Raw genomic sequence first — 72,089 nt, 5'->3', positions numbered from 1 at the left:
AGGATTATGAGGGCAAATGAAACTTCACAAAATAATGAATCATTTAGAACAAGCTCTACTACAAATAAAAATAAAAAAAGGACATTTGAGGTGCACATAGTTGTGCTTTTCGTTACGTTTAAAGAGATCAATGTTTAATATATGTAAACAAAAGTCTAAATCAAATGAATCACATAAAACAAGTGTGTCTCTTTAAATTTGGATTCGAGCACTTTAATCATAAGAATTGTATCTATTTATGTTCTTACTATTTTAATCTCTTTATTAACATTTTCAAGCACCAGTATTTGGGTGAACAGACAATCAAATGGAGTCTCTCAGAGTGATTAAATATCCTTGTTTGTGTTTCAGACGTGAACAGTGCTCATGCTGTTTCAGATCCTGTGGGTTTAGATCAGCATGTGAGAGAGAATTACGACAGAACTATCATTTTAGGATAAAAACAAATATTTTTACACAACCAGTTCAACCTAAAATGAAAAGGTTTAATATGTAAATAAGAAAATTTAGCATTGTGTTCAATTGATGCTGTGGATATGAATTAATAAAATTAATTATTGAGATAAAATCATCATAATAATCGACAATTAATCCACATAACTTAGTTCATCAATGATTTTTGCTTCAAATCATTTCTTCTATCTGTCCATTATTAGCTTTCTGTGGCAGAAAAGTCATCCCATCTAAATCAGAGGAGAAATATGAATATATCAGGCACTGTTCACAATTTATATTCAAAGCATGATATTATCTATATATTTTGGTGGAATGTGATGTGAGAGACCAACAAGAGATGGACTTTTAACTCCATTAAGACTCCATTAAGATATTTTTGGCCAGTGATGACTGAAGGTCAAATCCCCCAATTATGGAATTTTTCAACAAACCCATTTCAATCCATAAGACATTAATTGATAAACTACAGTCATGTGGATTACTCAATAAATTCATCTACATTTTGAATGGCCTGAGGGTGAATATGTTTTCACCAAATGTTAATTTTTAGCTTAACTTTTCCTTTAGAAACCATTTAAAAAGTTTATTTATCTATTTTCAAAACTGGGAATGTCTGGGTTAGATTTAAAAAAGCAAGCCTTTTCATAGCCCTTTCGTTATTATGAACACCCAAAGGAACAGAGGGAGATAAAAAATAAAGATGAGTAACGCTCTTTGGCCAGGAAAGATAAACAAGAGCTCCAGCTTGTGACACTAATTAGAAGGTGACTACAGCAGTAAAGAGATTTATCAGTGCAGACGGCACTCAGAGAAAATAAACAGAGATAAAGCAGAAAAGATTCATAACATTAATTATAACATAATTAGAAAAGTTAACTCTTTCTGCATAATCAAAGCAATGAAACTAAATGCAGTCAAAAATACATTTTTGATGGGCATGAATTAGTTGATGGACCAATTTGTATGATGCTTATTAATAATAGATTTGATATTTTTGCACCATTTAGAATATCACATTTGTACATAATTTTGATTTAAAGGGATATTTCACCCACAAAAAATTATTCTGCTATCATTTACTCATCTCAGGTTGTTCCATTCATGTATACATTATTTTGTTTTGAAGAACACATTAACCAAACAGATCTTGCCATCCATTTACTGTCATAGCTGAAAAAATAAATACTACAAATCTGGTTTGGTTACTGAAATTCGTTAAATATTTTGCTGTTATTTAAAATTCAATGATAATAACTTTAGGTCCATTAACTTTCTATTTACTATCTGTGGTTAACATTTTGGTATAAACATTATTTCAGTTAAAGGCACGACAAGATGTTTGTGAAACTGTATGAAATCAATTCAATGAAATAGATTTCTGATATCTACAGTAAATAGAAGGTATGTGGCTTAGAAACAGTTTTACAGGTCAGTTTCCAACCCTGTTGGCCCTAATCATATGGTTGGTTTTGACCATATTTGGAAGGCACATGAAATATTAATGAGCTCAGCTATGATGCATAATTTTTGTTTGAATATGTAATCTATTCCTGTTCCTTACCCCAAAACCAACCATAACTGTAAATGATTCCCAAAATCAGAGGGGAATAGTAGCTGGATAACAATTATGTAGAAGTGCATAAACCTAACCGTAAGCCTAAACTTAACATAAACTGTAAACGTATGCCTTAATTCTGATTGGCTTATTGGAATGTTGTTCCAGGATCAGCAAAATGTATCCAGGAACATGTCCTACTTAATGAAATCAGGTTGGTGAAATTACACAAATGCAATATAGTCATAGTTAAGTTGTTAAAAAAGTACTGAAGATTTATTTTAGCTAGAAGGAATGAGTGAGCTATCTTTATGCCACCAGAGTAATCTAGTTTGCTTCCGAGTTGTAATGTGGATGAAACATAAGCTAAATTTTAGTTATATTCGACAAAAGCAACCAGCAGAGATGTATTTGAGTTGTACTTTGCTGTTTTATCATACATAAAACACAGACAGGAATTATATCAGTACCCCTCATAAACATTTGATTTTTTTAAAGGTTTATTGGCATCCTTTCACACCAAAAAAAAATCACAGTAAGAGCTGAGTGATATGACACGATGCATAAACGTGCATTAAATGTAGTTATTGCATTGTATTTGTTGCCTCATTACAAACATACACGTTTGTTGCCTCATTACAAACATGCACAGATAATTTCACAATATACATGTTAAACTAACGAAATATGCAGTCAAACAGACCTTTCGCCATTTCAAGAGGGCATTGAATAAATTTATAATCGATATATCCCTCATTTTGTGTTCTCAAATGCTATAAAACATGAGAAACTTTGTAGTCATGTATAGCTGCCTGCTTCACAGAACAGCTTACTCTTCCTTAATGCCTGTCCCGTTTTCAAAATAAGAGTCCCACATACATAGACAGTACAATACAAGTTAAGATAAACTTAAAAACAAGTGGATTGTCATAATCTCACTATGAACATGTGCAACATAACAGTCTGTGTTTTATTCCAATAGGCTACATGCACAAAGACGTTTAATTTTCAGCCAGGCAGCCCAAATGGCTTCCGGTGACTGTTTTTCCATTACAAAATTGTCAGGTTTAAGATCTGACTTCTTTAAAAATCAGCAATCTTCACTGCCTGTTAGATATACGATATGAAGTAGTTATCAGACCAAACAAGAAGCACTACATTAACCTATATTTTTCCGCACCATGTCTTTAAAATATGGAAACTACTTTTACTCAGTATATTCAATTAAATTTCTGCGCTAGCCTGTTTCTGCTAGTTTGCTACTGACGGCCCTAGCGGTTACAACGGTCTTTTATGTCGTTTTATGCTTGAACAACAAAATGAATGCTTAAGTTTATTTTAACTGAGTGTAATGTAATTATTTTACAACATTGATGCTGTAAAAACAACCTTGTGAAATTGAAAATAATCACATTAAGCTTTCCACCGGGAATTTATCGTTGGCTTTAGAACTCTAGCTGTGCATAGAGCACATTGGCCTGATTTTCCAGTTAGGAAATGAGGGGAAACAATGGTGTTTGAGGCTCACTGTATGTCATTTTCTGAACTCTTATTACTGAGCTTTGCCTGGGTAAATACAAATTATCATTCTATGCCACCTTAACAATATGGTCATATTGTTCTGCAAGTCATGCTCTACAGCAAACTGCAGTCTCCACAGAGACATGGCCAAATTATGAAAGTAAAGAGAAGAGTGTAAACAAAATGACTCAATTACAAGAGTGTCTAATTGAATTTTACAGTCAATCAATCAAAAGAACGTATGAAAATGAGACCCAGGGAAACAGACAGTGACTAAGACAGAATAATAATCATTCACCACAGGGTCAAATTCTAGAGAACGCAAATGTTGTTCATAAAATATGTATTCACAATATAATGCGCATTTAGGAAACAAAACTGTCTACAGAAGTGAAATACAATAACACATCTCTGTCAGCATCAAACACACCATAGGAAGACCAGAAAGTATTCTGCTTCATATCATCTAAATAAACAAGAGCTGTGAGGTGAATATCACACCTGTAGTGTCTGATTAATCGTAAAAACATGCTGTGACAGCTTCGGCTCAACAATCTGGAACATTAATTCCAGTCAAAGCTGGAAAAGTGCCTCATTCTTATGAGAAGCACTTCACTGTAATAGGAATATCACTCAGTGGGAAACGCACATCTGTTTTATTTGGTTTATTTGGATGGACTGATTGTTATGCGGGTTGGGGACAAAAGTGAGAAAGACAAAGGACACAAATCTTCAAATGATTACTGCGCATTTCACCTTCAGGGTTTCTCCTTTACGAAGTTTGCGAGGAACCAATTTACTTCAATATTCCCCCTTGTTTGTTTTATCCTTGTTGTTAATCAAGACGTCTCTCTGACTGCACAATGAAATGAAGAGGGAATTTACTTTCCTTCACAGACTCCTGAGGGACCGGCAGTGCAATGATGCTTCTATTGGTTTCTTGATATTTTATTTAACAGGGGTCCATCATTAATTATATATTGGAAAAATCTGAAAATTTGATGTCCCTCACATTTTCACAGCAACTTTGCTTACCCTTGTAAAAAGAAGTACCTTAGCATACCTTTAAAACAGTGCCTACACTCTAAGAAATAAAAGTATGTGAGTTGTTACTGGGGTGGTACCTTTTCAAAAGGTACAAATTTGTACCTAAAAGGTCCAAATTAATACCTCAAGAGTACATATTGGTACCTAAAAAGTACAAAAGTGTTCCTCTTTAAATTTGTAGGTACCAATATATACTTTTGTAGTACCAACATGGACCCTTCAAGTACAAATGTGTACCTTTTGAAAAGGTACCACCCCAGTGACAACTCGTGTACCTTTATTTCTGAGAGTGTACAAAATAGTGCACTGTAAAGGAGTATACTGATGCAAATGAAATGTAATGGTTCCAGTTTTTATTTACAATAAATATATTTACATTTATGTTAAATGCAATTTGACTTTTTACACAATTCACAATTAAGTATATTGTCTAATAAATAAAAATATATACATATTGTTAATTTTAAGTGTATCAAAACATTTCTAAAGTATTGTTTACACTTAAGTGGCATTTATTATATATCTATATTTTCAATATTTTTTAAAGATTTGAACACTAAAAGTGCACATTAAACGCAATTAAGTGTATTACGTAAATTAGTGTTTGTAAACATGTTGGGATAGTAGATAAAAATACTGTTATATTCACCTGTGGGGCATCTATTAAGGTTTTATACTGCAAGAGAGCTTAAATGTTTTGCAAACATGCAAATATCTCATACACATGCAAACATAGAAATATGCTTCAAGTAGGACAGACCACAAAGGAAATATGCTGGGGGACCATAACATTTCATTTAACATTAATTGTGCAATTTGTCAGATTATTAAAATATACAAACAACAAGAAACTGTACTCCTTTAGAAACGAGCAAGTTAAAAAAAATATCTCAGACAACACAGCTGCTAGGTCTGAACAGAAAATAGCTGGGTCCGTCACTTTATGGGGTCCCCTTACACATTTGCTTATTTGAAGCATATTTCTTTATTTAAAAATTTGGGTGCATGAGTTTGTCAAATTAATGTATAGGTTTTCTCAATTTGTTGTTTTCCTATTTGCATATGTTGGTCTTGGTGATAAATTACATGCAAGTAAACTGCTACCAGCTCTTTAAAAAACAAATACAACACACATGAAGTTCAATGAATGATTGATTTGTGCAAGAAACTTCACATTATTTACAGTGATAATACTTTTTAAAAATATTTAATTATTTATATAATATAATATAATATAATATAATATAATATTAATATAATATAATATAATATAATATAATATAATATAATATAATATAATATAATATAATAACGGTGACGCAGTGGCGCAGTAGGTAGTGCTGTCGCCTCAAAGCAAGAAGGTCGCTGGTTCGAGCCTTGGCTGGGTCAGTTGGTGTTTCTGTGTGGAGTTTGCATGTGCAGGGCATTTGCGTGGGTTTCCTCCGGGTGCTCTGATTTCCTTCACAGTCCAAAGACATGCGGTACAGGTGAATTGGGTAAGCAAAATTTTCTGTATTGTATGTGTGTAAATGAGTGCGTATGGATGTTTCCCAGAGATGGGTTGCGGCTGGAAGGGCATCCACTACGCAAAACATGTGCTGGATAAGTTGGCGGTTCATTGTGCTGTGGTGACCCCGGATTAATAAAGGGTCTAAGCTGACAAGAAAATGAATGAATAATATAATAAAATATAATATAATATAATATAATATAATATAATGTAATGTAATGTAATGTAATGTAATGTAATATAATATAATATAATATAATGTAATGTAATGTAATGTAATGTAATATAATATAATATAATATAATATAATATAATATAATATAATATAATATAAAGGCTTTTCACCTTTAATTGGAAAGGACAGCAGAAGTTACACACAGGAAAGTATTGGGAGCGGAGAGAGGACCTCGAGCCGGAAATCAGACTCGGGTCACCGTGAGCACCATGTGCTATATGTCAACACACTTAACCACTAGGCTATTGGCGCTGACTTGATAATACTTTTAATCAACAAGCTCAGCAAACATCCGAGCACATTCACAGTCTGGAGCACGAGCTTCCTGTTGCATAATGAACTCACACATGAGCTGTTTGTTGATATTTATTTCTTGAGTTTTTTCCACAGAACAATTCTATCACCTCATAAGACCTCAATGTATCTTCAGAAGCCACATATTTATTTTTATTTTGTGTTGCCTGTATAATGTTTCTTTTGACTTGCTAGTTACTGACTTGCATTTTACACTCTCAGAAATAAAAGTAGGCTAACTGTCACTGGGTAGTAACTTTTCAAAAGGTACATACAGTTGAAATCAGAATTATTAGCCCCCCTTTGATTTTGTTTTCCTTTTTTAAATATTTCCCAAATGATGTTTAACAGAGCAAAGAAATTTTCACAGTATGTCTGATAATATTTTTACTTCTGGAGAAAGACTTATTTGTTATATTTGGGCTAGAATAAAAGCAGTTTTAAATTTTTTAAACACCATTTTAAGGACAAAATTATTAGCCATTTAAGCTAAATTCTTTTCAAGTCTACAGAACAAACCATCGTAATACAATAACTTGCCTAATTACTCTAACCTGCTTAGTTAACCTAATTAACCTAGTTAAGCCTTTAAATGTCACTTTAAGCTGTATAGAAGTGTCTTGAAAAATATCTAGTCAAATATTATATCTCAAATTATATTTCCTGTCATCATGGCAAAGATCAAATAAATCAGTTATTAGAGATGAGTTATTAAAACTATTATGTGTAGAAATGTGTTGAAAAAAAATCTTCTCTCTGTTAAACAGAAAATGGGGGAAAAAATAAACAGGGGGGCTAATAATTCTGACTTCAACTGTATTTGTACCTAAAGGGTCCATAATGGTACCTCAAAGGTACTTTTCAGGTACAATTGGATACTATTACGTACCTTTGAAGTACCAGTGTGGACTCTTTGGAAGGTACTGCCCCAGTGACAGTTGCGGTACCCAGGGGCGGATTTAATTACTAAGCAAGATAAGCAGTTGCGAAGAGCGACAAGAGATCTGAGGGTCCCCAAATAAATACCTAGAAGAATAAATTATACCTATAAATTATAATCTTATTTGGTGTGGTGAGTGTCTAAAAAATAACAGTTTAATGTTTATTACATCCCTCACCCTCAATCACAGAAAAGTCCAGCAGTCAAATTAGGTAAAGATTTAGTTTTAAAAACAAAATAGTTTATATATAATTTTTAGTTGTGAATTCATTTTAAGAAAACAAATCATTTTTACAAGATGATTTACATGTTGTTATAATTATTTAGCATGAAGTTAAAAAGTAGAAAAGGAGTGATATAAAAAAAAACAGCAAAATAAATCAATTAAAAATAAATTAAAGTACAAAAGGTGCATTTTAGAACTTTTGGGCCCCTGGCTGGCCCCCAAATCATTAAATCCATCCCTGGCCGAACCTTTATTTCTGAGAGTGTATAAATCATCACATGCCACAATTTTCAGCTATAAATCTTTTCTTTATTTATTTCTATATTTATATTTATTTCCTATCTTCCTTACTTTTCTTTAGTGCACATATATAACGCACAATTCAAAGTCATTTAATACAATGTCTCTGGTCTAAAAACAGCTGAATGTATTTCAGTGTTTGACACAAAAATGACATTAACACAAAAATCAACAAAAACACTGACAGCCTATGCCCATCCACATTTACAAAACATTAACACAAGATGTGGGTCTTGTGAGATGGCAGGTGAAGCCATTTTTGTTGTGTGACTGGTGCTTTAATGGCAAAAAGACAGAATGTCATCATTACCAGTGTGAAAAAACAAACACTTTTTTTATTTACCAATAAACTCAACCCAGCATTCTTAAAGTAACTTACTGGTATAACTGTGTGAAAGGGGCTAATGTTAACCATCATTTTGCTGCAAGTGACAGATGGACAGAAGGAGGAGGTGCGCTAACAAGAAAAACACCCTCTTTTAATACACTACACAAATATTACATTTAAAATCAATAGTAATTAGGTTACAATTACATTCAAAAAGTATTCAGATTCCTCAATAGATACTCATTTCCCCCTTATCAAACTAATGCCACTTTACAATCACATCAGCATGTGCACATCAGGCTGTATTTGTACCTAAAGGGTCCATAATGGTACCTCAAAGGTACTTTTCAGGTACAATTGGATACTATTACGTACCTTTGAGGAACCGGTGTGGACTCTTTGGAAGGTACTGCCCCAGTGACAGTTGCGGTACCCAGGGGCGGATTTAATTAATAAGCAAGATAAGCGGTTGGGTAAATTAAATTAATTAAATTATACCTATAAATTATATATAACATAATTTTCTATCTTATTTGGTGTGGTGAGTGTCTAGAAAATAACAGTTTAATGTTTATTACATCCCCCACCCTCAATCACAGAAAAGTCCAGCAGTCAAAATAACTTACTGGTATTACTGTGTGAAAGGGGCTAATGTTAACCATCATTTTGCTGCAAGTGACAGATGGACAGATGGAGGAGGTATGCTAACAAGAAAAACACCCTCTTTTAATACACTACACAAATATTACATTTAAAATCAATAGTAATTAGGTTACAATTACATTCAAAAGGTATTCAGATTCCTCAATAGATACTCATTTCCCCCTTATCAAACTAATGCCACTTTAAAATCACATCAGCATGTGCACATCAGGCTGTATTTGTACCTAAAGGGTCCATAATGGTACCTCAAAGGTACTTTTCAGGTACAATTGGATACTATTACGTACCTTTGAGGAACCGGTGTGGACTCTTTGGAAGGTACTGCCCCAGTGACAGTTGCGGTACCCAGGGGCGGATTTAATTAATAAGCAAGATAAGCGGTTGCGTAGATTAAATTAATTAAATTATACCTATAAATTATATATAACATAGTTTTCTATCTTATTTGGTGTGGTGAGTGTCTAGAAAATAACAGTTTAATGTTTATTACATCCCCCACCCTCAATCACAGAAAAGTCCAGCAGTCAAAATAACTTACTGGTATTACTGTGTGAAAGAGGCTAATGTTAACCATCATTTTGCTGCAAGTGACAGATGGACAGATGGAGGAGGTATGCTAACAAGAAAAACACCCTCTTTTAATACACTACACAAATATTACATTTAAAATCAATAGTAATTAGGTTACAATTACATTCAAAAAGTATTCAGATTCCTCAATAGATACTCATTTCCCCCTTATCAAACTAATGCCACTTTAAAATCACATCAGCATGTGCACATCAGGCTAACACATTTCTAGGAAAATAATGATTTAAGCTTTGGTGTAGATTAATATTTGTAATATCCTGCATCTGAGCAGTTATGTCACCCCTTTCCATGTCCTAACCTGTATCTGACGGCTCTGACCCTAATCTTACATTACCCTCCATGGGGAGACTTACTGGAGTCCAGCCAAACCTTGCATCTTAAATTACAGACGACCTCCAAACGAACCTGAGCATCCATGCGGCCTATAGACTGTGGAGAATGTGTGGATAGTAACACATCTCGCATCTAATCGCTCTTGCTCACTCTCCGACATGGCCTGCATTAAACTCTGTGATGCTCAATCCTGCCCAAATCTGGGCCACTGGTGTAGCCGACACACACACACACACACACACACACTCACACATGGACAGCCGTGACAGATTTAAAAATAAAAGATTAAATGTGAGTGGGCTGAAAAAAACGCACGGCAAACATTCCCAAACACAGCCCACACACACGCCCACACCCATGTTAGGCTTAATACCCATGAAGCGCAATACAGTCAGGGCAGGAAATAAATGTGCTACTATTAATTAAATAAACTATGCAGAAAATCATGTACAGTAATATTCAAGAGTTTGCTGTTTGTGCATTTAAAATATTCATCAAGACTATATTTGATGAAAAAATGTATGTTGTAAAGGAAAATTGATGTTTAGAAATGAACTTATATCTATTAAAATATATTTTAAAATATGTATTATTCTTGTGATGCTCAAATTTTGAGTTGTCTTAGACTTACTTCGGTCTTCAGTGTTATTGGCATGATCATTCAGAAATCATTTATTGATATTAATGTTGAAAACAATTGTGCTGAATATTATTTTCTCCTTGATAGAAAGTTCAAGAGAAAAACATTATGATGAACCCCTGCTGAAAACTGACCGTTTTAATATATGTGTGTGTGTATATATATATATATATATATATATATATATATATATATATATATATATATATATATATATATATATATATATATATATATATATATATATTTTTATATATATATATATATATATATATATATATATATATATATATATATATATATATATATATATATATATATATACTAAAACGGTCAGACATATATATATATACATATATATTAAAACGGTCAGACATATATATATATATATATACATACATATATTAAAACGGTCAGTTTTCAGCAGGGGTTCATCATAATGTTTTTCTCTTGAACTTTTAAAATATATATCTTACTGACTTCACATTTTCGAACACTGGTGTATGCTGTCAAAATTTGGGGTTGTAAAGCGAATGTTAAGCACGTTACAATTAAATAATCTGCTCGTTATAGTCCCAATCTAATAGCTAATGGACTTGGGACTGTCTTGTTGACTTTTTCATTCCTTTAAACCCTGTTTTAGCACATTTAAATCTGTTTTTATCTGTTTTTAATCATTTTAATTCTTTGTTGTTTTATTTCTTAAATTTTTTTTTTCTTATACAGTATATAATATTATATTCTTTTATACTTGTTTTTGCAAAGCACTTTGAATTACCATCTTGTATGAAATGTGCTATATAAATAACCTTGCTTTGGTTTACTTAAGAGTTCTTTAATGCATGGAGAAAAAAAATTACATTCATCGCAAATTACATACATCACAAAAATTTAATTTAGTGGAATATCGATTGACTTATTGATATTAAGATGTCATGTTATTGATATTAACTAGTCATTTTTATTTACTCACAAATTCATCCCGATGAAAATTAAATTGAACTGTGAGGATTGCACATTTTGTATGATCCACTCTGTCTGATTTTTTATAATATAGAAAATAAATTCAATTTTTTCACACTTTACAATAAGTAATAATTTACCATTTTTTTCTTTTGTTGAATACAAAGGAAGATATTTAAAAAAATATATATAATAATTGTAGCCATTGACTTCCATAGTAGAAAAAAAACAATATGGAAGTCAATAGTTACAGGTTTTTATCTTTCTTCAAAATATCTTATTTTGTGTTCAACAGAAGAAGAAAAAACATAAAGGTTTTGAACCACTTGAGGGTGAGTAAATTGTGAGTAAATTTTCATTTTTAGTTGAACCATCCCTTTAATGTACTAACATGAACTAAGAATGAACAATTCTTGACCAGCATTGATTAAATGTTAATGTTCATTTCAACATTCATTAGCACAATATTAAAATCCAAAGTTGTGCATGTTAACATTAGCTTGCTAAAATAAACTTGTTAACTGCTGCTCTGTTGTTGCATTGTGACGAGGCATTCATGCAGAAGGTGTGGTAAATTAATGATAACACCAGAATGTGTGATTTAGTGGAAATATGAAGAAAGACATGAAGATGTGGAGAACGTCAAAATAAAACGTCATCTTAAAACACTGATGTACAGTTGAAGTCAGAATTATTAGCCCCCCTTTGAATTTATTTTCTTTTTTAAATATTTCCTAAATGATGTTTAACAGAGCAAGGAAATTTTCACAGTATGTCTGATAATATTTTTTCTTCAGGAGAAAGTCCTATTTGTTTTTTTTTTTGGCTAGAATAAAAGCAGTTTTTAATTTTTTAAGAACCATTTTAGGGACAAAATTATTATCCCCTTTATTTAAATGTATTTTTTTTTTTTTGATAATCTAGTTAAACTAATTAACCTGGTTAAGCCTTTAAATGTCACTTTAAGCTGTATCGAAGTGTCTTGATAAATATCTATCAATTATTATTTACTGTCATCATGGCAAAGATAAAATAAATCAGTTAATAGAAACGAGTTCTTAAAACTATTATGTTTAGAAGTGTGTTGGAAAAAATCTTCTCTCCGTTAAACAGAAATTGGACAAAAAAATAAACAGGGGCGCTAATAATTATGGCTTCAACTGTAGGTAGCCTACTAATATTTTATCCAAAAAAATCAATACATCAAATCATTAGTCATTTACACGATATATCATTCAGTCATTCATTTTCTTTTCGGCTTAGTCCCTTTATTAATCTGGGGTCGCCACAGTGGAATGAACCACCAACTTATCCAGTATATGTTTTACGCAGCGAATGCCCTTCCAGTTGCAACCCATCACTGGGAAACATCCATACACACTTATTCACACACATACACTATACAGTCAATTTTAGCATACCCAATTCACTTATACCACATGTCTTTAGACTTGTGGGGGAAACCAGCGCACCCGAAGGAAACCCACGCGAACACAGGGAGAACATGCAAACTCCACACAGAAATGCCAACTGACCCAGCAGAGGCTCGAACCAGCGACCTTCCTGCTGTGCCACCGCGTCGCCTTGATCTACATATCAATCCATATAAATGATTTGTTATTACACCCCTGCACTCTCGGAAATACATTTTCTAAACAACATTGCAGATTTTTGTTTCTAACAGTCTGCATGAACCGGAAGCTGCAAACATTTTTTTCCTAGAGAAACAGAATAAAACAGTGGGCGTGGCTTGTTTTTTTTACTGTAAGCTGATTGGATCGTAAAGTAGCCATTTCATTCTGAAATATCCGGTAAAGTCTGGATTGGATATGCGACCGGACGGAAGTGTGATACGCACATCAATAAAGCTGCATTTTTTTATGATACTGTATAACAACAATTAATATTTTTACAGTACTGTGACGGTTGGGTTTAAGGTTGGGGTGGAGGTAGGTGTTAATAAAATGCAATAAATTGGAAATTTAATAAATAATATAAATAATTCTTGTTAACTTCCGGCCACAACGGTATCTGATCTAGCAACAACCAGAAAAGCCTTTAGGGAGAATTATTACAACCTATTACAACCACACTAGTCAAGGCTAAAGCCAATGTGAAGATGCTGGACTTTAGCGCTGTGTACGGGTGTAGTAATGAGCAAACAAAGCACAAAGGCAGAACATTTCATATATAGGTAAGATTTAGTTTTTTACGTTTTTATATGTTACGAACTTTTCTGCTCAACAAGTAACGTTATTAATGATAATACAGTCTCTTACTGCACTGGCCATAAGGCAAAGGAGCACCATCTCGAACTAAATACTAGGCTTATGTTAGTTTGGTTGAATAAAATCAGCAAGCAATGTAAATGAAAAATGACCAAGATGCTGCATTGCTAGAATTGTGTATTATTGTCAACAAATAGAGCGAAGAGATTTATTCACAAATAAAGCACTCCCTCCATTACAATGGGAAGTGAAAGCGGGAGAGGGGGTGTGTTTTAAGACACAGATTATATCAAATCTAACAGGAAGGGAGGATAATACATTTTCATGCACACAAACACATGCTCTTTGACAGGAATGTCCGTGCGGTTACTTATCTATCGATGTCAAATTATAATTTTCGTAATTTAAAAAAAAATTGCACACTGACCACTGGGAAAACTCGCTATTGTAGATATATGTATAAATGCTTACATATCTCTGGCTCTGGATGGCTAGTCCTTCACGACACCTTGGTCCCACATTCATTTCAAAGGAGCGCTACCCTGTACTAAAATGGCGGCTCTATTGATGCATTCCTTCCAATACCAATAGTGTAGGCGACATCTAATGTAAATATCTATGACAATGGCTCACCATTTTTTTGTGAGCTAACCAAGTCAATATGTTAGATTTGATTTCATGTGTGCTTTAAAGATATAATAATACCTAAATAGTACAAATGTCAGGGGTGTTGCAAGAAATAAAGCTCTGAAAAAAATTATTCAAAGATGATTCCTTGGATTTACTAAATTTTTTTACATTAAGTGGTTGTAAACAATTTATTTGGGCTGAATTTAAACAAACAAATTAGGTTGAAAATTGCTCAATTTAATTTGTTTGTTTAAATTCGACACAAATAAATTGTTTGCAACAGTTTTGCATGCAACACTTTTTTCAGTATACTGGGGCATAATAAGACGATCATTGTATTATATAAACTTTAGTTTTGTCGACTTGCAAAGCTCACTGTGTGCCGACACCTTCACATACAAGGCTGTTATGCGGGTATTATTATGTATGAGTGGCACGTATAGTTTTGGTGTGCATGTAAACAACTGGGATTCACACTGGGAGCAGGAGCAGGAGGGGTGTGTGAGGCGCGTGTGTATGGTTTTCTGCGCGTCAGTTTGTTTTCAATTAAACTACATTGGTTTCGCAAGCGTTGATTCAGTTGTACATAGAGAATTAAACTCTTGATTCTGGGATTACAGCTCTTAATTAATATATGTACATATAAAGTAAACTGAAGCACTTACTGGGGCACTGGTGATTTTTATTGGGGCACGTGCACAAATTTGTAACTCATAGTACCTTAAATGTACAAAGGTGAACCTTAAAGGTACTAAACTAATACCGTAAAGATACTAATGTACAATACAAAAGTGTACCTTTAGAAATAGTACCACCCCAGTGACAGATTTTGTACTTTTATTTCTGAGTGTAACTTCTGATCACTCAATTTTATCAGTATATCTCTGCTTCCGCATATCTGCTTTGTATCTTCACCCAAACACAGCACAAAAAAAGTGATAAAGCACAGGGTACACCACTGCAATGTTCATCATGGCACCAGCTGTTAGCGTCCCCATCTTTGCATGAGTTACTTCAGAAAATGTGCTGTAGTGTTTAGCTTTTAGGTGCCACTTCAGTTTGGTATTATTCAACAAAGCTTTGTTGCTACCATCTCAACAAATGCAGGCATTCTCTTCGTCACATGTCGCTGTTGGACTGCTTTCAATTTTTTACAGAGTCGACAGTTTCACTGCACATTCCTCTCTGCTTACAATCACCTGCATGACATTGAATCAAGCATCATATTACTGATGTTCGGGATCGGTTCAGGACATCCCTTGTTTTGAGTGTAAAACAGTATGTACTGATGTTGTTTCTATTGAATAATCCCACAGAAAGGATGGAAATACTCAGAAAAGAACTTCTGAGATTCTGTCATATATCAAAAGTGACAATGCGCAACGACATGCCTGAAAGATTTTAATTGTATTGTTCTTTGTCAGACGCCTTTTATTGAGTGAGATAAAACATAATTGTCTCTGCATGATGTGCAAAGACCAAAAACAAAAGTATGACGGGGCTAAACTCACGAGTAGGAGTGCTGATGTGCTGTAGAGATAGAGTGGGAATAAGACCAAAGATGTTGACATAATGTAAGGCAGATGAAAAATGGCCCAAACACACACACTCAAAAATGTCTTACATAGTATATATTGTGACATGACAAAAGACTCTAAAGCTCAGTGATGGCAATGACATGATATTGGAGAAAGGTGAACCCTCACAAAACATAAATCTTCAGTTATAGAAGTACAAGTATAGGTTTATGATGGTATCAGCTTTTTTTTTTTCGATTATTTCTTTTTTCATGATATACGATATAATCACGATGTCCAATCTTCTGTCTCGCTACAATCCAACTCGCTCTTTAAGATCTTAAAACTTAGGGCTTCTGGTAGTACCTAGAATAGCAAAGTCGAGTAAAGGAGGTCGAGCCTTCTCATTTATAGCTCCTAAACTCTGGAATAGCCTTCCTGATAACGTAGGACACACTCTCCCAATTCAAAACTAGATTAAAGACCTATCTGTTTAGTAAAGCATACACTCAGTGCACCACTTAGTGGGCTTCCACACAGGTTCTGCATCTTGTTTATATACACTATGAACAGCAGCTACGCTAATTATTTTCTTTATTCTCCTTTTCCACCTAGGGATACTCTTCCCGAGGCCCTCAGACTATGCAGAGTCACTGATTTGATCCAAGACCAACGACGAGATGATCCCAAGGTTTCCACATCCTGGACCAGGCCGTATCCTGAGCAGCTACTGTGGTGGTCATGGAGGAGTGGAGAACATGAGACTGATTCCTGGGACGCTCCAGAGACAGACAAGTCTTCGCTGAGGACAGCTTCCAGCCTCCGCCACTGAGACTGCAGCTCTGCACAAGACGTTTGGCCAGCGGAGAAATTAAAATGGTCGTGCCCAACTGAGCCTGGTTTCTCTCAAGGTTTTTTTTTTTCTTTACTTTCGCCAATTATTGAAGTTTTTTTTCCCTCTCCGCTGTCGCCTCTAGCTTGCATGGTTCGGGATCTATAGAGCTGCGCATCGTTGGATTTGCTCTTCAGTATTTGGACTCTCAGTAGTGATTATTAAACCACACTGAACTGAGCTAAACTGAACTGAACTGAAACACTACAAACTGAACTACACTGTTCCTATTTACTATGAAAGCTGCTTTGACACGATCTACATTGTATAAGCGCTATACAAATAAAGGTGAATTGAATTAAATTGAATCACCTAAGCTGCATAAAAAGTTACTTTAACAGGTATAATAACTAAAATTACTTAATGTATTGATTTATTGAATTCACAAGTTCAGAGCATGCTGTAAACAAATGTTTCAAACACATTAAAGTTTAAAAGTTTATAAAAATGTTTTAGTTTATTATAATTAAACACATTATTGGGCATCAACTTAGAAATTTAAAAAAGCTTTTGTACTGTTCATTAGGCTTGCACGATCCTGGAAAAATTTTAATATTGATGTTGAGTGATAATATTTTTGTTGGCTGTTCATTTTTCTCTTTTGTCTAGGTTCATTTAACAGCACCTACTGCTTGGCACATAAAATGAACTTAATTTATTGCACTTCTCTGCAATATGAATATTGCATATTAGCTTAATAACAATAATTTTTCGATATATTGTGCAGTCATTTATTCATTCATTCATTATTTTGTTGGTTTAGTCCCTTTATTAATCAGGGGTCACCACAGTGGAACGAACTGGCAACTTATCCAGCATATGTTTTATGCAGCTTCCCAAAGCACCCGGAGGAAACCCACACCAGGGAGAGCATGCAAACTCCACAAAGAAATGCCAACTGACCCAGCCGAGGCTCGAACCAGCAACCTTCCTGTTGTGAGGCTACAGCACTACCCACTACACCACTGCGCCACCCCTTGTGCAGCCTTTTTGTTAAATTACCTAATGTTAGCTATTTGAGCCTTATTGCACATACATACAATAACCCTATAAATAGTGAGTTTTCTATCAGTATTTCAACATGTAGTGGGCCAGATTACCATGTTAAATTAGGCATGGGATGATAACCAGTTTCAAAGTTTACCATGGTTTGGAAAAGTCACGGTTTTAGAAGTACTAAATTGTTTTCCTGTTGTGTATACAGGTTTTTTAAGGCAACAGTATCTCCAGCAGCAAAGGACTATCCGCATAAAAAGCTACTGGTCAGTCCATGATTCAGCAACCTTCTGCACCTACATCCAAGCATGCTGTAGACCTGAATAGTGCAGTCACACTTTATATTCACAGAAAAGAAATATATCCAAAGATGCCTATTCAAGTTGAAAGAAATCTGTGTTTTTGAAACGAATTAAGACAGCAGATGTCAATAATTTATTTTAATTATTTAGCCTGACATGTTTACTGTTCCAAAATATTTGAAATGTTTCTTAAAACATTTTTCTAAAAATTAGTTTTTACCCATAAATATAAAAAGAACATATTTTAGAGTAGTAACCACAATACCGTGATACAGTGATATTTTAATCCAAGGCTATCATACCATCAAATTGTTATACCAACCCATTTTCCCAGTATTGGGTTGCAGATGGAAGGGCATCCACTGCGTAAAACATATGCTGGATAAGTTGGCAGTTCATTCCGCTGTGGCGACTCCAAATTAATAAAGGGAATAAGCTGAAAAAACTGAATGAATGAATTTTGAAGAGCCCACAATATCAATATTATGTTCATTTTCACAATATTTATCAAAATATTAAATATCAGCATATGTCCAAGTACAAGGAGGACACAAATAAGGGCTGGAATGAGTTTGTATAGATGAAAAGTCAAAAGAGAGAAATAGAGAGCGAAAGAAAGAGTTGAAAAGGAGAGACTTGGCCTCAGAGAGTCCCAGCATGCTCGGCTAGGTCACAGTGCAGTAACCCGAGTGGGAAAGATTGTGCTGAATCAGATGCCATCTCTGAAGGTGACCCTCCATCGCTCCCTTCCGCGTTTCTCTCTCTCTCTCTCTCTCCCCACCAGCCGCCTTTTTCTTTCCTTTCACCCCGCCTCCTCATCCGTTCTTCAATCCCATGCCCCTCTTTCTCTCCCTCCTCAAACATGTCTTCCATCCCTTGCTCTTCTACTGGGCTGATATTGATCCCTGCAGTCCTGCCTCTCGCAGCCTCAGTGCAGCCAAAGGCTCAAGGCTGTGTGCGGTTTTCTTGTAACAATTTTATAGCGACACACTTATAGCCACCCTGCTATCAATATCCATATAACGGGGACCTATCCATCACCGTTCAGATTTATATTTGTGTTGTCCCAAGCAACAGACATGTCAAGGTCCATTTGGCCGGGATAATGAAGCGAGAGAGGGACTACAGTCCAGGTATTGACTCTTAGGTTAAATGGCGGGAACATAAAGAACAGTACAATCTCAACTCTGCCACGCTTCACTGACCCGGGTCAAGATATAAGTGTTCAAACAGTTTAGTTCATTGATTGGAGTGTTATGATAGTTTTGCTATTCTTTTTGCCCTCAGGAGAAATTGGACATTGTCATGTACTATCATTTGATGTGCTTAAAGAAAACATGAATTGAGAAATCTTGATATTTTGACATATAGAAGGTCACTGTACTATTAAAAAGTTTTGAAACTCAAAACTTACTTATTAGGTCAAACACTTGTGACATAACAAATTGCAAGCCAGTTGTAAATTGATTCAGATAAGTGTTTAAAAACTATACAAATGGAGACCTGAATGAATAAAAACTGAATGTCTTTAGAAAAGTTTATGTGATATTTTTTGTTTATCTTAACGTTTCATTTAAATTCATTTGCATCTCGTTCAGCTCATCTGGTGTATCTTTCAGATGTTTCACATAGCAGGCCAATAGTTCGTACAAAACTAAAGTCAGACCATTCTGTTTTTTTTTTTTTGAATTTTAAAATTACAGTCAAATCTAGATTAAAAACTTCTCATTCTTCAACTTTAATTGCCTCTATTTAAAATGAATTGAAAACAAAGTCTTACTTTGTTTATATCAAAACATTTCTTTTATTTTTACAAACCTAATTTGATTTGGGGTCTGTGTGAAATCAAAATTGACAATGTTTATTGTGCATGTATAGATTGTAATTCTTTAGGCGATTAATTAATCTGTTAATACACTCAAAAACGATTTGTTTAGGTAATCTTCGATTAAAGTCAACTTGCTTCTGCATTTAGAGTGTAAATCTTTCTCTGTTGATGTCAGTTTGATGGCTTTAGCCACAATATTCTTAACCATGTACCTCTTACCATCAGTTTGCAATGAGGAAAGAAGAAAGTCCTACCCCCTACTCAATATTTTGTTTCAGTTGGAAGTACATAAACCTACTGAAATTCACGCAGACTTTAACATTTCAATTTAGTTCTGTTATATATCAATTTCACACAAAAAAAACGTGCAGCAATAGCCTAATAAATGGACACATGGACACTGTATGTCTTCTAATAAAATCTAAAATCGAATAAAAAAAATAGTGAGAAAATCAAATCATCAAATAGGAAATTGAATCATGAGTTCAGTGAATTGCTACATCTCTACCAAGGCTGGGTCTATAAATGATATCATATCGAATCGCGATAAAATTTATGTCAATACAGAGCTTAACGTGCTGCAATTTAAGAAAACACATGCAATTACAGAAAATGCCAGCAAATTAAGAAAGATTCTTCATCTGTTTGACAGCACACGTGCTGCAAATCCTCACAACACATACACATTAAAAAGCGCGTGTCATTTTCCCACAACATAAACATTGATAAAACGCGCAGCCTTTTCTCACAACACAAAGAGAATGAAACACAATGGAAATGCTTCAAGGGGACCCACAAATGTGACGGACGCCGCTGTGCCGTTACTATCGCTCAGTGAAGTTGTAGGTGATCTTTGAAAGGTGAGTTTTTTGTTTGTTTATTTTAATATCCCTATTCCCTTGTCTTTAGTATTTATTAGCCTAAATAACCATAACATAAATAGCCGGGTCCATCACGTTTTAGGGTCTCTTTGAAACATTTCCATTGTGTTGTGAGAAAATGCAGTACATTTTCGTAAAATGTTTGTGTTGTGGGAAAATGCAGCATGTTTTATTAATTGTTTGCTTTGTGTGAAAATGCAGTGCGTTTTTTAAAAATGTGTTTGCGTTGTGATTTGCAGCACATGTGCGGTCAAACGGATGAAGATCTTTTCTTAAATTGCTGCCGTTTTTTGTAGTTGCACGCATTTTCTTACACTGCAGCACATTAAGCTCTCGCGGCCACCATACGATAATGATGATAAGCTATGAACATGTTTACTCAACATTGATTTAAGGATTTAAGAGCCAATCACACAGCAGACTTATGTAACAACAGGAATCTGTAATTGTGTTTATATTAGAGATATGCTACATTACTCAGTATTGTTTAGCGAACTTGATAAACTGTTAAACTGTTGTTTATTTTAATGATTAGTGTTTTTACCATTTTTTATAAAGTGAAACATTTATTTTAAAATATTTCTGTAATTGTTTATTTTTAGAAAATGCAATAAGTATATTATTGTTTGTGTACTATATATGCTGTCAGTTTCAGATCTTCAAAAGATTATATTTTATATTGTATATCATAAGTATATTACAAAAAATCGTTATCTCCAAAAAATTAGAGTAGTGTGTAAACTGTTTTTGTTAATCAACAATACTTTAAAATGTTATTTAATGAAGCCTCTAATCTTTGTGGCTTCAGTCATTGTTAGGATACTCTTTTAAAGCTGGAAGCATTAACAACTTATAACGAAATATATATATATTGTTATCGTTTAATATGGAAAAGATTTATGGAGATTGCATTTTTGCCATATCGCCCAGCCCTAATCCCTTCCAAAGACAGGTTTTAACTAATGTTATATTTTGTCTCAAATGTCAAATTTTGTTATAATGTTATATTTTGTCTCATCAGAAAACAATTGGTGTCTACTAATAAATAATTCCCTCATTAGATAGCCCATTAGTCTGTGCATGCAAGGTGAGTAAACATAAGACACACAAACAGTATTGTTCATGTGACAAAAATTATGCATTTGAAGTTGTTGCATTGCCATCTTTATAATCCTGACACAACGTCTACTCCAGACATGACATTCTGTTGAGCTGCATAATAGAGCTACACTGATACTGAGGAAAAAATTACATTACAATATGTCCTTTTTCTGCAATGTATATATTGAGATATAAAAATAATTTTACTATATTACTTAAATAGATCTTTTTGACAAGAATTTCAAATTATAGACTGATTGGAATGATTCTGTAGAGAAGTTACATCTCTCTAAAATATATAATAAACTAAATACATGTAGACGAATACAGTGGAGGCAAGATAAGAGAAATAAACACTAAACAGTGCTTTTTCTGAGGAGTCAAAGTATTCAGACACATAAATTTAGTAATCAAATGTAAAATAGCGCTGTATTCATCATATAAATACTTGAATTCAATTAACCTTCCTCAAAAGTAATTTAGTTTCTTTCCAAATTATTTAGACTCTCATGAAATACTTAGTCACAGGTCTTAAAAACACATGTAAATGATGAACTTTGATTTACTATGTTATGGTTAAAATTGTATAGCCATAGCTAGCCTTTTAAATTGAATACATTTGATATGCAGCTTTTGGTGTTGCCGCCTTTTCATATTTATTTGCATGCTTTATGTTTGGCTGAGCACCAAGTTGAGATTGATGTGAAGGATTTTCATAAATTATTTTTTATTTTAATGCTGAAACTATAGATTTTGCAGACCTACCCTATATAGCGTCCTGCTACAAAAGCTATAGATACTGTCAGCAACGCACATGAGAAAGTGACCAAAGCAAATCCATTTCTCCTATTGTCAGAAGTAGCACAAGTGCTTCAGGACAGAAATAGCAGCAGCCATTTGTTTATGTCACTTCTGATAGTGCTAGCCTGATCTCTATTTCTACAGAACTATTTTATGTATAAAAAAATTATAAAATCTATTTAAAAATTATCAAAAAGTGCCTAATTCATACAAATGTGTACTATGTAATGGGAAATTAAATGTATGATTTTTCAGATTAAGTTTATTTTAAAAAATGCTGGGTTCCACACAATCAATTTGTGTTCGGACAACATTAAGGAATTCAGTTAACTAATTAGTTTTTACTAATTTAAATGGATGGAACATAAAACTATTAGGTTGCTCCCGCCAAAAAACTTACAGTGCGTGTAGCTGAATAATTTAATTGAGTGTATGCCCTTAAAGTTAGTTATTTTACTATCCATTTTATCCTTCCCACGACAGTTCACCACATGCTACAGTAATAATTATTTTGTTGTCAATTATCACAGCGTTAAAGGTGCAGTATGTAAGTTTGACACCCAGTGGTTGAACTAGGTATTGCACGCCTTGTTCAAAACACGCAAGCGAAGGTTGCCAGATTGATGACATCAACAGAAGTGTGCCAAACTATCGAGCCTAAAGGTGTTTTAAATAAAAGCAACAGCATGTGATAGAAGAAATATTTTGCATATTAAAAGGAGTTTTTGTTCTAACCAACACCTGAAATTTATATTTTAGAAACGGATTCAATTTCTTGCAGCTGAACAGCAAACTATGACATTGGTCACATCAGGTACACCTTGTGTGCTTTATTCAGTGTTAAATGTAAATAATGTGAGTTTAAATGGCATTTTACATGACATTTATTGTCATACTACTGAAAGCAGCAGCAGATAGTTCACCTCAGATCTTAAAAATAAACCGTTTGAAATTGAACTTTAGAACTGTGACTCACACAAACCAACACATATCAGTGATTCAGTATGTACATTTAATAATGTTAAACAGGTTTAATATGTATTAATTAGATTGTAAACCTTACCATTTTATTAGAGTGCAGTGAGTGCACATATTCTGTGCTTCAGAATCGCTGTATTTACATTTGTGTTGTGTTTTGTCTGTTGCAAACAGCCAAATTGCTTATCACTGCAAATCTCCTCAAGCAGAATGTTTCCAGGACATGGGGTTACAATGTAACCTGCTCAAAACTAATGTTTACGTTCGTAATATTTATATTATTTACTAATTAATAACCACCTCACATGAAACTCTGAATCTGCATCTTATTTCGGAGGCTGCTGTCCACCAGAGTTCGCATTTCGGTCGTGGACGCATACTTTGAGAGCCTTCCAGACTGAATGAATAAAACACACGGTTTTCCACCAAGGCAACTTGGGGTGCTGAAATATAATTGGCTAAACTAGCAGTGGGTGAGTTAAAAAAACCAAAACATAGACAGCGTTCCGGCACAGAAAGCAAATTTTTAAAGCAGAATATCTGATATTAGCACTGTTTTTCAGATAAACAAGAATGTTCACTTAGCATGTTTCTTAAATATTAGCAAACATATTATAGATTTTTTTTATGCTTTAGAAGAGTCAAAAACTTACATACAGTACCTTTAATCATTTCAGCTTGAACCATGGATGAGAACAGTTTGAATATTACCAATACTGCAAATTCACTGCTAAGTGAAAGAACAGGACAAATGGTGGGAGGGGGTCTTTGGCTGCAACTGGCCCCGGGACCTTTATAGTCATAAAATGTCCCTGCATCAAACCCGCCTCTAAACATAACCATCACTGGGGAGTATGTATGAATGACACCTCACAGTTTCATTTGATTTAGCTTCTAAATTAAAAAGGTATGAACTGTTGCGGGGTGGAATGGTGGCTAAGAGGTTAGCACAGTTGAACAGTCTTTAGACTAAATTGGCCCATAATGTGTGAAGTCTTTAAGTTGTACTCTCAATCCTGGGTTGCAGCAGGAAGGGAATTTGCCAGTAAAACACATGCCAGAGTAATTGGCGATTCATACAGACCCGTGATAAAGCAGGGAATAAGGTGAAGGAAAGTGAGTAAGTAAAACTGTTGTGAGCTCATCCATCAAGTGTAGACATAATCAGTCATGGATTATAAAGATTATTTAGTCTCTATCAGTGTTGTGTCACAATCATTAGGAACGCGCAAATTGATTTTATTTTTAATAAAGCTCCAAAAAACCAGAGTAAGAAAAGGGGCGCTATTTTTTAATCTAAGCACATGATCTGAAGCGCATTACGCAGGTAATTTATTGTCTAAATTATGTTTTTGAAGGTAGTTTGGTTGGGATGATAAATGGACATTTGTGACAATTATAAGATTAGATTTATGAAAATGGTCATGACCCCTTAAAAACCGTTCTGTCTTCATCGACTCCCAATTGACATTCCATTAGTTTCAAGGATACAAAAGGAAATGTAAGCCATCAAGGGTCAAATATGTCAATAAATAAATCAATAAATCAAATATTCATGAAAAAAGAAGGAAAAATCTTTCAAATGTCTTGTTTAAAGCACTTGACTAGTTCTAAGAAATGTACTCCGTGAGATTGATAGGCATTTTATAACTTTTAAGAAACAAAAAAAAGGTTTAAATTCAAAATTAAGCATTTTAATAATAAAAAAAACTCTAAAATGCCATGCAACTAAAATGTTTAATTTTAAATACATGGAAATCGTAATTATCCTTAATTCGTTTATTCATTTTCCTTTAGCTTAGTCTCCATTTCAGAGGTCGCCGAGTGGAATGAACCGCCAAATGGTCCAGCATATGTTTTACGCAGCGGATGCCCTTCCAAAGGCAACCCAGTATTGGGAAACTTAAACTTAAACTTAAATTTATTAATATAATTATTTTTTGTTTTTTTCAGGATAAAAGTTATTCTTTAAATGTAATGCAAATATTTTATTAGTATTTTACAAATATAACTTTATAACCCAATTCAAATATAATTATTATTCTTTTTTTTTGTTTCGTTTTTTATAAAAAATATTATTTTGGTGTGACATTGATCTTATTTTTTATATAATAAGGTCAAAAAAAAATTTACTGACCTTGGCATACTGCAAGTATACTATAGATACTGTATAACATGTTTCATAGCATGACCTTGAATGAGTTAGTAAAATAAGTAAATAAATGTAATAATCATGATTAATCACATCCAAAATAAAAGTTTGTTTTGACATAATATATGTGTGTGTACTGCGAATAATTATTATGTATATATAAACACACAGATGCATGCATATATTTGAGAAAATATGATACAAATTGGCTACAAGGTGGCTCAGTGCTTAGCACTGTCGCCTCACAGCAAGAAAGTCAATGGTTTGAGTCCTGGCTGGGTCAGTTGTGATTTCTGTGTGGAGTTTGCATGTTCTCCCATTGTTGGCGTGGGTTTTCTTCGGGTGCTCCAGTTTACCCCACAGTCCAAAGACATTGTGCTATATGTGAATTGAATAAACTAAACTGGCTGTATGAGTGAGTGTGTGAGTGAATGTGAGAGTGTATGGGTGTTTCCCAGTACTAGATTGCAGCTGGAAGGGCATCCGCTGCGTAAAACATATGCTAGAATAGCTGTCGTTTTATTCCACTGTGGTGACCCCTGATAAATAAGTGACTAAGCCAAATGAAAATGAATGAATGATACAAATTATATATAAATTTAAATATCTACATGAAAAATTTATTTATTTATTTCTATGTGTGTATTTCACATATACATAATAAATATAAAAATATCCACATATACAGTATTGTCATAATAAATATATAAATGCACACACATATATAATGTCAAAATAAACTTTTATTTTGTAATCTTTGATTAATCTTTGCCCAGCATTAAAATTAATAAATAAATATAAATATAAATAAGATTATTACAATAAAATTATTATATGTAAAAATCAAAAACAGTTTTATTAGTTCAAAATTTGCTTTTGTTTACACTTGAGCATATAGAAAAGTGCAACATGAACATGTTTTTATTATTATAAAACAATATTTATTATTTTTTTCAGGAGAAAGTCTGGCTAATTTGCCTAGAATAAAAGAATTTTTATTTTTTTAAACACCATTTTAAGGATAATATTATTAGCCCATTTGAGCTATATATTTTTTCGATATATAGCCATCATTATACAATGACTTTCCTAATTACCATAACCTGTCTAGTTAACCTAATTAACCTCATTAAGCCTTTAAATGTCACTTTAAGCTGTATAGAAGTGTCTTGAAAAATATCTAGTAAAATATTATTTAATGTCATCATGGCAAAAAATAAAATAAATCAGTTATTAAAAATGAGTTCTTAAAACTATTATGTGTAGAAATGTGTTTGGGAAACACAAATTTGGGAAAAAATAAACAGGGGCTAATAATTATAACTTTAACTCTGTATTAAATTCATAAAAAATTCCAACAAAATCAAAATTAGAATAGAATGGCAAAATGTTCATTTTTTTAGACAAGCATTGAATATTTCAACCCTGATGCCACTTCTTTTGTAAACGACCTTCTCAATTCCTCAAACAATATGACTGACACAGATCCCATTAGACATCAGACACTGAATGAGCTGAAACAGATTAGCAGATTGTGACGGCATTGCAATGCAAACAGTGAGCTCAAAAAGAGCTGAATTATCTAGCAGTGCTGTCCTACAGAGAAGGGTAAACTGCAGCATCCACACATCTTTCTCTCTCTCTCTCTCTCTCCTTCAACCACACCTCAACACATCACCTTGAATATGCATGAAGTGAGGTGTGGACTGTGCATATCATCATCCAATTAACAAGCACACACACAATACATGCTCTGTGCAGAGGATCAGAATCATCTCATTAGCAGACGCTCAGCTATCAGATCAACTCAAAGCAAGCAACATTCAGACAGCTTCAATAAGAAGATTAGAAGTAATTGGCCAGGAGATGGATTGGTAATTTAGCTGAAACGGAGAAGGTGAGGGGAGAATAATGTTTGTATGTCACCATATGTTCACACATACAGAGACTGTAGTGTAAAGTGAGTGTTTCTCAGGGGTTCGGGATAAGGAATATTGCAATTGTTGCTTTTTCAGACTTCTCTCTCTTCCCCTTTTCTGTGTCTCCTAGTAATGAATGATTCATACCTAGAATAACCTTGACTTCTCTCTGAGCCTACAGCAATGCACTGTTGTGAAGTGTGGGTCATAACATTCATTATTTCAGAAGCAGATGAGGACGGACACACCCATACATACACACACACACCTCATGAACGCAGCATCTGACAGTTTCCTCATACAGCGATCACATACAACTCACTGTGACTTTATATTGCATAATCATTACATTTACGCATGCATGCTTTCTGAGAGTTGAGATGAAACTTGATGAAGTGCAAAGATGAGAACCGAGTCGATGACATGCAAGACAGTTTACATCACATCCATTCAAGAAAGCCACAAACAAACACATTTATAGCATCAACGGCAAATGTTACAATTATGCAATAATAATAATAATAATAATAATAATAATAATAGATAAGCGTATAAAAAAGTTACATATATTTAGCCAATGTGTGTTGGATTTCATATTAATATCCATGAAGCTTATTAAATATAGGTGTTATTCAAATATAAGTGGTACATAACTAAATTTATATTTTAAAATAATCTGTTAGTGAATATAATACACACATAAACTACTTGAACATAAATATGAAACAACAAATAATGTCTATTGATTGTATAATAAAGTACTATTCGTTTTCAAAAAAATGTAATCAAAGATTTTCTTTTTAAAAATCTATATTTAATATTATAGAAATGAAGAAACTCTTAATTATCAACTGAATAAAACTGAAAATTGGGAAATTGTTCTGTCAATGAACCGATATTGACAGGACAATTTGAGATTTACAACTAATTAGATAGATAGATAGATAGATAGATAAATAGATAGATAGATAGATAGATAGATAGATAGATAGATAGATAGATAGATAGATAGATAGATAGATAGATATGAATCAAAACTAGCCTACTATGTAGCAGAAAACTGATGTATTTGACAACAAACTCAACAAATATTACCTCACTTCTCTCTCACACCCACATTTACAGTCCAAACATCCATAAACAAGGATATTTAGCAGAAAACACTCACCTGCACTGCCGCTGACACACACACATTCTTTTCAAACAATTTATCCGTTCAAAAAGCATCCGCTTAAACGCGTCTATATACATTGATAACGGCTAGGTTTGACCCAAGACGGTCAAATTCCCACACTAAATATTCCTAAATGTTAACTATCCGTATTTATGTTTAAAAATGTCTAACTTTCTGCGACTTTAAACGGCTGTTTTCGAGAGCGAGCGCTGGGAGCACGCAGATGGGATGCGCGCGCCAGACGCGTATGTGGACAGTGTGTGTGAGAGCTACGAACGGGACCCGTGATGGTCTGCGAGAAAGAAAAAAAAAACACTCACACACACACACACACACACGCAGACACACACACACTGGCTGAAAAAACGCATATCGGACAGCGCGATAGCACTTCGTTGTGGTGGACACTCCAAAACAACAGATCCTGTCATTGGATTGTGGCTTTTTAAGCCAATGACAACTTGTGTCCCTTAAAAAAAGTGAATAGCTTTTTTGGGGATTTTTGTTTCTGGTATCAGCAGCATCCTGAGTGATATTCACACAGCAACACGTCCAGTTAGAAATCAATGCGGAGCCCAAATCTTACCTTCATACTTATCGCTTTCTCTTCATCCCGTCCTGAGGCGTTTTAATCCGCGTAATTGTTTTGACTTTCTGAATAAATGCGCTGATCGGTTACATTGCAGCGGGTTATGCTGAGTCGGGCATCTCGCAGCGCTCGATAAGCAGAACACGGCGACAGTATCGATCATGCGCTGCTGGAGCAGGAGGACAGTCAGGACAGTGTCGCGGGTGTCCGTGAAGGCATCCTGCGGGAAGAGATGCTTGTCACCGGTCCAGGTCGCATCTATAGCGCAAGGATCCAATATTCCCAGACGCAGGCAATAAGAAAAGAGCACTGTAATGAGAGTAAAGGAGCGATATTGGAGGCGCCGAGGGGAGGGAAAGATATAAGGGGAAGAACCGCCCCTTGTGTAAACGAACCAGGTAGTTTGCCGGTTTTGTTAATGCGGACAGGTGAAATGTGAGGGCTGGGACAGGAAGTGAGGAGAAAACCGCGAAAGTGTATTTACATTTTCGCCACTCTTCCTGCTACTGAGCAAACTGGTGTAAGATTTGCACTGAAATTTGGTCACCCACAGGAAAAAAAATACTTAATTTATTGCAAATATATAGTGTTTTTAACTATATTATAATAAACTGTACTATAATGTACACTACCTGACAAAATCCAGTCGTCCAAATTTTAGGAACAACAAATAACTTGATTTCTAGTTGATCATTTGACGTCAGAAGTGGCTTATATGAAAGGCAAATGCCTCTGAATCATGCTTATTTTACCAATATAAAATATGATCATGCCTTTATTTTTAATTATTTAATTAGGACAGTAAGGTCTGACTTTATAGTAGTTAGGAGATTATATACTTTATAGTATATAATCTATATAAAGTCATGGTGCAGTGGAATAAGAATTAATATTGTGTTGTGAAAAGTGTTCTTGCAGGACTCCCAGAGTTCATCAAAATTCGCTGGATTCATCTTCAATGCCTTGTCCATCTTATCCCAGACATGCTTAATAATGTTTATACCTGGTGACTGGGCTGGCCAATCCTGGAGCACCTTGATCTCTTTTGCTTTTAGAAGCTTTGATGTTGGAGGCTGAAGTATGAGAAAGGGTGCTATCCTACTGTGAACTTTGTAATGGGCAGCACAAATCTCTTGATACCTCAGGTTGTTGTTGTTGCCATCCTCTCTGCCAGATCTCTCGCATGCCCCAATACTAAATATAACTCAAGACATGATTTTCCCTTCACCAAACTTGAATGTTTCTGTGATAATCCTTGGGCCCTACAATAGGTCTTTTGCAGTAATTTGTGATGATCAGGGGTGTAGCGGACATTTTAAAAGTGTGTGTGGGGGGGGGGGGGGGGGGGGGGCAGTATAAGATCATACGTTTATATAATTATTAATCACCTGTTTCTAAATGGTTGGTCCCTAAAAGTGATAGGGACAGACCCCCTAGATGATTGGTATGCAGTTTAACAGATGATTCATCTGAGGAATCTACCTTTTGACACTTTTCCAAAAGATCCACTAGAAGTCAAGTTATTATTTGTTGCTCTTACAACTGGGATCGATGACAAGACTTTTGTCAGGTAGTGTATATTATAGCATTTAACTCTTTAATTGGTAAAGAATGCTATAGAATACTGTGGTAGGCTAACCTATTTACTATGGTGAACTGATAAATTGTAACAAATATTGTAGAGTTTAGTTTTAATTCAGGAAATCGAGGTGTATTGTAGTAAAATATACTATACAGTTGCAGAAAACGTATACAACATAAAGTAATTAATGTTACCATAATTGTTTTATCACAGCAACTAAAATTAGCACAACAAATAATTGAGCTATACAATAGTATGATTCAAAAACACTTTAAGGCACTTTCATGCAGCTGGTCAGGTTGAGAAATGCAAACCAGATAGAACCTAAAAGCAATCTTGTTTAAATTGTTTGTTTGTTTATATTTTCAGCAGGGCTCAGTCTGATTGCATAAAAACAAGGTGGGCTAGTTTAGGCTACTTCACATTAAACATAAAACATTTAGTTTGAGTCCCATTTGTTTAATTTTTGGAAATCAAATAAAAACGTTTTGGGAACATTATCCCATATAGATATTTTTTTTGGTTACAAAAAACTAACCTCAGAATGTTGTAAGGAGTTTTTATTAATTAATTTATTTATTTGTATTATTATTATTATTTTATTTATTTATTTACTTATTTTGACAACTTGGGACTTGTGGAGCTGTTCATCAATGGATTTTCTCTTCAGTGTTTGGACTTTCAGCCCTGAAAATTAAACCACACTGAACTGAACTAAAGTGAACTCTGAAAACTGGACTGACATAATTTCAAAATGTAAATTTCCTAGAACTTCTATGTTCATCTGCTTTAACAATCTACAATGTAAAAGTGGTATAAAAACATTTTGGGATAATACTCTTAGCTTAGAGTGAACACTAATTTAACATATGTTTCCTTTATATTTATAAAAAACTTTTTTAAGTTTTCATGTGTTTTGTGTTAAATACCAAAGAAGATAGTTTGAAGAAAGCTGGAAACCTGTAACCATTGACTTGTACTTGTTTTTCTAAATATGGAAGTCAATGGTTACAGGTATAAAATATATTCTTTAGTGTTCAACAAAAATGTTTTCAAACCACTTGAGGGCGAGTAAATATTGCAAACATTTTAATTTATAGGTGAACTATCCCTTGAAATTATTTATGCCACCACTGGCATAGCATTAAACAGTGTAAATATGCTATTTAGATGCTCTGTGCCATTTATGAGACGTAAATTTGTATGTTAATTTTTGAACTGCAAAGATAGCACATATGAATGTCTGAAGTAGCATTACAGAGTGTTGTTTATGCTGTTTAGAAGGGTTATGCATTTACAAAACAATTAGATATGTGCTGTGGTGGGTCAGAACAGAATATTATTTTATACTGAATTCTTGACACTGATTTTTCAGTAGGCACAGAGCAACCACAACTCGGCTGTATAAGGATGCCTTATGATTTGGCAGGCAGAGGCACAGATGAATGGTTTTGTGCCAACTCACCCAGGGTCAGTCATGTAGAAGCCTTGGCTTAAGCTCTCCTTTTACCTTTTAATACCATTTAGTAACACATTTTTAAAGGTATTTTACACAGCAAAGGTCACTGCGATGTGAATTGAACTAGGTAAATATAGACTATATAAAATTTAATGTATATATTATCTATACATAATAATACTAATAATGTAGGTAATAACTAAACAATTATTTACTAATAATTAAAAACAAAATCAATTGTTTCTAACAAATTTATTTTTAAAAGCCAGATAAAAAAAGTTGGACTAAACGTGTTGTATTGTGGGAATTGTAGTTTTTAGACTCTTATCGCATGGAAATGTTCGCACTCTAAAACTACATTTACCAGCAACTACAATCCACAACAAACATGGCGTCGCCGGAGCGGTATCAGGAACGCGAATCACTGAAAAAGGATATCAGCCAAGATGATGGGGGCAAAAAAGCAGCTCCGATATCTTTCGGTTTTAGTAAAACACTGATCAAGGTCAAATCCGGGAAAGCGGAGGAGCGAGATTATTTAGTTGAAGTCGAAGGAAAAGAGCTAAAAGGGTGAGCTGAAAGCTAATGTTAGCTAGATTAGCAAATAGCCTAATTGAAAGCTGTATTAGGCTGGCTATTTATATCTAGATGTGTGTGTCATGCGTTTCAACTTCTGTACGTCTCTGTTGCTTTAACAGAACCAAACCGGTGGAGAAACCAAAGGAGTTGATCATCCCATTGATCCACAAGAACCGCTGGTACCGACAGGATGCTGAGCGAGGGGACAAAACCAGCGAAGAGAAGACCGAAGACCCGTCACAGGGGAAGCAGGACACGGTCGAGTCTCAAGCTGTCAAAGAACTCATCGAAGGTGTGTTTCTTTACTTCTTTCTTTCTCTTATCGGTTTGAGTGTTTAAAATTTACATCAGGCGCCCACCTAGATGCCATTTTTGGGGACTGAGTTGGTTTTATATTTTCACATTTGTAAACAGTGTAAATATTTGGACATTCCTAAATAATATAGTTTTAGAAAAGTATTGTTTGCAAATTGTAAATAGGGAAATCGTATAAGCAGCCCGGATTATCACAGTACAACATTCTTTACAGTAAATAAAAGTGCTAACGTTGTTTTGAAATCATACTTCCATGTGATTTTAGACCGAATATTTAAAGTATCGTGGTTAACAATACAGGGAGCAAGTTGCCACTGAATCAATGTGTGAATATAAAACCAACATTATATATCTACCACAGTGTTAATTAACAGAATATACACCATTCGTTAAAATTAAAATGTTTACACTCGTTTTATAAACGTCTAGACTTTACAAAACATCAATGTAATCATCCCAAAGCAGGAGGAAACTGCTTTATGTGCATCCAGTGTGAAAATTGGGTGTCTAATACACTCTTCACAAGGACATAGAAGTCACATAAATATAAATAAGCATGTCAGTTAAAATCATAAGGGTTTAAACTAATGAAAATTCTGTAATCATTTACTCCTTGTTTTTTTTAAACTGTTATAAGCTTTGTTCTTTTGTTGAACACAAGCCAATATATTTTGAAGAAAGCTGAGTTTTGAATGTAATTCTCCTACTATGAAAGTAAATAGTTTCTGGTTTTCAGCTTTCTTCAAAATATAATCTTTTTCGTTCAATAGAACAACAATACAGTAAGCCTCTGCATTAATGGTAGCTTGTGGTTCTTGCTATTCAATTTTAGTGTAGTTAGTCTGTATGAGGTTTATACAAGGCTTATATGTTGTTTAAGTAATCCAGTGGGATTTAAACCTCAACCTTGTTAAGTCTGTCTACTCGTGAGATGCAGACTTTGGTGTTGTCTACTGTTTCTCTCTATTTCCTTCAGATGAGATGTTAAACCATGGTCCTGAATCTCAGTGGTTAATTCAAATCCCATGGCATTTTCATAAAGGGTAGGGGTGTACCTCTGGTGTCCTAACCAAATTTCCTCCATCAAGCCTTACCCACCATCACAGCCTTTTAATAACCCTCCTCTACTGAGTTGGCTCCATCACTGTATCTCCTCTCCACATGTAGCTGGTATGTGATGAGCACACTGGTGCTGTTGTCATGTGATTGCTCTCGCTTAATTCAGATGGGTGCAGCATACTGGGGTGGTGTGGAGTGAACCCCTAAGATGATTTCCTTTTTTGGGGGGGTGTATAGCAATACACATTAAAGCAGTGTCTAAATAGATCAATTCAACTTGTTATTGATAAAAGATTATAGCAGAGATCTTCATTCCTGCTCCTGGAGACCCTCTGTCCTACGAAGTTTTTTTCATCCTGCTTCAGTACACCTGCATGTGTATTATCATTTAATCTTGAAAAGCCTCATTAGCTGCTTCAGGTGTGTTTGATTCAAGCGGCAACCTCCCGCTTTCCCTCGGGAAGCCAATACGGAAGTAACTGAAACTGCAATTCATCAAAATTCCGCTAGTCCTGGCTCCATAATAGAGCAAATTGCAATTGAGCCCACTGTTAGAATGGCCAACTTTACAGCAGAAAAAAAGGTGTTTACAGCCTGGTACAAAGAACGATTTTGGTTCATATAGCTATTATTACCCTTCATGACAACTGTGAGGGGGGTGAATTATTTTATAACTCTTCCATTTTCTTTATTTTAGGTTATATTAAGTTTGCATAATTAAGGGCGTGGCCACTTGAGTGACAGCTAGGTCTCGCTGGTCGCCGTCACTTTACCTCAGCTGAATCCGACAGATTAGCCACTGATCTCGGCATATTCTTCGTATTTTTGTTTCTTACAATTATCAGATGATATGGGATGCTGAGTGCACTTAATTGTGCTCTCAAACCATTCATGTGGCCTCGTTTCCCAAGTGAGTAAAGTTATATACTTGTATACCATCTCTATAAATGTATTTGTTTTATTTAAGATCATTTATCATTAATATTTTTCTTTAGACCCGTATAACACTCCAGAATCTGACAGATTGATTAGCTGTAGGCTCTAGAACAGTCATCTAAAGCATTGTCATACAGTGTTGACAACCCTTACCATTAAAGTTACCTTAAATAATACTGTGAAGTTTTTTGAAATTAGCATTTTTTTAGCTGAAATTTGACAATCTTATCTGAAACATGAAGACAGGGCAGGACATAGACTCTGTTTCTCAATTCCAAGAACGATACGTTTTCTTGTGAAGACTAGTCTTGCCATGTCACCTCGGAAGAACAAACTCGGGAGACTGCGAGAAAAGAGAACGCGTCCTGTGAGAAATGAGATGCTGCGTTCTTCCTCATGGTCACATGACCTTTAGGCATTTTAAAGGAAAATTATTTAAACATTACAGCATTCATACAATGATTTATTGTTTTTTTTTCTTTTTCAATATATGTATAACTTGCACAAAAACTTACAAATATACTGTGCACGATACAAAAATAAAAGCAAAATAACCACCCTTATTGTAATTATGCCTCTGTTAGGATTTTCATGTTAATGTTCACTTTCACCGTCTCATTTAGGGAAACACCTGAGATAAAAAAAAGTGATATCTTTAAACTTTAATAATAAGTCTATATAAAAAGCTGCACTTCCCACCTCCTTTAACCCACCACAATGACTTCTGGGACTTCTTGAGTGAGTTTTGCGCTCAAGTCTGCATCGATGCGTCCTCGATACCATAAACACATCTGGGAAGTTTTATTGCAGTCTTGAGTTTTGGAACTGATCTTTGGCGGTTGATGATAACGTTACACGAGAACACAAGGACGCAAGATCGCTGAAGAACACATTTTGAGAAACACCCAGAGTAGCTCCTCCCTTTTATTAAAAACGTTCAATAGCCTTTGGTTTTTGTCACAGCTCTGCTAGTGAGAGTAGTTGAGATTAAGCGCATTAAATGAAAATCAGATGAGAAGAAGGGCCAGGACATGTCTGATGCTAGGATGCATATGATTGGTCAGAAAATTCCATGCGCAACTTAAGTATTAGGTAACAGCGCAAAAAAATTGTTGATTCATTTAGGCGGAAGGGACAAACTGCAAGCTGGAAACTTACTTGGATATATCTTTTTTAAATGTGAATTTTGTCACTGTTTTGGAGCATGCTAGCTTATAGATATCCTTAAGACTAAAATACTGATAGTAACATCTAAAAAAAATTTTTAATTTCACAGGATCTTTTACATATTGAATGCAAAAGAAGGCACAGACAAAAGTAATATGATTATTATTTTAATAAGAATCCTCTTGAAGAGGAAAATTATTTTTAGGGGAAAATATCACCCCTTAATAATAATAATAATAATAATAATAATAATAATAATAATAATAATAATAATAAAACTTGTTTCTGACCCTGTTGCAAAATTATTTAAGTCACTTTTTAAAAATAATGCTGAATAGAGCTGAACAATATATTGTTTCAGCATTTATATCGCAATGTGAACTTTGCAATAGTCACATCGCAACTATACACAATGTTAAGTCTGGATTATAATTTCTCATTTTGCAAGTGTTTTTTGAGGCCTGAGACTGTGTGAGATTTTTTAAAGCATTCAGACTTAGAAATTGTTTTTAACTTTGACAAATTAATAACAGTAAAATCTACTGAATTGTTTATAAAATAATAAATGTTAATACAATTTTTACATTTGATTATTCAATTACTGTTTACCTGAATACAGTTCAACTCCTCTGAAAACAATAAAACACAGTTTATTTAATTAATTTGTATCTTTTTCTTTATTTGATTTATCTGTGCTTGTAAATTTTTAGGGTTTTTTATATTTTATGCATATGCACTCCCCTACAGAATCATCCCAATCCATCTAAAATGTAACATTTCCTCATAGTTATTCAACACATCTAGTGAAATTTTATTCATATCGCTGCATATATCGCAGGATACAAACAATATCACAATATTAGATTTTTCCAATATCATGCAGCCCTAATGCTGAAATTTATCGAGTTTTAAAAAAGGCTAATGGGATAAATTCTTCCATGTTTGTAAAGTTTTGAGGCCACTGTTATTTCATTATAATCCTGACATACAGTGCATCATCAATAAATCTTATAATAACCAATTTGCAGGGGTTGTATATTGGCTTAGTGGTTTTAGATCAGTAAGATAAAGGTTTTAAGTGACGTCTGTTCTCTTAAGTCTGTTAGATTTGTATATGAAAGCATCTGCTAAATGAAGAATGGTGTATTAATGTTCTTCTTTTTAAATATCATCTATTACAGAGTCTCAGAAGTACCAGGACAGATGGAAGAATGGACCGCAGTCGGATCCGAACTTTGCTATTCCTCTTCTCATGCAGAACCAGGTCCCTGATGGCTTGGAGGATGGAGATAAAGTCAATGTGGATCTGCGACCAGAGTCGGTAGGTTTTTCTGCATGTTAGACGCAATGCATTTAGCCTTGGAAAGTAGTCTGTCCTCCATGTCGCTTCTCAGCATGGAATTTTTGTGTTACATATTATTAAATTATTTAACATTTGAAGTTTTTTTGCTAATACTTCTCCTGAGTGCATTTCCTGCTGAGAGTTGCACATGTAGTTTTTTCTTTTATAGGACATATTTTTAGTGTTGCATTTATCAAAAAATATGGATAATGGAAAAATCTTGTAAAACTGCATCCATTTTTCTTAAGACTGTAGATCCAGTGTGGGAATAAATGACTCTATGCAAGGTTATAGCTATGACATTAGTGTGTCAGTCACAATCATACAGATTTAATCCTCTGTGAGAAATTTGCTACACTAATGACCCAAAATGACTGGAAGTATTCAGTATTTGGGATTGTTTTATTAAAAACGAGGCTAATGCTGTTTTTCAACGCATTTGACTGTTGATTTATAGTCAGAAGTTCTTTTTTTATTACGAACTTTTTAATAAAACTAATATATTCTGGCTATATAATGTGATTTAAACATTAAAAAAAATTCTTTGTGTTTTTGCGACATATTTAACCGATCTATTATCTTTTAGAAGGCTCTGATTATTTGATCTAAATACATTAAAATAATTATTTATATTTTAAAAACTTTAAAACAGTCATTTTTAACTTAATTACAGTTTGTTGTACTTTAAAATAATTTATTAATGCAACGACTGAGCTGGATTTTTAGCATACAATAGTCTACTGTGTTACTTGATTTAAATGTTTAGAAATCATTTTTAATATGCTTATTTGGTTCTCAAGATTTCTAGTTATCGGCGTTGAAAATATTATATTATTTTAAAAATAAATAAAATATTATTTTTGTGGAAACTTTTTATTTTATTTTTTACATTTACATTTTAACAGGTTTATGTTTTGATATTTGGTTGTAGCAATATTTCCCCAAACACTGAAGGGCAAACATGGATGTTTGTTGATGTAGTCACAGAGAAATAAAGGCATTCCTCTTGTAATGCTTGATTGCCTGAGAAATTTTTTTTTTTTCTAAATAGAGCTTATTAATCTTAAATAGTCCTTAATCTTTAAGATTTACAGCTATCCATGTTTAGTTAAAAATTTAGTTTTATCATTTATTCCTTAATATATGTATTAAAGTGATATGTCAATATGAGCAATTTCAGTCTTATGAATGTGACATTTGCAGTAAAATCTCAAAACATAAGTTCACAGAGAAAAGAATGTTAACGTTGTATTGAAAGATCTGTTTATATTTTCCAAAATAACTAGTCACGGAGTTTTGTGAGCAGAAATATATCAATCTGTAAACATTTTTTTCTATTTTAAATGAGGAAAATAAACATGCATTATAGATGTGACAAAAAAGTGTGAGTTTACAGTAGACAACATGCTTTGTAGAAATTCAGTGAATTAAACTGCACGACCAATAGAAACAATGCTAATCAAAAGGAGAAGCATTGGCTCACTATAGAACAAACATTATTGATTTTATTTTATTTGACATCTTTTCCATTTATGAAGAAAAAACTCTGCTGTGGATGTGACGTCTTATCCGTTATGGACGTGACAAATGTGACATTAGCACTTGTGTGATTTTGGTAATTCAAATATTACTGTTTGAAAACATTAACAGAGACATTTTTGAATATTTGTAAGTACTGTAAAATACTTGCTTGCACAAAAAAATGCAGAAACTATTTTGCTATTTTGGCCAAAGCTTATTTTTTTCCTAGCAATTTTGACATTTGCCTGGAATTGCTCATATAAAAGAAAACACTTTTGTAAATTTAATTTAAAACTATCACTAAAATAAAACGTCTTGTAAATGAAATGTATATTATTTTCAAAATATAATTAGGCTTATTGAACTATAATTCAACATTTTTCTTAAAATGCAACAATGTAATGTAAAGATTATCGAGCTCAATAACAGTCCAGTGTTAGTATGCTAGCTGTTTTACAAGAGCAGTGTCTATTATTGGTACTGCAGCACTTTGCGCTGGCTTGTGTGTCTGTGATTGATTCTATATACAGATGCGGTTCTCTTTCAGGTTCAAATGAATTGCAAATCTGCCCGACACCGGTGCATTCGGTCATGCTGAGGCTTGCTAATGCAATTAGATGTAGAGTCGTGAAGTATATTTAATTAAAACTCATTAGTGTTCTGTCAGTGTATATTCTGCCCGAGCTGTTGTCCGGTAATGATGCCAAATGTGGTGTCAGCACAGGGCAGTTCAAGGTCACTGCACATGCACTGCTCTTGTTACATTGAGACTGTGTGTGTGTGTGTTGGATAAGGGTGTGTCCTAATGAAATGAGTGATGAAGAACTCTCCTGCTGCATCCAAACAGCTTACTCTGCATAAACTCTCTCTCTTTCTCTCTCTTCCTCACACCTTCAGTGTCATTTTCTCCTGCAGTGCAAGTCCATCACTTGTAGCTTGTTGTGAGAGTGCCAGCTATACAGCTTGATTGGGTTTTAACTATGGATGGCTATTTCCATAAATCCCTCTAATCAATTGTTGTTTAAATGAAGGATCAATTAATCTATATATTGTTAACCTTAATAATGCAAGATGTTTCTACTTCAGAGGCACTTTGTCACCCGTCAGGATGTGCAAATCACACTTTAGGATTAGTTCACACCAAAAATTACAAATCTGTTATTAATTACTTTAAACCTTCGAAGATCTTCATTTATTTTAAGAACACAAATGAGGATATTTTAGATGAAATGCGAGAGCTTTCTCATCCTCCATAGACAGCAACGGTCCTGACCAAAAACATTGTCAAAACATTCCATGCGACTTCAGTGGTTTAGTTGTAATCATGCAACACTTCAAGAACACTTGTGTGTGCCAAAAAAAGAAGAAAAAAACGACTTTGCCGGTGTTTTCTGCATCAGGTCAGGGTTCTTGTTTAGTATGGTCAATATGTCTCTTTCATGCTGACTCTAATGGCAATATGTTGTATTACCGGTAGCAAAAGCACACCCTGAAGATTTCATAGACGAATCATTTTTGGGATGCTCAATGTACAAATCATCCTTTTATTTATTTGTTTTTAATTTGAATTGATTTTTTTATTAAAAAAAAAAATCAGAATTCTGATTTCTACTAGTTTATCCAGCCTTGTTCAGCTTTATGTACATCACATATAAAACATTTCACTATTCGCATATTATGAGTTCAGAGCTGAATGCATACATTCATTTTGGTGATACCCCAATCCAGACATTTGCACACAAACCATCTAGATGTGTGTATGTGTATACAGTGATCCCTTGTTGTTCATGGGAGTTACGTTCTCAAAATAACCCACAGTAGGTGAAATCCGCAAAGTAGTCAGTTTTATTTTTTACAATTGTTATAGATGTTTTAAGGATGTAAAACCCCTTACTACACACTTTATATGCTTTTCTAAAACAGGCATTAACATTTTCACACTTTTCTTATTTGTTAAAACTCTTAGGTTCAAACTTTTGTTGAAAAATAAGTCCAGTATTATTGAATGAAACTAAAGATCAAAACCTGTTGTCATGCGCAAAACATTAATCGCTGTTAGCCAAAGGTTCATGAAGCTTTTTAGCTTTTGTGGAGACAATGTTGGCATCCAGTGTAATGTTCTTTTTCCTGCAGTTACTTATCCACAAAGCTAAAGTAGACTACATCTTAAGGCGGTCGCACACCTGATGCACCCCGCATATGACAGTTGGAAGTAACACACACTGGACGCATACATTCACATGTTATTTCAAATGCCATTATTCAGATGACGCTCTGTGGCAAGGGAGAAATATGAATAGTGTCCTGAGTCGTAGCTGGGCACTGCAGACAGCCGCCCAACTGGTGGTGCTGGTGTGCGTATTCTGTTATAAATTGTTTACAATTTTACAATTACTATGTTTACAATTCTAAACTGCATGGCACTGGGTGGCGCATCCAGTGTTCAACCCCCTTAATGATGGTCTTTATAACCCCCTTTATGATGGACAGTTATATCCCTTTTTGCATCCTTGTTGGAACTCACACTGCTAGCAATCGAATATTTCTGATAATTTGGCAAGCTGAATACATTCTGTACTGTAGATGAGACACAGAGGAGATTGATTGACAATGGTCTACAACCAATCAGGATGCAGAAAACAATGCGCTGTAAAAAAAAAAAAAAAAAAAAAAGCATGTCAAATTGCAAAAAAAAAAAAAAAAAAACATAAAACTGCGAGGACGCGAAAGGGGAACTGCATTATAGTGAGGGACCACTATATATATATATATATATATATATATATATATATATATATATATATATATATATATATATATATATATATATATATATATATATATATATATATATATATATATATATATATATATATATATATATATATATATATATATATAATTTTTTTTTTTTTTTTTATATATATAGTTTTATTGTTTATTTAATTTCCCACTTATGCTTGCTTCATTTTTCCCACACATCTGCTGTACATAAGCTGCATGTACTTAACTTTAAATTAAAGAAACACTCCACTTTTTTTGAACAGTTGACTTGAAACATTTTGAATACATTCAGCTGATTTCTTGTTCTGGTGGGGTGACTTTAAGCTTAACTACAATAATGAATTGAATCAGATTTGACCATTAGCATGTAGTTCAAAAACATTTGCTAAAAAATTTGAAAAATTCAAAAGAGTTTTTGATAAGTTTCAAGGCACCTTTTGAAAGCAGCTCATCCTCATACGCTTTAGTACCATTCCGCCATTCAGTTACCATTCATACCATTCATACCATTCAGTTTCTTATTACACCACAATGAGAGTATAGTTCCTATCAATATGGGCCTTAAAAATGCATTTTTTAATCAATTTCTGACATTTTTATTACACTATGTAAACCACAGGAGTCTCAAACTTTAAATAGGAAAATTTATCAAATCAAATTTTTTTTTTAATGAAATTCTAATTGTTAAATAGGATTCAATCCATTAAGCTAAGCTAAGCTAAAGGTGACTCTCCCAGAAAAAAAATCATCTAAATGGATTAAAAATAGTCCAAGGCAACTGTTTAAAGGGGACCTCTTATGCCCATTAAGTCTTTAGAGAGTGTATGCGAAGTTTCAGCTCAAAATACCTCACAAATGCTTTTTTAAGCTCTCTGAAATTGCCCCTTTTAGACTTTGATCCAAATTGTGCCATATTGGTCACTGTTGCTTTAAATTCAAATGATTTTTTGGGTACAAAGGAGGTACAAATGCCTCTGTCTTACCATAGCGGCAGATTCAAAACACTAATGGTGAACAGCTGCTTCTCACTCAGGGCTGTTAATGCTTATGAGGGAGAGATCGTCACTAATGAGCAGGACTTTCTCCCTCCAATGACATGTACAAACAGAGAAGATCAATCAAAGTGTTTCTACAGACTGTTTTTGTGAAGTGTGATTATAAAAAAATATAATTAATAATTATTTACTGTTAGAGGCTGCCTATATTTACACACCATTACCACACAACTGTGTTTAAACCCCTTCTAAAAGTGATTTTTGCATAATAGGTCCCTTTTAACTTTAGGACACTTGAGCCTTTTTCATAAAAAAAAAAGGTTGAGTGTTCCTTTAATGACATTCTTTCATAATTGACATTTAATAAGGTGTATTGATTAAAATGACCGTCTCAATTAATTGTTTTCTTCCCTAACTATAAAGCTGCTTGACCATTATGAGTAAATCTTAAACTGCGTGTCGAAGCTGTTGTTTATTCTGCTGGATATAAAGGAGTTGCTATATTTCATCTAATTATCGGCTTCTCTGTAGGATGAGTGTGTGTGTGTGTGTGTGTTTCTAATTGGTGTTTTGTTGTGTGGTTTTGTTTCTGGTTTGTGTGTAAGTCTGTGTATGGAGGCTTGTGTTTGATTTCTCAGTGGAGATGTTGGAGATGTGTGGTGAATATAGAGCTGATGTCTGTTCTCATTCAGTCCACAGAGGCCGACTATGAGCGTGTGCCTGTGGAGGCTTATGGATTGGCCATGCTGAAGGGAATGGGCTGGAAGCAAGAAGAAGGAATCGGACGCACATTTAAACAGTAAGGGCCAGAGGAGATATGGAAATATGAGCTGCTTCATTTGACATTTTAGTTTGCTTTTTATATGCATTTATTTTATTGAATGACCCCGAGAGTATTCAGATGTTCTCAAAGCCTGTGTTAAAAAATCCAATAGCTAGTCATACCCATCATGATAGTTATTATATTATATTATATTAGATTAGATTAGATTAGATTAGATTAGATTAATAATTATTATATTATAATATAATATACATTTAAAATTTTCGTTTGACTTTTCTTTTAACTTGTATAACTTTATAACGTATAACTTCTCTGACCTCTGTTTGCCAGCTTTAGTCACAATATTCTAAACCACGCTCCTCTTACCATTGACCGTTTTGGTTCATTTGGACGTACATTAACATGCTGAAATAAAAAGTCTCAGCAACTTCCAATTCACACAGACTTAAAAGCCATTTTACAACGACATTTCATTTGTATTTTTTGTCCTTTGAAAGTGAGTTTTATTTATGCTGTTATATAATCATTGTGTGAACTGTGGCATAAATAAAATAAAGTGGCAAAGCGCTCCTAGTGGTTAGTGCGCTGACATATGGTGCAGTAGCACGTCAGGGCGTCCCAAGTTCGAATCCCGGCTTGAGGACATTTCCCTACCCTGCCCCTCTCTCTCTCCAACTTCGATTCCTGTCTCAATACTGTCATATCTAATTAAGGCAAAAAGACCAAAAATTAATCTTAAGAATAAAATTTACGCTAATATTACCTATCGCATACATTTCTGTGGCTATGTCAAAAATTATGTATCATAATGGGCCAAATAATAAACACAGTGGTAGTTTATGAAATGTTTGTTGCATTAAATAATATTTACTTAAACATTATTAAAATCAGAAGTTGTAATTATTAATATTGATTAGTTTATTATTATTAGTGACTTTTATTATTAGTGATCTTTATTTTTATTTTATATTAAGTTAATCAAAATATGTACATTTTTGGCAATTAACTGAATTAGGATAAGATTTGTACAGTTATTTATTTAATGTACAGTTAATGTTTATTACAAATACCTACTTATTTTAGTTTCATGGTTTTTAATTTAGTCAATTATAATATTTTATTGCCACTATTTTATTAAATTAGTTTTTATTTAGTCATGTTTATGTACACCTGTAATTATGATTATTATGATTATTATGATTATTATTATTATTCATTTTATTCGGCAATAATTTTTTTAAGTGATAAATACTTGTATTGTTAAAAAGGGTTCAATTTTGAATAATTGCTGTTAATAAATTCCATCAATAAATACATTTAATAAATATATAATAAATATAATAATAAATATTTCATTCAAAACAATTTACTTTTACAAAATTTACTTAATTCCATCAAAAAAAAATTATATATATATATATATATATATATATATATATATATATATATATATATATATATATATATATATATATATATATATATATATATATATATATATATATATATCATAAAGAGAATTTTCTTTTATTGAATTCCATCAATAAATAAGAATAATAGTTTTGAAAAATTTATGTTTATCTACACCTGTGGTTATTATTATTATTATTATTATTATTATTATTATTATTTATTTATTATTATATATTTTTGATAAGTTTCAAGGCACCCTTTGAAAGCAGCCCATCCTCATACGCTTTAATACCACTCTGCCTGGTGCAGCTGTGGTACAGCAGCAGAGTTTCTTATTACACCACAATGAGAGTGTAGTTCCTATCAATATTGGCCTTAAAAATTGCATTTTTTTTATCACTTATCCAGTATATGTTTTACACAGCGGATGCCCTTCCAGCTGCAACCCAGTACTAGGAAACACCCAAACACACTCATTTTCTCACATACACTACGGCCAGTTTAGTTTATTCAATCCACCTGTACCCCATGTCTTTAGACTGTGGAGGAAACTCAGGCGAACAGGGGGAGAAAATGCAAATTCCACACAGAAATGTCAACTCACCCAGCCAGGACTCGAACCAGTGACGTTCTTGCTGTGAGGCAACAGTGCTAACCACTGAGCCACAGTGTCGCCTATTGTTTTTTCTATGATAATAATTATTATTCTTATTTAAAAACATAAATTTTTATCTATACTCTGTCATTATAATTATTATTATTATTATTATTATTATTTTAAATAGTAATAAAATAATATAACAGTATGTCCATCATTATAAATCATCAGACTGACCATATGTTCCTCCCTCAGATGTCTGTTCTGTTTTTATCAGATTTCATCTTCATCCTCTTCAGTGTCTTTACAGTTTTCTCACTGTTTTGAATGTTATGTGTTTTCTAACGCACGTGATGTTTGGCTCTCTGCTAGTCTTTTTTTTTTTCACTCATGTGTCTCCCTGTGTTGGGATTACTGTCCCGGCTTCGAGACATTAATGACTCGAGATTATGATTTGATGTCAAATGCAATGAAGAATTATTTCAGACCGGCGGAGGGAATCTTTGGCACAGACTGGCCACACACTTTTTAATCTTTTGTGCTTACGAGCCCATCTGTCCACCCGTATGAACACGGAGAAACACACAGGATGCTCTTTATGAGAGGCCGAGGCTCATGTGTATGTGTGAAGTAGACTGTGATCGCTTGTGGTTTTTTTATTTTAAATATTTTGACTTAATCAATAATGTTTTGTTTCTTGAAGAAAGTAATAACCTTTGTTTCAACAAAGATGCTGGGAATGAATTAAAAATGACAGTACACACATTTATATGGTTTAATTGTAAACCATTTTATTTTAAAGTTGTTATTTTGTATAATATTATTGCAACGTTAACTAATGCAAAGTTTTTATATACTTTAATCAAGAGTGATTTTTCTGTGTTGCAAAACTGGGAAGCTTAATTTTTATCATTACTCCATTTTTCAATCACATGGTCTAATAGAAGTCCTTGTAATATGTTTTTTTATTATCAAATTTGGAAATTGTTAATGTTATTATGCTACATAATTTTTTTTAACGACATGATGCTTTTTCATGATTCTTTCATGAATAAAATGTTTATTTAAAAAAATCCTTTTTTTAACTGTTCACCAAAAGTTTGTGGTCATTTTTTTTTTGAAAGAAAATAATACTTTTATTCAGGCAAGGATTTAAAAACAGTGATAATTGCTTGTTTAAAAAAAGTTTATTTTGAATAAATGTTGTCAATATATTACATCATGAAAATTTTTATTATTTATTTATTTTTATTTATTGATTTACTTTTGCTTACTTGACAATTCTGTCATAACCATTTTTTAAAGAAATATATAATAAATAATATATAAGAATATTTCATCAAAAAACTTACTTTTACTAAATTCAATAAATAAAAATTAAATAAAAATTATTGAATTAAATATTTAATTAGAAATATTCAATTCAAAATAATTAACTTTTACTAAACTCACAAATTTTTATCAATGAATAAAAATAAATAAATTAAATAAATGTATAAGAAATAATAAATGTAAAAAAAAAAAATTGTTCCAAAAAATAAAAAAAGTTTACTTCATTCTACAGTATTTCATTAATTCTGTTTATTTCATCATATGTATATGGGTTTGTTTTGTTCAGTAATTAATTCAAGTTCTACCTAAATCCACAATATATAATTTTTACAATTCATATTAGTTTGCAATCCATGTCAGCTTATGATCTTCTTATTAATATGGTAGAGTTTCCATGGAAAGTTTCCAAACATGTTAATACGTCTTTACAACCCTAATGAAAATATTAAAATGGTTTCTGAAAGATCATGCAAAACACTAAAGACTGGAGTAATGTCTGCAGAAAATTAAGCTTTGCCATCAAGACAAAAATAGATTACATATGGTGAGTTCAGATGCAAGCACCTCTAAGGGCCAGCTGACATTTTCCCCTCAAATGAGCATTTTTCCCAGCCTCCTATGTGTAGATCGAGTAATTTCACTTTTATGCCAAGTAATTTATTATTTTCATTGCCTTTTAATGAGAAATAACTGAATATAAACAGCAGGTGAGAAAAAGGCTCATATTAGAAGAACATTTCAAATGCCATATTGATGTTTTTGTATTTGAACTCGCCATATTGAACTACAATACAGTAGAAAACAATTATTTCAGATAAATTCATTGCTTTTTTTTTTTTACTATATTGTTAACTGTGTTTTTAATCAACTTATTTTCAAAAATGAATGTGACTTTTGTGTGTTTTCCTGTTAGAGATGTGAAGCCCATAGAGCATCAGTTGAGGCCTAAAGGGTTGGGTTTGGGTGCTGATCGATCTGCCATTAAAGACCTGGAGCCCGGAGTCCCCAAGAGACCACCTAAACCTGGAGATGAGAAGGGTAAAGAGGAGGAGACTCTGGTTCTGGGGCCTGGAGGATGTGTGCAGGTCCTGGCAGGAGCACATAAAGACCTGTACGGAAAGGTGAGCGCACTTTACTTTCGTCCAGATACACTTTTGTGACAGTAAAGGTGAAGGACACACACACACACACAAAACGAAAAGATGCTGTATTACATAAGATGGAGACCTTAAAGGCATATACGGTTGAAGTCAGAATTATTATTCCCCATTTGAATTTTTTTTTCTTTTTTTGTTTTTTTATATTTCCCAAATGATGTTTAACAGAGCAAAGAAATTTTCACAGTAAGTCTGATAATATTTTTTCTTCTGGGGAAAGTCTTGTTTTATTTCGGCTAGAATAAAAGCAGTTTTTAATTTTTTAAAAGCTGTTTTAAGGACAGAATTATTAGTCCCTTTAACCTATGTTTTAATATTATATTATTTACTGTCATCATGGCAAAGATAAAATAAATCAGTTAATAGAAATGAGTTATTACAACTATCATGTTTAGAAATGTGTTGGAAAAAATCTTCTCTCCATTAAACAGAAATTGGGGGAAAAAATCAACAAGGGGGCTAATAATTCTGACTTCAACTGTATAAGGCATATAAAGGAAAATATCTGAGTTATCTGAAAAAGTATCATATTATTTATCTACCAAAATTCCTCTTATAATAAAAGAAATGGGTAACACGTTATTTAAGCAATTTAGAACACTTACTACTGGCTTATTCCATGGCTATTATTATGATATTAATATTTATTAGCACTTATAAAGTAGGATCTTATTTTGCATCCCTAATCTTACTCAGTACTTAAACCCAACTACTATCTTGTTAGCTATTAATAAGCAGTTAATTAGTAGTTTATTGAGCTAAAAATCTTAACGAATGGTTTGTTAATAACTTGATTTGTACATTAAAATAAAACGTGACCAAAAAATAAATACAAATCTGGATCTTGAGATTGTCAACTTTGGTTGCTGACTACAACTTTGGTTGTAAAACACATGTTTTAAGAAATTAGAATCTTATCAGCTTTAGAATTGGAATTAAATCAGATTAGTTTTTATGTCATTCTTTTTTATTGTTATAAATGAAATTATAATTATTACATGTGGGTCTAAGATAAATGGTCGTTTAAAGTATAACAATAGAAATGTAGTGCAAATATGCATGCAATTTGTTTATTTTATTTTTTAGTCCCTAAAACACGTCTCCTTTGTTATTCGATGCTTAGGAAAAAATCAAATGACCATTATACATTTCACTATGATTTAAAGAAGACACCTATTAAAGTGTCAGTTACATTTACAAATATAACAATAGCTTATCTAAAAAAATCTTTTCAGAAACATTTAAAACAATTATTATTTGACATATTAAGACTTTTATTTAAGCAACACTCTCTTTAAGCAATATATATTTATATCTTTAGCCCATATCCTTTAGACTAAAATGGTTTGCTCATTTGTCAGCAAAATGTTTTTAATCATTAATATTGGAATAAAACTGTGTATAATAATTATATATTTTATGTAATCTTTTTATGTAAAAAAATAACAATTATAGATCCAAATTATATGACAACAATTAAGTGTCACGTTAAACAAGTTAATAAGCTAAGATTATGAGATTATATTAAGTCATAATGTTTCTACAATAAGTCTGAATATTACAAAAAATGAGGCTAAAACGTTATGAGAATTTAATGGTCAAAATTTCTTATTGCTTAACCTTAAAACAATTACTTTTTTGCAATTGACTTTTGTTATCATAATATTTCAATGTTTATCTTTATCAACATTAATCTTGTTGTCTTAGTTTTTTTATGTGACACTAAAATGTCATCACAAAATAAGTATCTTGTTCATTTTTAATAAAAAAAATCTAAGCTACACAAAGTTATTTGAAAATTATTTTGTTTTTAAAATGTTTTTTTTATGTAAATAAAATAACTGTGGTCTATTTTATTTGACACAAACCCCAAAATGGGACATCTTGTCCTTTTCGCTAATCTGTTTGTTTGTTTGTTTGTTTGTTTGTTTGTTTGTTTGTTTTTTATTAGTATTATTTGAAAATTATTAGTATTATTTTAAAACTGTTAAAAATATTGTAATTTTGGCCTTGGAAAAATATTGAATAATAATAAAAATAAAAATAATTGAATAATTTTTATAAATATTTTGGCCCATTTTTACCCTTCTTATCCTTTGACAGATAGAGGGAGTGGATCCAGATAACGGCAGAGTTGTAGTCAAACTCGCCATTGGCGGCAAGACGGTGACCATCATTCAGCACTCCATCAAACTAGTCACACGCAAAGAATACGACAAATACAGCAAAGACCTCAGTAAGTCTACTTAAATCTTCATCTGATCTGTGTGTACAACTTGAAACACTGTCAGGTCACTATAAATCAGTGGACTCAGTATTTCTAGTCTTGACTTTCCAGCTATTGCATTTACAAACCAGTCATGAGTTTTCTGTTAAATATCCTTATTTTGATTATAATGGGAAATTACGTTATTCGTTTGTTACAATTTCTCTGGAGTTTTGAAATGAGCTCTGATGATGAATTGTGCTCAGTTTTGAGATTGACTGAAAACAGTTGAGAAGACAGACTGAAAGCGGATTTACTGTGAAAAGGGAAATTTGAACTTGTGGGAAAACAAGCTGTCTGGGTTCAACTGTTTAAAGCTAAAACATCATCAGCAACTCTTTATTTTTCTGTAAGCAGAAGCCGTGTGGTCTGGAGTGACATCATCACAGACTTGTTTATTGTGCTAGTTGTATAGTTCTATGTATAGAATTTAGCTTTTAGTTTTACATTCACGGTTTCCACGGGTCATGGAATATTAAAAGATGGAGTTTTGTATTTTTTTGTACAAGTCTTAGAGTTTAATATGTTTGAATTAGATGTTAATATTGCAATGGAAACCAAACTGTTAAACACATTTTTGTGGAATGTCCTATTTTTAATGTTATCACACAATGATTTTTATCTGCAGAGACTTTAAATGAAATATTTTAAAATTTGAATCCTTTCAAAATTTGACAATTTTTATTAAAACTAAATCTTAAACAATTTTAGATTTTTATTATATAATTTATTATGTTTTTTATCTTATATACGGTGTACATTTTGGGACATCCTCAGAGCTCAGTAATACTATGACAAGGCGTCATGCCTCAGACTAAAATAACTTCTGTCACAGGACAAAACTGCATTGTTCCTCAGACTGTGTGACAATGTTTGATTACCTCGATTTGAATAACTTAACGTGAATAAAACTGAAACAAGGCTATAAACAGCAGCGCATTAAACGCACGTCTTTAATCTACCATACAACACTGAGTAGATAGGCACTACAATTTAAAACGCAGACAGCGTGACCTCAGTTTTTCATCGGAGTCTTTTCTGATGTCTTTTTGTCTGATACCTTTTCATCTGACTCCGTTTCACCTGATGTCTTTTTGTCTGATAGCTTTTTATTGAGTCCGTTTTGTCTGAGTCAGTTTCGACCGATGCCTCATTGTACGAGATCTGACAGTTTTTCCTGAGACCGGAAGCCTTTCAATCTGAGGAATGAGGTTGTTTTGTCCTGTGACTGACACCTTGTCCTAAAATGTACACTGTATTACTTTCTATATTATTTATTGATGTTGATAACTTTTTATTGTTCAAATCTTTTTTATAACTATAGAAAAGTATCATTGATCTGTAAACTTGATCTGTAGTTTTTGCCATGGTACAGCCAGAAGAGCTGATATGGCATTATTAGAATACAATCTCCATTAGAATTAGAATTCTAACATTTTTCTATAACAAGTGTACAATTTTATTTATTTTCTATCATAAGTCTGTACACTTCTTAGTTATTTCATATTGCTTAGTAAACCTTAAAATAAAGCTTTTTGCAATTGATTTTTGTTATCATAATATTTACATTTTATACACTTATCTTTATCAACTTCAATCATGTAGTCTTAGTTTTTTTACGTGACACTAAAATTTCATCATAGAATAAGTATCTTTTTATTTTTTATATAAGACACACACACACACACACACACACACACACACACATATGTGTGTGTGTGTGTGTGTGTGTGTGTGTATATATAAATTTATATTTTAATATTATAATACATTTATATCATATATAATATATATGAAAAAACACTGAAAGTTATTTGAGAATTACACTTTATTTGGATTTTAAATTGTTTACATGTAAATAAAATAACTGGTCTATTTTATTTGATACAAACACCAAAATGCACTTTTCTTGCATGGTGTTCTCTTATTTCTCTTTTTTTGCTCAGAGAGGTGAAAAAAAGAATATACAATGCAAGTGAAAGGGGATGTATGAAAATACCGTGACAAAATTATACTTACAAACTGTTCGATTTTAAATGATTTTCAAATTCTAATTACATTTTTCATATACAGTCATACACAGAACAATATGTAGTGAAACGCTTATTTTAGCTTATTTTAAATCATTTACATTATTTTAAAGTCAGTCTATTTAGAACAGTGCACAGGTTTTTATAATTTATTATGTTTTGTATTATTTTTGTGTGTGTGTGTGTGTGTGTGTGTGTGTGTTGTGAAATATATGTTTTCTGTAACTCTGTCCTATGCTACCTGACTTGACTAGGACTCCCTGGTAGAAGAGATTTTGTATCTCAGTAGAACTTTCCTGGTTAAATAAGTAAATAAAAATACTGATTACTGATAAACCCCAGGAGAGTTTTACAATGTTGATTTAAAAGCTTTGCAAAAAAAGAAAGTTTGACATTTCTACAAAACCTGGCCTTATTCACTTCTATTATATCAGGGTGTCCGAGGTGTCTTAAAAAGTATTAAAAGTTGATAAATCAATGTAGAGAAATTTTAAGCCCTAAAAAAGTATTAAAGTCTTAAATGCTATTTTGCAAGGTATTACATTTTATATAATTTGATTATCCGATGTCTGGCTGTATGCTAAATTTTGCCTGAATTAAATCTGCGAATATCAGGATGCTGTGTGGTTTATGAAATCAATAAAATCCTACTAGATTTGACACCATGCTGCTTTGTTTACCGCGCCGATCTGCTGAATTAGCTAGATTTAATAGATTTTTATTTAGTATATGAATAATGTTTGAGTTTTTAATTAATTTCTTACATTGAAATGTAGTAAATATACTGTAAGTTAAAATCTTGCCAGTGTTTCTGGTTGAAAAGTGGTTATAAGGTCTTAAAATGTATGGAAAGAGTCCTTAAAAAGGTCTTAAAAGGTATTGAATTTCACTCTCTGATTCCTGTATATACTCTGTATATGTGCCTCGACGTATTATAAAACATATTATATTATTTTTGTTCTGTCTTCTAGGTCGTCTTAGTAAAGCACACAAGGACAAAGGAAAGAGAAAAGAGCGGGAACAGAAGAGGGAACAAGAGCAGAAGTCAAACGGCAAAGATGAGAGAGGAAAGACAGATAGAAGTCGAGAGAAAGACAGAGACCAGAAGAAAAGAAAACACAGAGAATCAAGCACAGAACGGTAACACAGACACTGGAGAACGTATCAGATGTGTATTTGAATAAATCTGTGTTTAACTGCACAAATTGTGACTGTTCCTCGCAGAGAGAAGCCTCCGCCAGCTAAGGAGTCTCGCTCTTCTCCACCGGCTCCATCATGGCTCCAGCGGGACCTCCGTGTGCGCTTCATTGATAAAGCTTTCAAAGGAGGAAAATACTACAACTCTAAGGTACTTCACTGCTGTAGTAAGCCTGCTTTGTTCATTCATTCATTCATTTTCTTGTCTGCTTAGTCCCTTTATTAATCAGGGGTCGCCACAGCGGAATGAACTGCCAACTTATCCAGCACATGTTTCAGGCAGCGGATGCCTTTCCAGCCGCAACTGCTTTGTTCAATGAAGTTTATTATTAACTAGTATTTAAGGTTATGAGATGGAAGTTGTTGCTTTTGTAACCTGAGCACCACATTTTTCTGGGGCATTCCCTCCGGACGCACCTTCTTGTATGATTAATTTGCGTATTTAGGAGTAATTAGATGATTAAACATTTTGAGATTACTCGCTTTATTTGCATGCAAAATTTACTTCACAACAGACGCAAAATTGCTCCACTTTCATTGCAAAATGGTTGACGTGGATTATGACTAGAGGGTAGCTGTGCTTTATGTGCTATGGAAGTCTGAAAAACAGTATGGACTCCTTCTGCACAATGTCTGGGTCCATCAGATGCTTTAGAGGTGCACAAAGTTCGGTGAGTTTCACCATCTCCTCAAGGAGCTGCACCTTGATGCCACTACTAGAGCAAGAAGCTCCTGAATGAATGACTGCCACTACTAGAGCAAGCTCCTGACTGAATGACGGTCGCTTCTAGAGAAAGCTCCTGCCTAGATGACAGTCGCTACTAGAGCAAGCTGCTGACTGAATGATGGCTGCCACTAGAACAAGCTCCTGACTGGATGATTATAATAATAATAATAATAATAATAATAATAATAATAATAATAAATATTAAAGTAATTTCTGAAGGATCATGTAATCCTGAAGACTGGAGTAATGAAGCTGAAAATTCATCTTTACAATCACTGGAATAAATTATTAAATTAAAATATGAACTACTTTTGAATTGTTATTTTATAGTGCAATAACATTTGTACTAAATACTAAGATGTTTGAATTTTGTATGTGTTCAGATGAGAGTGGAGGACGTCTTGACCCCTCACACCTGCGTTTGCCGTACAGAAGAGGGCAGACTGCTGGACGGTACTGCATTTATCAATATGACTGTCATAACAGACATTTATTCAAGGATATTCAGCCTAATATCTGCATCTTTATATAATCTCTTTCAGATATTAGACAGAAAATGCTGGAGACGATTGTACCCAAGAACGACTCTGACTATATAATGGTGGTTCTGGGAGAACACAGAGGACAGGTAAATGGATTCATTTGCTTGTGTAGTTACAGCTTGCCTGTTTTAAACCCTGCTGGGCTACTTGGGGTAATGAGCGTCATAGACATCAAACTGTTATATGGGTCAAAGATAAAAAGTTATTTAAGGATCAAAACTATACAAGTGTATTCAGATTTGAAAGATTGATGTTTCATTATATATTTTACAAACAGTTAAAGTCAGAATAATAAGCCCTCCTGATTTATTTGCCCCCCTGTATTTTTTCCACAAGATTTTAACACATATTAAACATAATAGTTTTAAAAACTAATTTCTAATTACTGATTTCTTTTATCTTTGCCCTAATGATAATACATGATATTTGACTATATATTTTTCAAAACGCTTCTATACAGCTTAAAGTGACATTTAAATGCTTAACTAGGTTAATTAGGTCAATTGGGCAAGTTTAATTAAGATCATGTGTAAAGTCGAATCGAGATCGCGATCTTTTTTTGATTGATCGTGCAGGCCTAGTTTATATCACTCCAATATGGCTGCATGCACAATACAATAAACACAAATGCCAAAACAGCTGGCAAATGTTGATTTTGCATGATAGGTGCCTTTCAAAATAGTGCATTTAAAAAATACTGAAATTTTTATTGATTAAAAAAACTGATTAAAAATGATTAAAAAACTTAATATTTATAATAAAATAGTTTTGACGTATTAAAAGACATCCTGAAATGCTAATTTATTACCATTTTTATTTACTGTATTACCCATTTATCAGCATATTTTCATTTATTTTAAAATATAACTGATTTAGCATGATCATATTTATTTTATGAATTTTACTAAATACAGATTGGTAAATAGTTAGTTTTTTGTATATGAAGGTTACACTAAATGACAAAACATTATTTCATTTTATTTTCACAAACAATATTTGAAATATTGATAATTTAGAAACTTTACCTGCCTTTAATACTCTTTAAAATATAATAGGTTATATTTATCATTTTTTCACCACAAAATAAGAAGCCTTATTATTTTTTTTTAAATGATTAAGAGATACTATAATACATACTATAAATGCTAAAAACAAACCCACATATACAACATTTGGCCATGTAGGGCAGCCTGACATTTACACACATTTACTCAACGAACGAGGCAATCCCACAACGCACCGCAACAATCTGAGATCGTAAATAAACAACATTTCATTCACTGCTAAAAATAGATCCACCTAATTAAAACCAAAGCATTGGATCATTAGCTTAGCATCTAGCATGCCTTTAAAAAGTAGCTGCCCAACCTGCTGAAAAAATCCAGCTTAAACCAGCCTAGGCTAGTTGGCTGGTTTTAGAGGGGTTTTGGCCATTTCCAGGCTGGTTTCCAGCCATTTACAGCCTGGTCTTAGCTGGTCAGGCTAAAAAAATGACCAGCCTGGTTTAAGCTGGACATAGCTGGTTTTGGCTGGGCTCCCAGCCTGGCTAGGTGGTCAAGCTGGTTTTAGCTGGTCATTTTCCAGCCTGACCAGCTAAGACCAGGCTGGAAATGGTTGGAAACCAGCCTGGAAATGGCCAAAACCCTCTAAACCAGGCTGGTCAACCAGCTAAAATCAGCCAACTAGCCTAGGCTGGTTTAAGCTGGATTTTTCAGTAGGGCATGTAGACAACAGAAAAATCTAGTACAGAAGTTTTTTTTTACCTTTCATTATTTATTTCATTTAACATTCATTTATTTGTAATCAAGTAAGTCTTTATTTTTTTTATTTAAATCTTCAATCGAATCTGTTTCAGTTTTTGCTGTCGAATTCTAATGTCTGTTGTCATGCAGGTGGGGTCGCATCCTGAAAGCGGGACAGAGAGAAGTGTCGAGCGATGGTTCAGCTGGATCGATACGAGGAACGGGTTTCACTCTCGACTACGCACCATCTGTCATTATGTGGGCGGGACGGATCACTGAGCACCCAATTGGATGATGCGACACCATTTCAATCAAGTACCAATAGGCCTGCTTTTCCTGTCATCACGAAAGACCAACACATCAGATTTTTAATCCAACCTAGACTTAATTTATCCTGTCAGTTGGTGTTGTACTTTTAAATGCCAGTTCAGACTCAAATGTGGAGTCAGGATTGGTCTTAAAGCAACATAAATGTCCTGTTAGCTTAAGAGTGTGTTATGTTGCTATAGAAACGTGCCATGTTTCTGTCTGTATAAATGAACGTTTAGGGTCATCTTCACATCAGTGTCTATTGCAGATCTGGGAAGAAAATGATATCAAATTTGATCCCTTGTAAATGTGGAAAAGACTTCACTGCCAGTTCATGTGGAATCCAAAACTTGCTTGTGCCGTTTTTTTTAGTCCATAAAGACCTCAGTTTGTTGTTTACGTACACACGCACCTACAAATGTCTATCATGTCATCGTTTTATAATATAAAATGTTCAAATTCCATCAATTTGCCTTCGCTTCTTTACTTACCCCTTTAAAATGTTACTAGATCATGTTTGGATTTGTTATTTTAAGGCCTCTACATGTCAAAATGAAACAAGGTTATCAGGTTATACTTTTTTTCTGCATATTTTATTACTTTGTTCTTCTGTAATATGTTCTGTTTACATTTTATTTCAGCATTCAAAAGTCTTTGGAATAATTCTTAAATGTCTACTTTCAGGTCTTTGTACTGTTTTTTGATCTCGAATGATTAATTTATGTAATGGTAATATTAAACTTCTTTCATTTCTTACAAACGGTTTTAATGTAATATTTGGAAATAACATTAGATTAACTGAGAAACCTGGGGTTTATCAGGTTTTTTCATAAGCATGTGGTATTGTTGTGACTCGCCCATGTACACCTACAACCGATTTCATAATTAAAACTAAACGTTTATTAACTTGGTAAGGTCAATTAACGTGTCAATATGATACAAAAGATCTAGACTATTAGACTTATTCAATGTGGAAGTGCGCTCATTTTTGCGATTGCTTTAGATCTTCCGATTCAGCTGCCTATGGGAGAAATGACTAGGAATAATAAACGGCAGAAACCGGTCAAACTACTTTACAAACAAGTGTTGGCTTGACAATACAGACAAAGCAGAAGAATATAATAAGAAAATATCAATTTGCAACACCAAGCAGCAAAACGTGCTGTTTTTAACGTCTGAAAATGAATGGAAGCCCTACTGAAAAATCCAGCTTAAACCAGCCTAGGCAGGTTGGCTGGTTTTAGAGGGGTTTTGGCCATTTCCAGGCTGGTTTCCAGCCTGGTCTTAGCTGGTCAGGCTGGAAAATGACCAGCTAAAACCAGCTTGACCACCTAGCCAGGCTGGGAGCCTAGCCAAAACGAGCTATGTCCATCTTAAACCAGGCTGGTCAAGCTGTTTTTAGCTGGTCATTTTCCAGCCTGACCAGCTAAGACCAGGCTGGAAAAGGCTGGTAACCAGCCTGGAAATGGCCAAAACCCCTCTAAAACCAGGCTGGTCAACCAGCTAAAACCAGCCGAACAGCCTAGGCTGGTTTAAGCTGGATTTTTCAGCAGGGAGTGAATGAGACCGGAAGTCTCGAGCCAAAATGATTCAAATGGCTGCGCCCACTCGTACGCGGAGAATAAGGTGAATAAACCTAAAGCGTTTTTTAACATTTTAATTTTAGCCGCCAAGAGCTTAACAGATGAAAAACACAAGCTGCACTGCCCTCTGTCGACATTGATTGTCATGACAATCTCGAAATTTGGTTTTAACAGCAAAAATCCTTACAAGAAAACCAACACAACTACACTTCTGTCTTTGCCACACTGATATTAATGTTGTACTTTCTGATCTGTCTGTTGCTTCGAGAAAACATTGTTCTTGTTGTATTTTCATTCTTGTATATTCATATGTTCATATGTATACAATTAAATTAATTTGATGATGTAAGCATTTATAATTATTGTTCATTAATATAATTATTATTTGATCATTTGATTATTGAGTAATAATTTGATTTTTTTTTTAATTTTATTATTATTTTTTTTCTATCAGTATGGCTTTATTAATATTTCTCTTGTTATAATCCTATGACTGTGTGGATTCAATATAAGAGAATAGCTCTATTTCAAGGTTTTCAGTGTTACTTGGCAATGTTGTGAAGCAGTGAGATTTCACTGTCGTGGTATTACTTGTTTGATTGTGTTGAACTATACCCAATCGAGATTGTTCTTTATCACCATTACTCCATCTTCTGCTTTTCTCTATATTTTCAACCCCTATATTGATTGAAAAATAATGAAGAAACTTAGTTCAAGCCTGAATACTTGGTTAACAGTTTTGGCACGGTTTCAGATTCCAGAGAAACTACATTTTCTGATGGAATCTGGGCTGGTCTGGACATTATTTATCTGATATAGAGAATGTTTTTAGCAAATTGTCAAATTCCAAAAAAAAATTCAGCTCACTTCAATACAAATGTCATTGCCCATATGAAAAATACTATAGTAATTTATAGTAAATAATAATGTAATAATAATAATAATAATAATAGTGTTTTTGAGCAATACTATAATCAAGTGCTTCATTTAATCCATTTTGATGATTCTATAGTTGCTATGGTAACAACTATAGCAATATAATCACCCAATACTGTAGTTCTCTACAACTATAGGGTATATTATACTACAATACCACCACAGTTTACGTAACATTCATTATCAGAGTTATAAAATTACAGTATAACACACTTTATGGTTCAGAAAATGATTAATATAGTATTCGTTCATATGAATGTTGACAGACGATCCATTGAAGAGCAGTCTCTGAAGCTCTAAAATGATCCAAGTATGAAGAATGTTACCTTATTTTTTGCTCATCACATCAGTTACCTGCGCTATTAGTGTATCAAGCCTTGTAAGGTGCCGGAAAAAAATTCTCCTGGAAATGGAGCAATACAAACAACATTTAATTACAATACCCGTTAAAAGAAAAATTGTAATTACAGTCTTCATTCCATGAGTTAAACATGTACTTCCTACCATAACACATTTAAAATGAGCACCAAAGCACTGAATGCACGTTTAAACAGAATGTTTATTTAGCAGGGAACATCATCACTATCTGAAGTAAAATGGCGAATGTTTATAAAAGGTATGACGTACAACACGTGGCGTATTTACAAATGAAACTACTGCATGTCCCACACTGTAAGAAAAGACATTAACAAAAGCCTTTTAAAACTCATGAAGGCTTACAGACACTCTTCCTGCTCAGTCGTCATCATCATCATCCTCTTCCTCAAGTCGTCTTGTGTTCTCTGCGTTTGCCCTCAGCACAGCTCCAGGACTGGGGTACGGCCTCTGCTGGAACAGGGGTCCCGCTGCTGTGGTGTCGGCTCCGGTCTTTGCTTCATTGCGTTTGGGGAGACCAGTGGACCATGAGCCCCTAAAACACACACACAAACACTTATCTCGAACATATTCTTTAAAATAGAAACAATCGCCTTTCAGAAGTCAAGTAAATGCTTTGAGAGCACTACATTTTAGTTTGTTGTATACCAAACATTTTGTCCAGTCATGAAATCCAGTCATAATATGTAATGTAGTGTATAACGTGGAGTGGATTGTCAAAGAATTTGGCTAGATTTGAATGTATATAAAAGCAGGACACTTACTGTACAATCATTGCAATGTCATCCCCTAAACACAATCAAGTAAGTGAGCTTGTTCAGTTTCTGTTGTCTCAATATGTCATTTCACAAGTGTTTACTATTAATATTACTGCTGTACAATAGAATGTACCTTTTTACAGTAATGAAAAGAGTCCTAACAGCAATAATGTTTATTAATATTACAGGATTTCTGTTTTATAAATGTTTTAAACTTGTAAAACTCATTCTTGATCACATTTGATAAAGATTTATGATCACAGCGAGCTGAACAAATCTTCTAATCCCAGTCGCTTTGCTCACGTCCTGTCTTGTGGATATGATTATACTATGGAGACATGTTAATATGTGGCTGTTAATCAATTCAGTGGGTGGGAAAAACCACACTCCTACGTCACATTGTAGTGGGCCTCAAAATTAGCGGGATTTGGATCCTATTTTAACATCAGGAGATTTAAAAGAAGAGACTTATTGTCTTTATATTACCCCAATATGACTGTGGACACTATACATACACAGTCCTGTCCAAACAGCTTACAAAGGATGATTTTCATCATAGGTGCCCTTTAAGACTAAGACATTTTTAAGACCATTATGAAGTAAATTTTAGACTCATACAGGACTAAACGCTTGGGAGTTTTTTGAATGGCCCAGATGGAAACGATTTTTATTTGCCCTAATAAAAACATTCTTATTATTTAATAAATTGAATGATTCGATAATAATTTAATAATAAAAATATATATTTTAGATATTGCATAGCAAAATATTGTAAATATTGTGTCAAAACAAGCAAGCTCTAGTTGTAAACATACACTTTTTAACATGAACTATCTTTAAAATCTAAATCAAAATTGATAAAAGTTTGAAAAACTATATTAAACTAAATGTCTTCACAACAGTTTGTCCAGGTCAGTGTCATCAACAGTAAATACATAAAGAACTTTTAAACAAATGTTATTATGAGGAAAATAATTTATAAGGGTTAATAATTAATAATTAAACAATTATGATAAATATAGTTAAATGTTATATTCCTAAATAAAAAGTTTAAAGTTTTAGTGAGATCAATTGTTGATGATTGTATGGGTGTTAATAGCCAAATTGGGTAGCTCTACATGCACTAAGGAAAACTAAGACTCGCTTAAAAGATTTACAATACAATATTTCAGTAAATGAAAGACTTTTTAATATCTAAAATTCTGTTTTTGAGATTTAAGACACTCTGTATTATTATAATGCAACATTTTTAATAAAAAAAAATTATATTGCGCAGCTCATTATTTGACCAAATAATGAAAAAGTCCTCAATTGCAATGTGTTAAAATGTTTTAAACATAGTATATTATTGATTATTATTAAACAAGTATATTAATACAGTCATAGTGATTATTTAAAAGTAATATAATATAAATTTTAGGAATTGTGACAGCCTGTTTGATTATCATATAATTAAACAGGGAAAATAAAATACAAATGATTTTAAATAGATAAGCAGAGCTGATTAAATTCAATTGAAGTGTATTTTTATAGTGCTTTTTACAATAATTCTTGTTTCAATGCAGCTTAATAAAAGATGCACATTATTGCATTACAATCAAATTAGGTTAAAGTTACAATCAAACATAAGTTATGATATACAGATATAGCTTACCTGCAGATTTATAGTATATAGGTGATATCTATGTGTACATGTTTAATGAAGTGTATTTAAATACATATGATCTGTCTTTTAAGCAGGTTCAAAAACTATGTGCTTATTAGGCAGCAACAAAAATCCCTACATTTCATGCTTTTTGTGTTTAAAAAAAATCTACTACTACTACTAATAAATATACTTTCAACAAAATGCACACAATATACCACAATCACATTAAGAATAGTCAATTAATATTTCATGTAAACCAGCAGGTCATTACCTTGGAGCATCCGAATAGGCGCTGGGATCCATGGGATCCATTTCCTCCTGCTGCTGTTTCCGACTTCCTCCTCCTCCTCCTCCTCCTGATCCTCCTACAAAGAAGTCAGCCTTAATTCAAGCTTACCAAAACATCCCTTTACTAATTCTTCTCAATGTTTCTTTTCTTTTACTATCATTTTTTTACTTAATACATCATGCTGCCAACCTCAACTTTCAGTACTGACCTGTTTACAAGCTTAGTTTGTAAAATAAATGCACATCATATATTGTTTACACACATCATATACTGTTTGTTTCACATTATGTGGATTATAGTGTATTTTTTAAATAAATTTTGTATTATTATGTTTATTTTGATTTTTTATTTGTCACAAAAATCTGAAGAATAAATCTTTTTTACTTAAAAAGCTTACCAAAACAAAATTGTAATTAAAATGTTCAAGCTGACAGAATGTAAAATACCTCTCTTTGATTTGCTGTATGGTGCGCTGTCCTCTCTCCTCATCCGTCGGTCACGATCTCGGTCTCTGTCCCGCTCTCGATCTCTGTCTCGATCTCTATCTCGATCCCTGTCCCGTCCATCATCCCTGTCTCTGTCTCGATCCCGCTCCCTATCCCGATCTCGATCTCTGTCCCTCTCTCGGTCCCGATCCCGGTCTCTCTCCGCCTTCTCATAGTGTCCGTCTCCTTTCTCATGTCCAGTCTCTCCTGAAACAAAACACTAATGCTGCAGACCAATTTGCAAACTAATAGTATGTCAAGCCCAAAATAAACCCAATAAGTTAAGGTAACTGAAACCATTTAAGTTAAAAAACTAATCCTGACGAGTACTATAAACTTAATCCATTTGAGTACACAAAACCATTTGAGCACAGTTAAACCCAATAAATGAAGAGAACTCAAATCAATTAAGTGTTGTCAAAAGTATCGAGTTTGGTACTGAAATTTTATAAACGTCCATTTCCCGCTAAGATTTGAGTATGTTCTTAAACACCACTGACCAGCGATTTTGCTCACATGGTCAACAGAAATGACTGCGATTGGCCGTAAATGTCATTAGTTACCACTTATCACCAAGCGAATCTGTATTTGAGCTGACATACGAGCACTCTGCTAATAGATCGACTGATCTCATGGTTTCCGCTACATTCATTCTTCCATGGCGGGGCGCCACACCAAAATTCATCCCACCATGGCTACATTACAGCTTCTCATTCAAAACATTCAGTCATTTTTAAAAAAAATAGCGAGTTATAATCGCACCAAAACGAATTAAAAGGTCAATGTATTATAACAGCGCAAACTTTTCTGTAATCGTAGTAGTGCTGTGTGTTATTTGTTTAACCCTTTAAGCAAACACGAATTGGTTTTCAGTTAAGATGAACACTTAATTATACTTTATAGATAAAGGTCTATGGCTCTTCATACAATGACTTTATCTTGCTAGTGTTTATAGCCGTTTCACTTCAGGACGCATTAATGCCGCTCTTTAGGTCTACCAGAGACAATCATAAATATTCCGAGCAAATCTAATAAATATTGGAGACAAACTTGTTACATAAACGCACTAAATCGCAGTTCAGCATTGTCTTTGAGCCCACAAGAAAATCTGCACTTGAGCAGCAAATATTTGAGGGTGCGCATAAAGTGCATGAACAGAGGAAATCGTATTATGCCGAGTTCAGACTGCATGATTTTTAAAGTAGTCATGTCACAGATGTTTTCAAACTGTATGACTATCTGTGCTAGCGTTTTGTCGCTGCTTTGTTTACACTGCAAGATGGATCGGCGACAGGGGTTTTCACACTGCATGACTTTACAAGGAAGAATCGCCGACAATTGTCTCACTGCCAAAAACACGTAGTATATCCTTGTTTTTAACTACATGACGAGAAAGAAACCTTTAATAGAGTAGAAAAAAGAAAATGTACATATTTGCTCACCTGGGTTTGAAGGGAATTAGCAATTTCTTCTCAATCTCTTTCTTTTTTAACTTTCTGTATGAAGTGTCAAACAGACACGGTTGCACCTGTCAAACCACTAGTTTTTCCTCAATTTCTTAGGTCCAAATAACCGATAATGAGCGCTTTTAACTTCTCCCTCAACCTCCCGCTGGCCTCCAGGTACTCACACACAAGTGAATGCTGCTCTCTTATTGGCTGTAGACGATCGCCGATGTTATTTTCTGTCAAAACTCATTTCACATGGCATGATTTGAATCGCCGACAGCTTCAGATATTCAGCACGCCAAATATCTCACAGGCATCGGCAAATCATCTGCGATTCTCTCAGATCGCGTCTTTGATAGTTCATACTGTGTGATTGTCACTCACGTGTGATTGTCACTCAAAACCTGTCGGCGAGTCAAAATCGGGGCTAAAATCATGCAGTCTGAACTCTGCATTACATAAATGCAATCTTGACTTTTAATACTGCACTCATGACATTTGTCATTGAAATAAAGCCATAGGTAGTTGGAAGATCTGTGTAAAAAGCCTGCCGCCACAGCTGGAAAAATCCTACAGGAAACACTGGATCTACATGGCTTTGAACTGCTTCATGTCTCAATATCTGTGTTTGCACTCTGTGAACAGTGGTGAAGAGTTCTGAACTAATGATCTTTATGGCTAGTCATTTCTGTTAAGCATGTGATCACAATGGCCAATCAGCTGTTTAAGAACGTGCTCAACAGCGCTGAGACGTTAGCAGAAAATTGACTTTTTTTTAAATTCCAGTGCCGATTGATACCAAATTTGATACTTATGACAACACTAATGTAAAGCCCAATAAGTTGAGGTAACTCAAAACCATTTGAGGAAACCGATTGCATCAAAACATCTAAGTTCAAAACCTAATCCTAATGAGTACTGTGAACTTAATCCATTTGAGTACACAAAGTAGTTTGAGCAGAGTAAAACCCAATAAATGAAGAGAACTTAAACCAATTAAGTACTGTAAAACAGTGTAGACAATCGAGTTTGGTACCTGTTAGTACCTCTTGAAACTAATCTTTTGAGTATTGTGAACTTACTCCATTTAAGTTGAAGTTAATGAGACATTTAAGTGATTAAGTAAGTGTTGACTGAGCATTAATGATGAACACCTGCTGTTAACAAAGAGAATTACTGCAGAGAAACACAAAACTACAACTGACTTCAGTCACAGTCTTAGAGCAGAGTAGACAGGCGTTTGGAACATATTACTTCATCATCATTAAAGGGGCACTAAGCGATTTAAAAAACAAACAAACAAACTTTTAATTAAGTACTTAATGTATGCAAGCCTTAAGTGGATATAGTCCTAAAACAAACCTGCAGTCAATCAGAAATAAGGGGCTTGCCTAGTAACAATAGCAGACTTTTAAAAAAGGGGGCAATGCTTAATTGGGTAATAAATTTGTTTAGGTGCTAACAAATATTATAGGGTTAGTTCACCCAAAAATGAAAATGTACTCTCCATTTACTGTGTTCTAACCCTCAAGTGGTTATAAACCTTATAAGTCTCTTTAGTCTGTTACTGTGTTTCCCAACGCTGTTCCTGGAGGCACACCAACAGTGCGTATTTTGGATGTCTCTCTTATCTGAACCATTCATTTCAGGTTTTAGAGTCTCTTCTAATGTTCTGATGACTTGATTCAGGTGTGTTTGATTGAGGTGAGGTTGAAAATGTGTACTGTTGGCGTGCCTTCAGGAACAGGGTTGGGAAACACTGGTCTGTTGAACACAAAAGAAGATATTTTGAAGGAAGCTGAAATCCTGTAACCATTTACTTCCATAGGAGGAAAAACAAATACTATGAAAGTCTATGGTTATGGGTTTTCAGCTTTCTTTAAAATCATATTTTTGTGGAAAAAGTCAATGATGAGTAAAAAATTACAGGATTTTCAGTTTTGGGTGAACTATGCCTTTAATGTTATTGTTTGGCAAAATTTGCTTAGTGCTCCTTTAACAGATTGCTCTGTTGCTTAGTTATAAAAGTCAGTTATTTTGTCACATACCCCATATCTTTTCATAATTAAAATTTGAAATATTAAAAAAGATTTACTGTACAGGAGATGAATTAGCACATTAATGTGCTGTTTACTAGTCTTTATTTGTGTTTACATAATGATGGATTCAAATCTTCATGACCACATACATTTTTACAGATTTGCTCACTGAATACAAACCTGATAGATCACTCAGATCATTAATAATTCCAAGAGTTCAGTCAAAGCAGGGTGAATCGGACTTCAGCTACTACGCCCCTCACTGCTGGAATCAGCTTCCAGAAATGATCAGATGTGCTCCAACATTAGGCACATTCAAATCAAGACTGAAAACACACCTGTTAAGCTGTGCCTTTACTCAATGAGCACTGTGCTACATCCGACAGATCGCACTATTATCTCTTTCTTTTCTTTTATAACCCGTTTTAACACATTTTAATTTTTTGCTGTTTTTTTTCTTGTTTAAGTAAAGCACTTTGAATTACCATTGTGTATGAAATGTGCTATATAAATAAACTTGCCTTGCCTTATTAAAGTTCACAATGTTTATGCAGACAAAATATAACAAGGATAACATTTAACTTTTTTTATCAGGTTAGATATTAATGATTTGACGATAAAGTCTAAAAAGAATAACGCTGCAGATACTCACACTAATATAGCATCATTTTTGTGAGACTGTAAATCAAGAATGAATATTTTTACATTACTGTGAGGGGTAGGTTTAGAGTTGGGGTAGACTTTAATAAAATAAAATTTAATAAGTAATTTAATAAATCACATAAATAATTCTTATAATATTACTGCTTTAATATTACTGTGAGGGGTAGGTTTAAGGTCGGGGTAGACGCTATTAAAATACAATTAATGTTGGGTCAATAAATATCAATTAATAATAAAAATAAATTATATAAAAACTATTAATATAAAAAACTATAAAATAAATAAAATGTGTCATTTAATGACATAAATAATTGTTGTTAACTTCCAGCTGCAGATGTATCCCCTCTAGCAACAATATTTCAACCTCTTTACCCAAGTCTCTCCACTTAACTGTTGGCCTTGTGCATCCACCATGTTTGTAGTTTAACCACTGATTGTAGTTCTGATTTCTATTTGAAAAAATAGTCCTTCTAGATAACTTTGAAATAGCGCACTCATTTAAACACACTGCGATTTGGTAAACATCCATTATTTTGTTTGAGAGTGTGGAAATAAAGATGCACACAAAGCTATCATTATGTTTCATGTCTTGTGTCTTACCTTTTGGTTTCTTGGCAGCTTTGGTGATGACAGCTGCAGGGTCATTAGGGGACAACCAGGACACCAAATCTGTCTCTACATTCCAGTAGTACGGAAGCCCACTAGAGCAAGAATTACATATAAGGCTTATTACATGTAAAGAGTTATTTATATGTAATGAGCCTAAATCTAGACTTTGGGGCATTTATCATGATATGACTATGTTCTTTTGAAGGATTTTGGTCTTTAACTAACATGAATATGGTAGTTATTCACGGTAGTTATTCAATTATAAGTCATCATAAGTCATCTCATTTTAGTGCCTGTATCAAATTACACTGACCAGTTATATATATATATATATATATATATATATATATATATATATATCATACTATAAAAGCTATAAGATGTATCTACTGTAAAATACTTTAAATAACATAAAAAAAAAACATGTCAAAATAAGGGTGAAATATTTTTATCACCATTCAGGATAATATACCTACTTATTACAGATTTGTAATTCATATTTACTTATGATTTGTAATTATATTTTGTGGTACTCAAATAATCCTTCATATGCTTTTCTTTCATTCAGTTATATTTTCAAATTTCAGAATTAGGAAATTTTATATGTTAAGACAAATATTAACAAATGTTCTGTGTATTCAGACCTTTTGGGATTTGTCACATCTATAATGTTGTAATTATTTTACCCACTGATATTTTTATAGTGAGCCAAGACCTCATTACCACAGCATTATTTACAGATTAGACCTAAATATATGTATATATTATGCAATCCTTTTTATCTTACTAAAGCTTCGCATAAAGCAATGTAGCAATAAGAAAACTGACATCATTCAGGAAAACGCAGCTCATGAAACTAAAAACAAAATAAAGGTTGAAACATGAAATGCTTACCAAGCGGGGTCAAAAACTTTGTACCAATTTGATGGTAAACTTTCAATCCTTGTAGCTTCATAATCTACGTTGTTATCATCATAGTCTTCAGCGATAATCTCCTCTTCTGCTTCTGAAGATAATAAATGATGAAATGCAAAACATTAGAGTGGACTCACCAAATTACACTTAATAATTGCCTATTGACTTAAAGGGATAGTTCACCAAAAATATTCTATCATTTACTCACCCTTTACTTGTTTCAAACCATGATGTGTTTTAAATGAGTGAGAATATTAAATGGAGAAATCATACTAGCAGCCAATGACTATCAAAGTACAACATTGTTAGCTTTCAAACAAATAGTGCTATACTTGCAAGCGATTTCAGACCAAATACTCAAAATAATGTGGTAAACAATATAGAGAATGTGTCACATGTTATCACTGAAACAATGCGCTAATACAAAACCAACATTACCTCAACTGACTTGACAAATACTATGAAAGTCATTGGTTTTCAGCATCAGTCATGACTATATTTTTAGGAAAAATGAAGTAACCATTGACTTCCATTGCATTTGTTTTTACTATGGCAGTCAATTGTTACTAGCTTCAGCATTTTTTTAAATGTATTCTTTTGTGTTCAACAGTATAAACTCATAAATGTTTGAAACAAGGAAACGGTGAGTAAAAGATGCCAGAATTTTCCTTTTGGGGTGAACTATCCCTTTAAATAAGCATGGTTATGTTACCGTGGTCGGACTGTTTCACAATCCCTCTTTTAGCGAGTCGTGCAAGTAAAGCAGGAGGCAAAGGCATCTGAAGAAAAGCAAAACATCTCAGTGATCAGTGTTGACGAGCCACGAGAAACTCAAACTATAGCCACAATGTGAAAACCGCTCACATGGTGCAAGTTTTCTATGCATGCAATATACAGATTATTCTGTGTGCGATTGTATCAGTAAATAAATTACAAAATGTGCATTATTTACCTTCACGATGTCCAAAAAATTAGTTATATGACCACGGTTTCATTGAAAAGAAGCAAAGCAGCGAACTGGGCGCGTACTGATGACGTAGTATGACGTATCATGGCATTACTGCAAACAAAACGTAACGAAACGATTCTCTCATCTTTTTTGATGTCAAGAACACATTGTATCTTTCATATGAAATAAAAACAAATACAATACAAGGCTTAAAAAGATTCAATATTTTATCCACGGCTATGCAAGAAGGCACATTAGAAGACCATGAACATGCCAATATGAGGTAAAATAACTGTAATATTATCTTGCAGTATCTGGCAGTACTTATTTGTAAATAAATACAAGAGAAAAAGTAAAAATACCACAGTATGAAAGAGAGAGGGGGAGAGATTGAAAAGCCTCTCAATCGCCCCCTGGAGGAGAAAGACAGAATGGGTCTTCTCCTACCGCTATGAAAGCAGAAAGAAATCACGGAGAAAACAAAATGTGGGTAACGAAGCAGTCAACTTGTAAACATTACAGATACTAGTACTAAAACGGAGAGATGGGGAAGTGTATTAGCTGACAAATGAAGGTAAGCAAAAGCTTACAGCACCTGGTATTCCCAGGCGGTCTCCCATCCAAGTACTAACCAAGCCCGACCCTGCTTAGCTTCCGAGATCAGACGAGATCGGGCGTGTTCAGGGTGGTATGGCCGTAAGCAAATGTTGCAGTCTGGAGCAGCCTATTTAAAGGATAATAACTAACGTACAGTCAACGTTACTGGGGTATAGCTAACGTTACATTCTATTTTGTTATTTGTGGGAAAGGCCTACATAAATTTTCCATCATTTTCGTTGCTCTTTGTAAGTTAATTCTTTAGTTAGCATTTTAATAGGGCAATTGTAATTCATAAACTACATTAAGACTTCAGAATATTCGAGTAATTCTTATATTAACAGGCCTTCTGTGTGAAACCCTGCATGCAAATCAGTTGTTTGACTATTGCTGTAATTGCACTTTTTCATATATGCATGTAAGGCCTATTTTGTTTGTACATTAAAAATAAAATAAAAAACGTTACAAAATTTGTTAAGAATTTTTAATGATATTTTTTCTTTTATTTAAAACTGTCTCCATTTGTCAGTCCTTTAACATCTATATTTATATTAAGTAATTTCTTTTAATGTGTTATGTGTGTAACTGTTTTAACTACATTTGGACTTTTTTAATGTATTTTCAAGTATTGTACTTCAAACTACGTTGCATTTACTGAAATGTATTAAACTAAACATACTTATTAATCATTCAAGGTCACATGTCATGTATTAATGTAAATACATACATAGTTTACACAAAGAAACAGAAGTATAAATATAGACTTTCATTATTATATTGCATGATCTGATAAATTAATACAAATCATTGTCATCACGTAAACATTAGTAGGCTTTATAATTGTATCATATAATTCTACTATTTTATATTATTCAAAACATTATAAGGTGTCAATATAATTGTCAAAACCAGCATAAATATATTTCTAAATGGTGCAAAATTTGCTGATTCCTTTAAAATTCACTAAAACATGAATGTGAATATAATATTGTGTAAAGGATTAAATAACAGCAGTGTGAGTTTCAGTAAAAAGCAAACAATATTCTAGTTAGGATATACATTGATCCACAAATAAGCACAATAATACTTAATAACGGAACTATAAAGTTCATATAATCATGTCACACTGTACATACTTTCCTTATTTCAGAATAATGATTATGATATGACCAGGTTGGAGTGATAGTCATTACAGCAGAAAGAGAAAACTTGATTTTTCTTCAGGTTTGCCTCCTTAAATAATATATATTTTATGATAAACATTAGATATAGATGGACTAAAATCAATTTGTTTTTTCACTGATTCAGCTTAACAGCAGTTATCAATCAATTCTCAATAGCAACCTGTGTTCTTGCATTCGTTTCTATT

The 72,089-nt window shown here is 33.4% G+C and overlaps 2 protein-coding genes and 1 non-coding gene across 4 annotated transcripts; 1 reads left to right on the top strand and 2 right to left on the bottom strand.

Annotated features, from left to right (window-relative positions):
- The first annotated feature begins 33,010 nt into the window (after nt 1–33,010).
- Nucleotides 33,011–57,414, top strand: gpkow (G patch domain and KOW motifs). Its single transcript, XM_056463132.1, has 11 exons — nt 33,011–33,201; nt 33,330–33,502; nt 37,869–38,008; nt 44,022–44,128; nt 48,370–48,577; nt 50,717–50,849; nt 53,881–54,049; nt 54,134–54,257; nt 55,217–55,286; nt 55,376–55,463; nt 57,271–57,414. Exons 1-11 carry the CDS (start codon nt 33,020–33,022, stop codon nt 57,410–57,412), a joined length of 1,536 nt encoding a protein of 511 aa, XP_056319107.1. The 5' UTR covers nt 33,011–33,019; the 3' UTR covers nt 57,413–57,414.
- Nucleotides 57,415–60,486: 3,072 nt separating this feature from the next.
- Nucleotides 60,487–70,229, bottom strand: pqbp1 (polyglutamine binding protein 1). Of its 2 annotated transcripts, none has more exons than XM_056463133.1 (7): nt 70,127–70,229; nt 69,887–69,953; nt 69,154–69,265; nt 68,251–68,351; nt 63,462–63,707; nt 62,998–63,091; nt 60,487–60,855 (listed from the first exon to the last, which is right to left on the bottom strand). In XM_056463133.1, exons 2-7 carry the CDS (start codon nt 69,951–69,953, stop codon nt 60,681–60,683), a joined length of 795 nt encoding a protein of 264 aa, XP_056319108.1. In that variant the 5' UTR covers nt 70,127–70,229; the 3' UTR covers nt 60,487–60,680. The 2 variants fall into 2 exon arrangements, with proteins under 2 accessions (XP_056319108.1, XP_056319109.1); XM_056463134.1 differs by having other exon boundaries at nt 62,998–63,088.
- Nucleotides 70,230–70,706: 477 nt separating this feature from the next.
- LOC130234331 (5S ribosomal RNA) lies at nt 70,707–70,825 on the bottom strand. The gene has a single exon (XR_008838291.1). It is a non-coding gene; the product is annotated as a 5S ribosomal RNA (ribosomal RNA).
- Between the last annotated feature and the right edge of the window lie 1,264 nt (nt 70,826–72,089).

The sequence above is a fragment of the Danio aesculapii genome, chromosome 8 (assembly GCF_903798145.1).
Source record: "Danio aesculapii chromosome 8, fDanAes4.1, whole genome shotgun sequence".
Classification (NCBI taxonomy): Eukaryota; Metazoa; Chordata; class Actinopteri; order Cypriniformes; family Danionidae; genus Danio; species Danio aesculapii.
The sequence above is the reverse complement of the archived record's forward strand: the minus strand, read 5'-3'. Positions and strand labels throughout refer to the sequence as shown.

What these genes read in the sequence shown, in the direction of transcription:
- pqbp1 (XM_056463133.1), bottom strand. Translation starts at nt 69,953, where the DNA reads ATGCCTTTGCCTCCTGCTTTACTTGCACGACTCGCTAAAAGAGGGATT. An exon ending in TGTGAAACAGTCCGACCACG is followed by an intron (nt 69,266 to 69,886) that starts GTAACATAACCA and finishes TATTATCTTCAG; the next exon opens with AAGCAGAAGAGGAGATTATC. An exon ending in AGCTGCCAAGAAACCAAAAG is followed by an intron (nt 63,708 to 68,250) that starts GTAAGACACAAG and finishes GTTTTGTTTCAG; the next exon opens with GAGAGACTGGACATGAGAAA.
- gpkow (XM_056463132.1), top strand. Translation starts at nt 33,020, where the DNA reads ATGGCGTCGCCGGAGCGGTATCAGGAACGCGAATCACTGAAAAAGGAT. An exon ending in CAAATACAGCAAAGACCTCA is followed by an intron (nt 50,850 to 53,880) that starts GTAAGTCTACTT and finishes TCTGTCTTCTAG; the next exon opens with GTCGTCTTAGTAAAGCACAC. An exon ending in AGAGAATCAAGCACAGAACG is followed by an intron (nt 54,050 to 54,133) that starts GTAACACAGACA and finishes TGTTCCTCGCAG; the next exon opens with AGAGAAGCCTCCGCCAGCTA.